Source organism: Macaca nemestrina, chromosome X (genome assembly GCF_043159975.1).
Source record: "Macaca nemestrina isolate mMacNem1 chromosome X, mMacNem.hap1, whole genome shotgun sequence".
Classification (NCBI taxonomy): Eukaryota; Metazoa; Chordata; class Mammalia; order Primates; family Cercopithecidae; genus Macaca; species Macaca nemestrina.
In genome coordinates this window covers 134067673-134139761 of record NC_092145.1, presented here as the reverse complement: position 1 = coordinate 134139761, position 72089 = coordinate 134067673, and the positions used below count along the sequence as shown (strand labels likewise).

Genomic DNA, 72089 nt, shown 5'->3' with positions numbered 1-72089 from the left:
TAGATCACAATTGGTCTGTTATATTTACAAGAATACTATTTCCTTTGCCTTTGATTGATCTTAATTTGAGCATGATAACTTCATCTTGTATGGTAAATAGAAAATCTGCTTGAAGCCTCTGGGAATGATTTTTCTCCCTAAAAAGGTAGCATCCTTCTTTCCTTATTCTCCGCTTTTTTTTTGTCACCACTTAAGACTATGGTGCTTGGAACTACCTTAGCCATCAAAATACTATTAGTGAAGGGTGGAAAGACTGTGGGTACCAGAAGACACTGTAAAACCACATAACCAACCCAGAAACTCCTAATCTTAGGACTTCTGGTCAAATAAACAATGAATGTCATTTTGACTTAAGTCAGAAGTCTACAATATAGAATATGTGTAACCTTGGCTCTGGCAAAGACTTCCCTACAATAGAAATAAATGCATTGCACAAAATCTTGATTTCTAGATCTTAAACTTCCATAGCTTTTCTGAAAATGAATCTACCTATGAAGGGCACACATCTGATGGAGATGCTGGTTCCTCTTTCCCTCCTTTCCTTTCACAACTCCCTTCCACCCATGTAAAAGAAAGAATATCTCCACCCTATTCCAAAACATTGCCCCAGGTGGAAAAAGCCTCCAGGATATGGAACAAAGGGACAATTTCCTATAATTATATTGGTTTGGAGAAAGTTAATGACTCTAATTATTGGATAACAAATTGTCTTGTGAGGCAAGTGGTTTCCACTTCATTGCTTTCCAGGAAGTTTAAGGTGAATCTAATGAAGTTGTCAGCTAATAGGCCATTAAAATAATATATGACAGTGGATCATTAGTTTATTTTTGTATACAAATTACAATGAATTAAATACTTGAATGGCTAAAATATTTCTTTACATATGTATGTGAACATGGTTGTCAACACTAGTATAAAATGCTATTTAATTAAATTAATTATTTATTTATTTTGTGTGACTGGGTCTCACTGTGTCACCCAGGCTGTAGTGCAGTGGCTCGATCTCCGCTCACTGCAGCCTCGACTTCCCATGCTCAGATCATTGAGGGTATATGGTATATATACACAGTGGAATACTATTAGGCCTTAGAAAATAAGAAAATTCTGTCATTTGTGATAACATGAATAAACCTGGGGGACATTACGTTAATTCCAATAAGCCAGGCACAGAAAGACAAATACTACATGTGGAATCTATAAAAGCTGATTTCAATGGAAACAGAGAGTAAAATGTACTTAAACCAGTGGCTAGGGATCACACTGGGGAGATGTTTGTCAAGAGATTCAAAATTTTAGGTAGATAGTAGAAATAAGTTCAAGAGTTTTATTGTACAATATGATGACTATAATAAATAACAATGTATTATATTACTGAAAACCAGTAAAAGAGTAGATTTTAAGGGTTCTCATTAAAAAAAGTATGTAAAGAAATACATATGTTAATTAGCTTGATTTAGCCATTCCACAATGTATACATATTTCAAAATTACATGTTGTACAGGATGAATATATGTAATTCTTGTTTGTCAGTTGAATAAATATGAGTTAAAATGTCTAATAAAAAGACTGTGTATATGTGTAAAAGTCCAAAGCAATTTTATTATTAAGAAAAATCATCAGTGTATTAAAGACTTAAATGTAAAACACCAAACTGTAAAACTCTGGAAGATAACTGACACAATAGCCTTCTGGACATAGGAACAGCCAACGATTTCATGATGAAGATGGCAAAAGCAATTGCAAGAAAAGCAAAAACTCACAAATGGGATCTAATTAAACAAAAGAGCTTCTGCACACAAAACAAACTGTCAACAAGTGAACAGACAATGTACAGAATGGGGGAAATATTTGCAAACTATGCATCTGACGAAGGTCTAATATCTAGCATCTGTAAGGAACTTAAACAAATTTACAAGAAAATAAACTACCCAATTAAAAAGTGGGCAAAGGACATGAGTAGACACTGTTGATAAGAAGACATACATGCAGCCACAAGCATATGCAAAAAAGCTCGATATCACTGATCATTAGAGAAATGCAAATCAAATCTACAATGAGACTATCTCATACCAGTCAGAATGGCTATTATTAAAAAGTCAAAAAATAACAGTTGCTGGCAAGGTTGCAAAGAAAGGAGAACACTTATATACTGTTGGTGGGATTGTAAATTAGTTCAACCATTGTGGAAAGCAGTGTGGCAATTCCTCAAAGAGCTAAAAACAGAACTACCACTCAACCCAGCAATCCCATTACTGGGTATATGCCCAAAGGAATATAAATTGTTCTATCATAAAGACATGCACACGTATGTTCATTGCCGCAGTATTTACAATAGCAAAGACATAGAATCAACCTAAATGCCCATCAATGGAAGACTGGATAAAGAAAATGTGATACATAGACACCATGGATCACTATGTAACCATAAAAAGGAACGAGATCATGCCTTTTGCAGGAACATAGATGGAGCTGGAGGCCATTATCCTTAGCAAACTAATGCAAGAACAGACAATCAAATACCACATGTTCTCACTTGTAAGTCAGAGCTAAATGATGAGAAGACATGGATGGAAAGAGGGAGACAATAGACACTGGGGCCTACCTGAAGGTGAAGGGTGGGAGGAGGGAGAGGATCAGAAAAAAATAACTAATGGGTACTAGGCTTAGTACCTGGGTCTTGAAACAATCTGTACAACAAACTCCCATGACACAAGTTTACCTATATAACAAACTTGCACATGTACCTCTGAACCCAAAATAAAAGTTTTTTTTTTTTAAAAAAGAAAATGCTTGATGTAAAAAAAAAAAAAAAAAAAAATCATCAGTACTTAAATTAAGGTGCATGATAACTTTTTATTTGATTCAGTCAATAGGCACTCTTGATGACTGAAATATATGAAAATCAGAAATAGATGCTGTGAAGATCCAAAAACTAATTATGCATCTCTGTGCTCAAGGGAGCTTGTTCTTTAATAGAATTATATCCTAAATATGTCCAATTCATCTACTCTTTCCTACAATGTGTAGGAAAGCACGAAATACAGACCAGGTCACAATCAGAATGAATGCATTCTTACTGATAGAAAGTCACATTTGGATTTCAATATCCAACAATTTTTGACATTCTCACTCCAAATAAGCTTTACTGTTTTTCCACATCAGTGACTCCCTTCAAAGGTTATGACACTGAAAAAAAAATGCTGCATTTAGAAAGCATTAAGTGATACTGATTATTTCCATATCTCTCAGATCGTCAGATGTAAACACCCAAATACCTCTCTGGAGGAAGCAAGTCGTTCACCACTAACTCTAGAGGCAGCATCATATTCTTATATTGAGAAATGCTTCTGGGCCAAGACTGTGACCTTTCTTCATTTTCTCCAGACCCATCAAAAGTTACCTCTGAAAAAAAAAGGTCAAAATAAATTTTAAGGAATTCACTAAAAACTAGTAAAATTTATAAATGAGTTCAGCAATGTTGTGAGATTCATGTAAAACATAAATTGTATTTCTGGGCCAGGCGCGGTGGCTCAAGCCTGTAATCCCAGCACTTTGGGAGGCCGAGACGGGCGGATCACGAGGTCAGGAGATCGAGACCATCCTGGCTAGCACGGTGAAACCCCGTCTCTACTAAAAAATACAAAAAACTAGCCGGGCGAGGTGGCGGGCGCCTGTAGTCCCAGCTACTCAGGAGGCTGAGGCAGGAGAATGGCGTAAACCTGGGAGGTGGAGCTTGCAGTGAGCTGAGATCCGGCCACTGCACTCCAGCCTGGGCGACAGAGCGAGACTCTGTCTCAAAAAAAAAAAAAAAAAATTGTATTTCTGTATACGAGCAATTAATCCCAAACTGAAATTAAAGAAACACTTTTATATAACATCAAAGAGAATTGAATGCTTAGAAAAGATTTTAAAAAGTAGTGCAAGACTAGTACACTTAAAACTTTTTTTAAAAAGTTGTTGAAAGAAATTAAAGATCTAAACAAATTGAAAAAATTTCATGCACATGGATCATAAGAGGTAAATTTTTTTTTTTTTTTTTTTTTTTTTTTTTTTTTTTTTTTGAGACGGAGTCTTGCTCTGTCACCCAGGCTGGAGTGCAGTGGCCGGATCTCAGCTCACTGCAAGCTCCGCCTCCCGGGTTCACGCCATTCTCCTGCCTCAGCCTCCCGAGTAGCTGGGACTACAGGTGCCCGCCACCTCGCTCGGCTAGTTTTTTTGTATTTTTTTAGTAGAGACGGGGTTTCACTGTGTTAGCCAGGATGGTCTTGATCTCCTGACCTCGTGATCCGCCCGTCTCGGCCTCCCAAAGTGCTGGGATTACAGGCTTGAGCCACCGCACCCGGCCTAAGAGGTAAATTTTTTAAATATGAAAATGTTTCCCAGATTGATCTACGGTTTCAACACAATCTCCATCAAAATCTCAGCAGGCTTTTTTTGTAAACACTGAAGACTTGATTATAAAATTCATGTGGAAATGCCAAGGTCCCTGAATACCCAGAACAATCATGCAAAAGAAGTTGGAGGACTCACACTCCTCCATTTCAAAACTTACTGCAGAGCTACAGTAATCAAAGCAATGTAGTATTGGCATAAGGACAGACAAACAAATAGATAAATGGAATAGAATTGAGGTCAGAAATAAATTCATACATATATGGTCACCTGATTTTCTACAGGAGTGCCAAGACCATTCACTAGAGAAAAAACAATCTCTTCAACAAATGGTGCAAAGACAACTAGATATCAACATGCGAACAAATGAAGTTGGGTTCTTACCTCAGACCATACACAAAAATTAACTCAAAATGGATTATAGGTATAAATGTAATAAAATCCTTAGAAAATATGTGAGAAAACTTTGTAACCTTGGTTTAAGCAATTGTTTCTTAGTTATGACACCAAAAGCACCAGCAATGAAAAAGGAATAAATTGGAGTTCATCAAAATTTTAAAACTGTTGTGCTTCAAAGAATACCACCAAGAAAGTCAAAAGATAACCCAAAGTATGGGAGAAAATATTTGCAAATGTTATCTGTGATAAGGATCTGTATCCAGAATATATAAAGAATGCTCACAACTCAATAATAAATGGACAGAAAATATTAAAAAGGGCAAAAGATTTCAATAGATGTTTTTGCAAACAATATATACAGAATGACCAATAAGAACATGAAAAGACAGTAAGTGCCATTGGTCATTAGGGAAATGCACATCAAACAAAAATGAGATACCACTTCACAACCATTAGGATGGCCATAACCAAAAAGACTGACAATATCGTGTGGTAGAGAGGATATAGAGCCCTGTACATGGCTGGTGGGAATGTAAAGTGGTACAGCATCTTTGGAAAACAGTCTGGCAGTTCTTCAAAGGGTAAAACAAAATAAGCAAACTGTACTTCATATATATGAAGTTATATATGTATATGAAGTATAGTTCTCAAGGGTTGGGGGATTTGGAGTTAAGGGGAATGGGATGAAGAGTGATTGCTTATATATAGAATTTCTTTTGTGAGTGATAAAAATACTTGAAACTTATGGGGATAATTGTGCAACTCTAAATTTACCAAAAGCCATCAAATTATGCCTGTTAATTGGTGAATTTTATGACACATTAATGAATTATTTCTCAATAAAGATGTTACAAAAGGAAAAATTTCCAGTTGTCTATTACTTTCCAGAAGGATCAAAATGAATTACTTATAGTATATGCTTACAGAAAATACTGAGTTCAAGAACTATCAAACCAATTACTTTTTATTAATCATGAATTCAAAAGTCTGACATGAATAGATCACTTAGATTCTGGCTATTCAAAATGTGGTCCATGGAACCAGACCATCACCTGGGAGCTTGCTAGAATTGCAAATACTTCTGCTCAATCCCCCATCTAGTGAATTGGAATCTGCATTTTAACTTGATCCCCATGTAATTCATATGCTCATTAAGTTTGAGAAGAACTGGCATAATGTACAGCCTTTGCCTGTAATTCCTTATTCCTCTAGTTTTCTCATAGTTTAATCTCACCGTACTTACTTTTTTTTCTCTGTTGTGTCTAGTCTATTAACTCATTACATTAATCTATCACCCAGCTTCTGGCTTCATATCATTCTTTTGTAGGTTCAGATTCCATGGTGAATGATAAACCACATCTTACTAGCATCATCAACACCGTTATCTCTTTGTCTAACACCTATATATACCTTGCAAACACTAATTTCAGATAAATTCAGAATCCTGCTTTCTCTGTTACTACTCTTGGATTCCTCAGCTTTACTGAAGAAAAGCAATTGGTGTGTCCTGGTGCCTCTAAGAAATTTGCAATCTCTAATGTCAAGTGATGTTTCAGAGCCATTCAGAAATATACTGTATGCTTTTTGCTATTATAATTTCCAAAAATGTTAATTCTAAACCTCACTTATGCCTCTGTCTTTATCAGATAATTCACCTTTGTACCTTATGCAGAAACCTGAGTTTTTCAGACTTGAATTTACCAGTCATTTCTCCACCCAAACTATCTGCATTTGCAACCATTGTAAAATGTACCCCAGCCATCTAAGAGAAGGGGATTTTCTTCTCCTTTCTTAAGGTATTGCTACTAATCAATAGCTATACTCTTGCTCTCACCTCTTCAAAAATCTCAAAGTAACCATCTCCACATTTCTTCAACCTGATCCTCTTCCTGGCTTTTTTCCTGAGGTCTCAGGAAAGGATTTGTGCTCAAAACTTTCTTGTCTTAAAACCAACCAAACCCAACAGAACCCTAAGAACAACAAATATAATTGCTCTCTTGAGCAGATCTATTTACCTTTCCGAAACATTTGTTTCATAATACAGACTTATTTCTTGAAATCGCAATATATTCTACCTTGATTCCCATTCATCTCTTCATACCCTGCGATCTGACTTTATTCTTGCTCTACTTTTATTGATCTTGCTATAGTAGCCACAGGCCTCCCAATTTTTAGCTTCCGTGAAGCCTTTTCTGTCTTTACCTTTCTTGACTTTTCAACAGATATTGACATTGCTGACCAGATATTTTTTTAAATCTTTAGTCTCCTCTTTGTTCTTTGATCACTTTTACCCCTCTATACCTTCCAAGGATCATGCTCTTCTTTTAACTTTTTAAAAGTTGTTTCTTATGGTTTCATCTTTTAGCCTTATTCTAGTCTCTCAGTACTTACCCTTTACATAAAATTTCAACTGCACACATGGTCTCATCATGATGACTTCCAATTTCATGTCTCCATCTCTGACTTCTATCATGTTTGAGGGGAGAACGTGACCACAAAATTAAGACTCATAAAAGTTTTATAATCTCAGTTAGGAAAAAGACCAGAAAACATAATACCATCATAAATTTCTCTTGAGAAAAACAAAACCATTTCTAAGAGATAAGTCAGTATAAAAACAATAAAAAAGAAAGTGAATTTTAAAAGAAAGTTTGGCTGGTTTTAAAACCATTCATAAATAGAATTAAGTTTAGATATATGTTGAAAATATGTTCACTAAATATGATAAAAAATGTAATTTCCCAGGGAAAATGTTCATAATGTACAAGAATAAAATTCAATAGTAACAAATTGAATTAAGCCATCATATACTTTGAAGAAAAACAGTCTGAAAGAAGTAACCAAATAATACTTTGGAAAATTAGGAAAAATGTAAAATGTTAAGACTCCTTGGTGAGTAAAGACAATGACAGTGTTACATGTCTGAAGTAATGTCATAGAGCTACATGTATAATAAACTTTAAATAATACTTAATGTATCTAAATGTTTTCATTATTGAACAGTAAAATGGTAATAATTTAATAATGCATTTAACTCTAAAAATTAATAAAAAATATTTCAGATATACAAAAGAATCTCAGAAACGAAATTAACAAAGACAGAAGCAGGAAACCATAAGATGAATTTTGAATTAGTAGTAGAATGCATTCTTTGCCAGTCTACTCAAGGGTAAAATGAGAGAAACCAAAGATGTGCAAAAGTATCAAGTATATATTTATAAATAAGAAGAACCTTTTTTTACTGCAAGAGACTTTCTATTTAAGATGGTGGACAATTGCATGCATTTGCTTCACCTCCTTGTCAAAACTAAACAAAACAAAAAAACAAAGTACACAACCTGGTACAGTAGACATTACAAAAAATGACAGAAAATACATACAGATAGAAGATATTCATAAGTTGTAGATTCTGAAATTTTCTTGTGTTCTCTTGTGGTATGTGCATGTGTGTGTGATATGATTTGGCTGTGTGTCCCTACCCAAATTTCATGTTGAATTGTAATATTCCCCATGTGTCATGGGAGGGACCCAGTGGGAGGTAACTGAATCATAGGGGTAGTCTTTTCCTGTGATGTTCTTGTGATAGTAAATCGGTCTCATGAAATCTGATGGTTTTATAAAGGGGAGTGTCCTGCACATGTTCTTGCCTGTCACCATGTAAGATGTGCCTTTGCTCCTCCTGCACTTTCTACCATGATTGTGACGCCTCTCCAGCCATGTGAAACTGTGAGTCCATTAAACCTCTTTTTCTTTATAAATTACCCAGCTTTGGGTATGTCTTTAATAGCAGCATGAGAACAGACTAATACAGTAAATTGATACTAGTTAGCGGGTTGCTGCTATAAATGTGGAAGTAACTTTGGAACTGGGTAATAGGCAGAGGTTGAAACAGTTTGGAGAACTCAGAAGAAGATAGGAAAATGTGAGAAACTTTGGGGCTTCCTAGACACTTGGAGGGCTCAGAAGAAAACAGAAAGATTTGGGAAAGTTTGGAACTTCTTAGAGACTTGTTGAATGGCTTTGACCAAAATGCTGACAGTGATATGGACGATAAGGTCCAGACTGAGTTGGTCTCAGATGGAGATGAGGAACTTGTTGGAAACTGGAGTAAAGGTCACTCTTGCTATGCAGAGACTGGTGGCATTTTGCCCCTATCCCAGAGATGTGTGGAACTTTGAACTTAAGAGATATGATTTAGGGTATCTGGGGGAAGAAATTTCTAAGTGGCAAAGCATTCAAGAGAAAGCAGAGCATAAGAAAATTGGGAACCTAAGGATGTAATAGAAAAGAAAAACCCATTTTCTGGAAAGTTTCCCGGGCTGATTCCAGGACTTCCTTGTTGTGTGCAGCCTAGGGGCTTGGTGCCCTGCATCCCAGCAGTTCCAGCCATGGCTAAATGAGGCCAGGTACACCTCGGGCTGTAGCTTCAGAGGGTGCAAGCCCCAAGCCTTGGCGGCTTCCACATGGTGTTGAGTCTGTAGGTGCACAGAAGTCAAGAACTGGGGTTTGGGAACCTCTACCTAGATCTCAGGAGACGTTTGAAAATGCCTGGATGTTCAGGTTGAATGTTGCTGCCAGGGCAGGCCCTCATGGAGAACCTCTGCTAGGGCAGTACAGAAGGGAAATGTGGGGTTGAAGCCCCCCACACAGAGCCCCCACCGGTGCACTGCCTAGTGGAACTGTGGGAAGAGGGCCACCATCTTCCAGACCCCAGAATGGTAGATCCATGGACAGCTTGCACCATGCACCTGGAAAAGCCACAGCCACTCAATGCCAGCCCATGAAAGCAGCCAGGAGGGAGGCTGTACCCTGCAAAGCCACAGGGCAGAGCTTCCCAAGGCCATGGGAGCCCACCTCTTCCATCAGTATGACTTGGATATAAGACATGGAGTTAAAGGAGATCATTTTGTAACTTTAAGGTTTAATGACTGCCCTATTGGATTTTGTACTTGCATGGACCTGGTAATGCCTTCATTTTGGCCATTTTCTCCCATTTGTAACTGGTGTATTTACCCAATGCCTGTACTCCCACTGTATCTAGGAAGTAACTAACTTGCTTTTGACTTTACAGGTTCATAGGCAGAAGGGACTTGCCTTATCTCAGATGACACTTTGGCTTGTGGATTTTTGAGTTAATGCTGAAATGAGTTAAGACTTTGGGGGACTGTTGGGAAGGTGTGTCTGGTTTTGAAATGTGAGGACATGAGATTTGGGAGAGGCCAGGGTTGGAATAATATGGTTTGGCTGTGTGTCCCCACCCAAATCTCACCTTGAATTGTAATAATCCCTATGTGTCATGGGAGGGACCCAGTGGGAGGTAATCGAATCATGGGGGTGGGTTTTTTCCATGCTGTTCTCATGACAGTGAACAAGTCTCATGAGATCTGATCGTTTTATAAATGGGAGTGCCCTGCAAATGCACTTGCCTGCCACCATGTAAGATGTATCTTTGTTCCTCCTTCACTTTCTGCCATGATTGTGAGGCCTCCCCAGCCATGTGAAACTGTGTGTCTATTAAATTTCTTTTTCTTTATAAATTACCCAGTCTCAGGTATGTCTTTATTAGCAGCATGAGGGGGGTGTGTGTGTGTGTGTGTGTCTGTGTAAGAACACAACATAAAATCTGTCCTCTTAACATATTTTAGTGTATTTTTTATATAAAATATACTTCGAAAAAGCTAAAAATTGTTATAGATTTATAAAAGTGACAAATGGGAAGGAAAATAGGGATCTGATAAATTTCTGGAGGGGAGGAAGCATATGGGATCATATTAATTAATAAGCATTTCTGGGGAGCACAAAGGTTCAGAGTCCACAGAAATTGCCAATCGTGGAAGGGGATTCATACAGCAGGGCTTGGATGAAGGGTACAAATTGAGTGATAGGAAAAATTGTCTGTGAAGGATACACAGGTCTGCCTTCCCTGACTTTGTACCAAGCAGAGGTTCCTACCCCCTTATACCATAGCAGGGATGCCTCCATCCCATTTGAAGGCAAAAGGTACTCTACACATAAACTTAAATGTATAGTCTAGACAGCTTCTAGAAGAGAATCTGGTACCCTAAATCTGGATCCTTTTTATTTTAGCTTGGAGGTAGGAATGGGATATTGGCACTTAAAAATCCCTCAACAAAGGCTAAATAAAGTGCATGGGACCTCCTGTGGAGATTAATCACTGGATTAGAGAGGACCTAGAATGATTTTATTGCCTGCTTTTTTTGTTTCTCAGAAGAGAGCTGCCATCCCTCCCTCTCCAGGAGCCAGATTAAGCACTGCATCCTGGAGACTGCAAACCAGTAGGAAAGACAAAGAATATACAAATTAATAAACATGCAATAGCCAAGTGCTATTGAGATCCTAAAGATAAAGCATGGGAAATAAATTGAGGGGAAGTGTAATAGAAATGAGAAGGCCAGAAAAAGCCACTTTCTGAAAGATTCTGTGAGCAGCAACCGGAGGGAAAAATAAAAGTTAATCATGGATTCTATAGAATTAGATCATCTATATTTAATAAAAGAGAGCAAATAAAAAACATCCATTTACTTTAAAAAATTTTTAAACGGTGTGTTAAAAGTTTTTATTATTATTTTATCAAATATTAAGGTCTGACTATTAATTCATTTTATTAAGGCATCTGGGCAAGCTATCAAGTTCTTCCTATCTAATTCCCAGACCTCATTCTTTAACCCAGGGTCTCAGTAAGGATATTTTGGGTGAAAGGAACATGAAAGAAAGCAAAACAGTCTGATAATACTGTTATTCTTTTATTTATCTACACGCTTATTGTTACTTCTGCCCCCCATATTTCTTATTTATTTATAATAAAAAACACATTATTGTTTTTCCTCTATTTTTGGCCTTCCACTGTATCATTTTAGTTTACTACATTCCTTACTTTCATTAGACTTTTTTCATTGCTATTCTATTTCTAGTCTTTCCATAAGTTACATATAACTTTTGCAAATGAATACTTTTAAATACATCAAGAAGATACAACAGATACTATTATGTATTATAGAATGTACTTATAAATAATTATATATAAACATATAAAGAAGATATGTGTGTATTTGTGTTTGTGTAGTGTACATATACTATACAAACACAGTTTGTGTAATATATAGTATACTTGTACACTATACTTGTATAGTATACTTGTAGTAGAATATATTTGTTTTGTATAGTGTATAGTGTGTGTTTGTATGTGTGTGTATATTCAGAGGAAAGAAAATTTCCTTCTGAAAGTTTCAGATTTTTATTTCTTTCATAGATCCATCCTGTAGAGATGAGAACAACCGAGTATCAGGAGGTACAAGGCATCAGGGATTTTGTGCACAGGCTGGAAGACATCAGGCTCTTCTTACCCAGTGTCTCAGGTATCAGCCTTTAAGCCAGGGGCTAAATAGGGGTATTTTGGGTGAAAGAAACATGAAAGGAAGCAAAACAGTAAGTACCGTTAGTCAATATGTAATATTAGGATTCCTAGTATTGTTAGAAAAATGGAACAAAATTTTAGGTCTGGTTTGCATGTATACTTAAGTTCTCATGTTTGCTTTCATATGAAACACACACATTCAGTTAACAACCAAAATCTACAAACATTTGATTTTCTACTTGATACCAAGAAGTCATTTTATTACATTTTCTGCCATTTTTTGTAGTTCTCTGTGTGTTTGCATTTCTGTGTATTATCTGTGTGTGTGATATTATTTCTTTGGTGGGATATGATATTTAGTAAATATTTTTGATTAAACAAGTGTGGGAACCAGCTGGCTGCTTTGCCATCTTTACCTTCTGCCATGATTGTAAATTTCCTGAGGCCTCCCCAGCCATGCAGAACTGTGAGTCAATTAAACCTCTTTTGCTTATAAATTACCCAGTCTCAGATATTCTTTACAGCAGTTTGAAAATGGACTAATACAGTAAATTATTTCAGCCCCTGTGGAAAGTGGCTTGGAGAGTTCTCAAGGAACTAAAAATAGAACTACCATTAAACCCAGCAATCCAATTACTAGGTATATACCCAAAGGAAAATAAATCATTCTACCAAAAAGACACCTGCATGTGTATATTTATTGCAACACTATTCACAATACCAAAGACATGGAATCAACTTAAGTGCCCATAAGTGGTGGATTGGATAAAGAAAATATGACACTTATACATCATAGAATACTACACAGCCACAAAAAATAATGAATTATGTCCTTTGCAGCAACATGAATAGAGCTGCAGGCCATTATCCTAGGTGAATTAACACAGGAACAGAACACCAACTAGTGTATATTCTCACTTATAAGTGGGAGCTAAGGCCAGACACGATCGCTCATGCCTGTAATACCAGCACTTTGGGAGGCCAAGGCAGGTGGATCGCCTGAGGTCGGGAGTTTGAGGCCACCCTGACCAACATGGAGAAACCCTGTCTCTACTAAAAATACAAAATTCGCTGGGTGTGGTGGCACATGCCTGTAATCCCAGCTACTTGGCAGGCTGAGGCAGGAGAATCACTTGAACCCAGGAGGCAGAGGTTGCTGTGAGCCAGAGATTGTGCCATTGCACTCCAGCCTGGGCAACAAGAGTGAAACTCTGTCTCAAAAAAAAAAAAAAAAAAAAGTGGGAGCTGAACACCACAAACACAAATATGGGAACAATTAACATGGGATTTCAAAAGGAGGGAGAGAGAGATGGGGACAAGGATTGAAAAACTACTTATTGGGTACTATGCTCACTACTTCAGTGATAGGATCATGTATACCCCATGAATCTGAAATGTTTAAAAAATAAGCCTCCCCTTTTTGCAAAAACAAAAATATTATTCTTGGTGAGACTTTTCCATAATAATCTTGGTATCTTTAACTGAAATTACATTAAAATCATAGATGATTTTAGAGACTGTATAAACATTATACATTTTCTTAAACAATTATAAATTTCAAAACTATCAACATGATAGAAAAGATACAACCAACAGATTAGATAAGTCTTTCAGATTTTTCTCAATTATATACATTGCTAATTTCTACCTCCTGTCATGGCCATTGAAGCTGAAAGCAACATGGATGATTTAGGGTAAGCTTATGTTGGAACTGACCTTACTACAGCTTAAGTAACAAAACAAAACAAAACAAAACCAGGAAATCCATGGGAACATTCCTGAAAGTAAAATTATGTAAGCTGTTGAAGCTGTTGACTTTAGCCAGGGAAACTTCATGCTGGAGTCAAATAAAATTTTATAGGACCTTCTAAACTATCTTGTTTGAATAAGCATTCTTGACATTTGAATGCAGCCCTATGTCAGTGATTTTAAGTCCTTCTCTTTTGATTCTCTTTAACTCCCATTGCCCAAAGCTCCCTTTTTCTCTCTGCCAAATACAAGATAATTTTTTTCTCCTATATTTTAAGTAAATTTTTTATTTTGAGACAATTTTACAGTCACATGTAGTTGTAAGAAAAAATACAGAAAGAGCCTGTGCATTCTTCACCCAGTTTCCCCCAATGGTAAGTAACGTCTTGAAAGCAACCACAAAATATCACAATCAGAAAACTGACAGTGATACAATACGATGATCTTCAGTTTTCCCCAGTTTTACTTGCACTCATATATATGTGAGCATATGTGTGTGTGTATCCTCTCCATCTTCTTTTTTCTACTTCAGATTTAAATACTGTACATCAAGTAGATGAGCATTTTATCTGAATTATAGAATCACAATTTGTTTAACAGTTTTGATGTGGATGTGATGTACTCTATGGCCTAGCATGTTTGTAAGAGTTTAAATGCATTTAATACATATTACTAATATTAATGTATTATGGAAATTAAATGCTAGACTGTGGATTTGTGATATGTGAACTCAATTGAACCAAGAAAGATATTTTTAGTTGTGTGAAAGGTGTTAGTTTCTCATCTGTTGGTTTTAATTTATTAGTATGCAGTCTAGGTGATCAGCTTTCCAAATGAGTTTCTGCTTTCACATTATTCCAGCAAGACATTTATAATTAATGCTACAGGAAAATTACACTGGGGCAATATTTAGTCAATCTTTTCCAATAGGAAACAAAAGCATAAATCTAGCACTAGATGGAAAAAAACAGAATACAAGATTGCTTTAGAATAAATAAGGTAAATGTTGATTAATTTACCTACAGCTACATTTTTCTTCGATGAAATTCTATTTGGATGCTGTGCCCATCTTTGTTTAAACTCATTGTTTCATCTTGTCATAACTATTATTTATTTACACCCTGCCATTTGTGCTTAAAAATAAAGTCATTGCTTAAAAGGACAAGCTCTAATTTCTCTTCTTTATTTTGAAGTCATTATGTGGGTTTTACTTTTTCTAATTATGCTTGGTTCATCGTGATAAGAAAAGATGTTATCCCCAAAATGTACAAATAGAACTCAAAGAGAATTTTCTTCAAGAAAAAATAGAAATGGGAAGAATGAAAACATTATAACGAGGAAAAACATGTTCTGCCTTCATTTTAGTATTTTTTATTGTTTATCATTGTTATTGTTAGTATCATTACTATTGTCATTATCGTGTACGGTTGTCAATTTGCTTTTATTTGGATTTTTTCCCCAGGAGTTCTGGACTACATGAAATGCTTGGGCATGCTTGAGTTGTAGCACATTTCTGAGCACAATTTATTCTGATTTTTTGGTAGCTATTTGACAGATAAAATAGGACAATGGACAAAGAGCAGAGAATAATATAGGTAGGTGGGTTAGCACGGTTGATAAGCTAAAGGCAAAACAGAGGATTCCAGACAGGTTATATAGGGCTCAGAGTATGTCTTCTGAAATGAGTTTTTCTAAGCCCGAAGAGCTGATAATTTTTCCTATTGTTATTTAACAATTAACAAAAGGAGAGATAATCACCAGTGTCCTCATCATTCTTTTTATGTTCACTACAAAATCTGATGTTGAGCAAAGTTAAGTGAAAGAGGGATCCATAAATAAATTATAATTAACATTTCCTTGACCATAGCTTCTCTATCCAGAAATATGTTTAAGTCAAACATGTTATTTTATGCCAGTGTAGACTTAGTGTCAATTGCTATTAAATTGGTAAATTAAATCAAATTAAACTTTATTAACTTTTGTTTTCATATCTATACATGAGACGATACCATACACTTTATATAAGCTGAAGATATTAAGATGATTTTACTAGATGGAGAAAGGAGAGAGAGAAAAGAATTCAAGGTAGAGGGAACATTATTAGCAAATGCATGTAAGCATACATATGCATATTAAGCATGATTCAATGTAGAGCCAGAACAATGAGTACATTACTAAAAAATTATCATCATAATTTGATTTAAGATAATGAAGGGCTTTGGATGTTGAAATTATTTATAATAGTAACATCATCAAGGACATTATGAAGATTTTCTTTTCCTATTTAGTACTCTTTCCTGTGCCTTTACTTTTTCCTTTTTCTAGATTATGAAATGCAATCTCGTGCTCACTTTTCACTTCAGGTTCCTTTCTATCAAAAGCCCTAACACTGATTGTGAAAGAAACAGTTTAGATCCATTTCTTTGGAATTCTTACATTAGGAATTTTTACAAAGGCACAGGTAGTTATTTATGAAACTCAAGTTGGGTAAATACATAACTAGGTGTAATTCTAAGTGAGGCAGTGTTGGAAGTCAGAAGAGCTTGATTCATTCATTGGAGAAAATCCAGAGTTTAAAGTCTAGAAGCATTTTTATCTCTTACTTTGGAGGACGGAACTTCTAAAGGGAGTTTTCTCTCTTTTACAATTTGAATTACCTCCCTCTGTAGTTCACATCTTAGAGCCATATCTACTACTGCTGACTAAATTGCTAGGATGAATTACCTGCTAGTTAGAAATAACAGGACTATAGAAGATACCCAATTATGAATAGGTTGAGGGCTATAATAATAGAAATAAACTGAATTCTATACAAACCTTTCAGCAGGATACTCAGCAGAAAAAATATTTTTTCAATTGGCCTATAAAAATGACTTGCATTTCTCATGGAGTAAGCCATCTCTCGATCCAAGCAAATGTTGAGTGCTACAAAGTGGAAATCCAATGCTCTTTCCTCCCCATAGATACATAGAAGAGCAAAATAACAATGAAGAATAATAGAGAAGGGAAGCCAAAACTGTTATATTTCAGTTCATTTACAAAATTGAAGTTTGAGGTTAAGAATGTAGAGCAAGAGGTAAGATGCTCATAATAAAGACAGAGAATTCAGTTACCATGGCAAATATCTCACTTTATCCACAATTCATCATCCACCCCCATAAAGATGCCCCAAATAAATCTTTGTTGCCTTTTTCTGCGAGGAGAACATTGTACTCTGCTTCAGGTAAATGGATGGAGTAAAGAACAGGACAGAGTCCATATGCTTTTTAGCCCATAAATCAGGTAAACAGCAGTGTTTCATTCAACAATAACCATCTACTTTACACCAGGCTAAATTTCCTGGGGTTGGTGACACAATTGTATACAAGATAAAGTTCTTGCCTTCATGGAACTTGTATTCCAATGGAAGATGAGACTAATCATTAAATTATCAAACGAATGTACATTGTTTAAAATATAATTAATCATTCAGGTAATGATGAGTGCTATGAAATAATTTCAGTCAATAAGATACAATAGCTATGAGTGGATATTGCTCCTAAATTAAATTGGATCCTTATCAAGAAACCACTCATAGGATTACAGGTAAGGAAGAAACATGATGTGAGCTCCTAATTTTTTTTTTAACAAAAACAAGACAGCAACCTAGATTGACAGCAGCAACAGTAGCATAAGCTTTCTTTTCTCCTTCCCTACAGGAGCATCTGCGATGATGTCTGGATAATTAGGGTCTTACTGAGGTTAAAAAAAGGCCTAATTCTCTCAAAGTGTTTCTTAATATTTTTATATAAAGAGTTTCCTCATTGTTTTAGAAGAACTTACTCTGATAATCCAAGTGATTATGTCCAGGAGAACGACTATAAACTCTAGGCTTTCTGGATTTCTACACCAAATTCAGACTCAGCAGGGATACATCTTCAGTCAAGGGAAGAAAACCAAATCAGGAGAGCAGTGTCCATGAAAAATATCTCTGGCTTCAGAACTTCAGTATTTTGGAAACGCTGTTTCCCCACAGCAAACCCCTAATTTTGAATTGGTATACTTAATCTGTATGACTACGGTACTCTTTAAGTTAGATGCTCACAATAATGAGTTATTTCTCACTTAGCCTTTACCTTGACTCCTTCTCTTTTTCCTTGAATGAAAGTCTTGTATAGCTTTTCTACATCTCCCACCATATCTGTTGGATTACCTATTTTAGCTTACCTAGGGTAAGGTTTTAAAACAAAGGAATGAAGGATTGAGGTTTGGCTACCAGTAAAGGTCAGCCAAGAACATAAGGTACACCTTTATTAGACACTATCACACACTGTTCCATCTTCTTCCCTTTCTTAAATTCTCCATCTGTTTCCTTACACAAATATTTATTGAATATCTATCTATTAGTGCTACATATGGAGCTGGAACTAAGAAAACCACGTATTTTCTTGTGAAAGTCATACTCAGATGACAAAATAATTTTATGTAGCTAAGACCAAGGGGTAAACATTAATTTTAAATAATTATACAAAATACCAGGAAACGAACACTCAAAATCACTAGCATTTACTCTTAACACAGAAATGGTGAAAAAGCTAACTTCAGTAGTCACAGAAAATCAAGGATTAAACATACACTACTGCACACAGCAGCAATTTTAAATAAGCTTTCTGCCTGATAGATGCTGTGTCCTGTTTCTCAGCTATGAATGATATGGCCAATCAAATAATAATAATAATATACTTTACATCAAGGATAACAAATTGTTAAGACTTTACTGAGTATTGCTTTATCAGCAACTATGTAGAATGATAAATCATCATTACCCATCACACACCATTCAAGAACATTAGTAACCTTCCTGAGAGCTCTGTGAAAAATTTCCTCTTTATAATTAACTCTCATTAGAAAGTTGCAGTTTTTTTTTCAGAATGACCACCAATGACATGAATGCAGCTGAGACACAGGTGTTTGATGTTTGGTTTGTTGGTAATAGCTCATCATGCATGAAGTGACTAAATCATTTTTTTACACTACTCATTTTGTTGCATTAAATGGAGAAATTATGATTAGATTTATTATTTCTAAGTTTTTATCGGAAATATCAAAGGAACAGACATTTTTCTGCTGGAATAATAAAATCTGTTATAATGTTTCAATAAATAATGTTTTACATTGATATTTAAAATACCCATATTAGGACACACCAAAGGGGAACAAGAGTTGCCTTGACAGGGCTCCCACTGGTCAAACTGGGACAATTTGAACATCAGAAAGAATAATAATGGTAATGGTTTATATTATATTGAATATAAAAAAGAATTCCTGAGGATCCTCAGCCAGTGTCTTCTTCTTATGCCTCTCTTGCCTTTTTTTTAAGGTAAATAAATAATTTTTTAAAAAGGTCCTTAAGTCCGGACCTGTGCTAGAGTTATATTTCTAAGGAGCATCTAAGAGAAATGTGAATTTTTATCCCTTTTCTGAGTGACTTTTTATTTTGTCTGGCCAGCTGTCCTCACTTCATGTGGGTTGGTGCCTTTGCCTGCCTCTTTGTCTCTTCATTCTCTGTCCTCTCCCCATTGCCATGATTGGGACTGTGAATGTCAGTCACTGACATTTCTGAGTCGAAATGGTGGCATATTGGGTTACTAACTGCTTCCTTCAAGAACCATCTGTAATTACATTCAAAGGGTTTACCATTTTGGATCCAAATTTAAATCCAAAACTGGATTTACCAATTTAATCCAAAAGGGAGCTAAGTGAGGTGGTGTGTGCCAGTAGCTCTAGCTACTTAGGAGGCTGAGGCAGGAGGTTGGCTTGAGACCATGAGTTTGAGGGCAAATGCTGTTGGAGAAGCTATTCAGCAGTAGGAGAAGGGACCTCCAGAAGAAGCAGAGAAGTTTTGCTCAGGGATCATTGCCATGGGTCTTTTTCTTTCTTTTAGTGATTTCTTCAGGGAACCATGTAATCAGAATGTCCAGACGAGTGCAGCTTCATTTGATGATTTGAACAAAACTTTGCACAGAAGCTTATATCAAGATACAAAGATCATGGATGCTTGTAGATACGATGAACTACAAAAGAAAATTTGAGGTCAGCCATCCATCAGACGTAGTCAACAAATAATGTGGATGGAAACTGGCTAGTCTCTTCTGTACACAGAAGTAAAATGATTATTGATGAAACAAGACATCAGCCTGACAGGTGAAGCCAGCTGGACTTCTGGGTTAGGTGAGGACTTGGAGAACTTTTCTGTCTTACAAAAGGATTGTAAAATGTACCAATCAGCACTCTGTAGCTAGTATTGTAAAACGCACTAATCAGCGCTCTGAGGCTAGCTAGAGGTTTGTAAAATGCGCCAATCAGTGCTCTGTGAAAATGCACCAATCAGCAGTCTGTGGCTAGCTAGAGGTTTGTAAAGTGAACCAATCAGTACACTGTAAAATGGACCAATCAGCACTCTGTAAAATGGCCTGATCAGCAGGACATGGGCAGGGACAAATAAGGGAATAAAAGCTAGCCAACCCAGCAAGCAGCGGCAACCTGCTTGGGTCCCCTTCCACGGTGTGGGAGCATTGTTCTTTCGCTCTTCACAATAAATCCCACTGTTGCTCACTCTTTGGGTCCATGCCACTTTTAAGAGCTGTAACACTCACCATAAAAGTCTGTGGCTTCATTCTTGAAGTCCGTGAGACCAAGAACCCACTGGAAGGAACCAAATCCGGACACATCTTGGCCACCAGGAAGGGACTATCACCAAGTGGTAATTACCACTGGACCCCTTTCGCTTACCATTCTGTCCTGTTTTTCCGTAGAATTTGGGAGCTAAACATCAGGCACTTGTTGTCCAGTTAAAAGTAACTAGCGTGGCTGCCAGACTAAAGTCACAGGTGTCAGGCTTTCTGGGAAAGGGCTCTATAACAACCCCAACTCTTCAGAGTTGGGAGCATTGGTTTGCCTGGAACCAGCTTCCACTTTTCCAGTACTTCGGGGCTGAGCCGAGAGTTGAGAGAGAGGAAAGCCATTCAGCTCTGTGATCCCAACAAAAAGTTGGTTGACCCTGCAGCCATGAGCAGAACTCTCAAAGTCACGTCACCCAAGCAAGACTCACCCATCTATCCTATCTATCCTGACCCTTGCCTCCTGGGTCCTAATGCCTGTCAGACAAACTTCCTCTCGCCTCTCTTCTCCCAGGCCAGTCCTGCTTCTAAAAACCACTCCCTGTCTCTGGTGCTTTTCTAGTTTCTCCTATAAGAATGATTTCTAGTATAAACTTCAGGACTCTGTTCCCTTCTTTAGGCACCCAGGCTCACCAATCAGACAGACATAATTGTTGCCCAAAGCCCCATCAGGCAGGAGACTATCTGGAATTTTAGGATCCCTCCTCAGACAAGCAGGCCTAACAAAGGCTATTCCTGAAGCTAGGATATGGGAAGCCTGAGAAATGATATCCTTCCTATCCATATGATGAGAAGTGAGGACAAAAGGCATCACTCTTCCAACCCTAGAAATCCCTTCCCTCCCTCAGGGTATGGCCCTCCACTCAGTTTTTGGGACATATCATCTTTAGAGGACAAGGGTAAGGTCCCAATACTAATAGGAAAAAGTGCTTAGGACTCTAACAGGTTTTTGAGAATGCGTCGGTAAGGGCCACTAAATCTGATTTTTCTCGATCCTCTTTGTGGTCTAAGAGGAAAGGCGAGGGTGCAGGTTTTTGAGAATGCATTGGTAAGGGCCACTAAATCTGACCTTCCTCAGTCCTCTTTGTGGTCTAAGAGGAAAACTAGTGTTTCTGCTACTGCTTCTGTGAGCACAGTTGTTCTGATCAGCAGGGTCCAGGGACCGTTGCCAGTTCTCGGGCCAGGGGGTGGGGGGACAAACAAACCAAAACCACAGGCGGTGTTTTCTTTCACATGGGAAACACTCAGGCAGCAACAGGCTCACCCTTGAAATACATCCTAAGCCACTGGGACCAATTTGACCCACAAACCCTGAAAAAGAAGCAGCTTATTATTATTTTTTTTTTGTACTATGGTCTGTCCCCAATATTCTCTCTCTGATGGGGAGAAATGGCCACTTGAGGGAAGTATAAATTACAATACTATCTTGCAGCTTGACCTTTTCTGTAAGAGGGAAGGCAAATGGAGTGAAATACCTTATGTCCAAGCTTTCTTTCCATTGAAGGAGAATCCACATCTATGCAAAGCTTGCAATTTACATCCCACAGGAGGACCTCTCAGCTTACCTCCATATCCTAGCCTTCCTACAGCTCCCCTTCCTATTAATAATAAGCCTCCTCTAATCTCCCCCGCCCAGAAGGAAACAAGCAAAGAAATCTCCAAAGGACCACAAAAAAACCCTGGCTATCAGTTATGTCCCATTCAAGCTGTAGGGCGAGGGGAATTTGGCCCAACACGGGTACATGTCCCCTTCTCCCTCTCTGATTTAAAGCAGATCAAGGTAGACCTGGGAAAGTTTTCAGATGATCCTGATAGGTATATAGATGTCCTACAGGGTCTAGGGCAAACCTTCAACCTCACTTGGAGAGATGTCATGCTATTGTTAGATCAAACCCTGGTCTTTAATGAAAATAATGCAGCTTTAGCTGCAGCCTGAGAGTTTGGAGATAACTGGTATCTTAGTCAAGTAAATGACAGAATGACAGCTGAAGAAAGGGACAAATTCCCTACTGGTCAGCAAGCTGTTCCCAGTGTGGACCCCCACTGGGACCTTGACTCAGATCATGGGAACTGGAGTTGTAAACATCTGCTGACCTGTGTTCTAGAAGGACTAAGGAGAATTAAGGAAAAAGCCCATGAATTATTCAATGATGTCTACCACAACTCAGGGAAAGGAAGAAAATCCTTCTGCCATCCTCGAGTGGCTATGGGAGGCCTAACAAAATATACGCCCCTGTCACCCAACTCCCTCAAGAGTCAATTGATCCTAAAAGATAAGTTTATTACCCAATCAGCCACAGATATCAGGAGAAGGCTCTAAAAGCAAGGCCTGGGCCCTGAACAAAATCTGGAGGCATTATTAAACCTGACAACCTCGGTGTTCTATAGTAGGGCCCAAGAGGAACAGGCCGAAAAGGAAAAGCGAGATCAGAAAAAGGCTGCAGCCTTACTCATGGCCCTCAGACAAACAAACCTTGGTGGTTCAGAGAAGACAGAAAATGGAGCAAGCCAATCACCCAGTAGGGCTTGTTATCTGTGTGGTTTGCAAGGACGGAGCAGGCCAATCACCCAGTAGGGCTTCTTATCTGTGTGGTTTGCAACGACACTTTTAAAAAGATCTTCCAACGAGAAACAAGCTGCCTCCTTACCCATGTCTACTACGCCGAGGCAATCACTGGACGGCACACTGTCCCAGAGGACAAAGATTCTCTGGGACAGAAGCCCCCAACCAGATGATCCAACAACAGGACTGAGGGTGCCTGGGGCAAGCGCCAGCTTGTGTCATCACCCTCACTGAGCCCCAGGTACATTTAACTATCAAGGGCCAGGAAATTGACTTTCTCCTGGACACTGGCATGGCTTTATCAGTGTTAAGCTTCTGTCCCAGACAGCTGTCCTCAAGGTCCGTTACCAACTGAGGAATCCTGGGACAGCCTGTAACCAGGTATTTCTCCCACCTCCTTAGTTGTAATTGGGAAACTTTGCTGTTTTCAAATGCCTTCCTTGTTATGCTTTAAAGTCCCACACCCTTATTAGGGAGGGACATATTAGCCAAAGCTGGAGCTATTATCTATATGAATATGGGGAACAAGTTACCCATCTGTTGTTCCCTACTTGAGGAGGGAATCAATCCTGAAGTCTGCGCATTGGAAGGACAATTCAGAAGGGCAAAAAAATGCCTGCCCAGTACAAATCAGGCTAAAAGTCCCCACCACTTTTTCTTATCAAAGGCAACATCCCTTAAGGCCTGAAGCTCATAAAGGATTACAGGATATTGTTAGAGATTTAAAAGCTCAAGGCTTAGTAAGAAAATGCAGCAGTCCCTGCAACACCCCAATTCTAGGAGTACAAAAACTGAATGGTCAGTGGAGACTAGTGCAAGATCTTAGACTAATCAATGAGGCAGTAATTCCTCTATATCCAGTTGTACCCAACCCCTATACCCTGCTCTCTCAAATACCAGAGCAAGCAGAATGGTTCACTGTTCTGGACCTCAAGGATGCCTTCTTCTGTATTCCCCTGCATACTGACTCCCAGTTTCTCTACCTTCGAGGATCCCACAGACCACACACCCCAACTTAATGGATGATCTTGCCCCAAGGGTTTAGGGATAACCCTCATTTGTTTAGTCAGACACTGGCCCAAGATCTAGGCTACTTCTCAAGTCCAGGCACTCTAGTCCTTCAGTATGTGGATGATTTACTTTTGGCTACCAGTTCAGAAGCCTCATGCCAGCAGGCTACTCTAGATCTCTTAAACTTTCTAGCTAATCAAGGGTACAAGGTGTCTAAACCAAAGGCCCAGTTCTGCCTACAAGTCAAATATCTAGGCCTAATCTTAGTCAGAGGAACCAGGGCTCTCAGCAAGGAACAAATACAGCCTATACTGGCTTATCCTCATCCTAAGACATTAAAACAGTTGCGGGGGTTCCTTGGAATCACCAGCTTTTGCTGACTATGGATCCCCGGATACAGCGAGATAGCCAGGCCCCCCTATACTCTAATCAAGGAGACCCCGAGGGCAAATACTCATCTAGTAGAATGGGAACCAGAGGCAGAAACAGCCTTCAAAACCTTAAAGCAGGCCCTAGTATAAGCTCTAGCCTTAAGCCTTCTCACAGGACAAAACTTCCCACAGGACAAAACTTCTCTTTTTACCTATAAGACTCGTGGAACAACCCAACAACCAATGGCATACCTAAGTAAGGAATTGATATAGTAGCAAAAGGCTGGCCTCACTGTTTATGGGTAGTTGCGGCGGTGGCCATCTTAGTGTCAGAGGCTATCAAAATAATACAAGGAAAGGATCTCACTGCCTGGACTACTCATGATGTAAATGGCATACTAGGTGCCAAAGGAAGTTTATGGTTATCAGGCAACCACCTGCTTAGATACCAGGCGCTACTCCTTGAGTGACTGGTGCTTCAAATACACACGTGTGCATCCCTCAACCCTGCCGCTTTTCTCCCAGAGGATGGGGAACCAATCGAGCATGACTGCCAACAAATTATCGTCCAAACTTAGGCCGCCTGAGAGGATCTCTTAGAAGTCCCCTTAACTAATCCTGACCTTAACCTATATACTGATAGAAGTTCATTTGTGGAGAATAGGATATGAAGGGCAGGTTATGCCATAGTTAGTGATGTAACAGTACTTGAAAGTAAGTCTCTTCCCCCAGGGACCAGTGCCCAGTTAGCAGAACTAGTGGCACTGACCTGAGCCTTAGAACTGGGAATGGGAAAAAGAATAAATGTGTATACAGATAGCAAGTATGCTTATCTAATCCTGCATGCCCATGCTGCAATATGCAGAGAAAGGGAGTTCCTAACCTAAGGGGAAACCCATTAAATACCATAAGGAAATCACAGAGTTATTGCATGCAGTGCAAAAACCCAAGAAAGTGGCAGTCTTATACTGCCGAAGCCAAAGCCAAAGGGGAAGGAGAAGGGAGAAGAGCAGCATAAGTGGCTGGCAGAGGTAGGGAAAGACCAGCAGAAAGTCAAAGAAAGAGAGAGGGGAAAGACAGAAAGTAAAAGAGAGAAGGAAAGAGAGAGAGGAAGACATAGAGAGACAAAGAGGGAGTCAGAGGGAAAGAGACAAAGTCAAAGATAGAAAGAAAGAGAGAGGGAGAAAGTCAAAGAGAGAGAGTAGTAAAGAAAAAACAGTGCATCCTATTCCTTTAAAAGCCAGGGTAAAAAAATAAAAAATTAAAATTAAAAAAAAAAAGCCAGGGTAAATTTAAAACCTATAATTGATAATTGAAGGTCTTCTCCATGACCCTATAACACTCCGATAGCACCTTGTTGTTAGTGTAAACAAGGGCATAGCCCGAAAGCACTGAGGTCACTAAAAACCTTCCTATCAAAAATCCTTAACCCAGCAGGTTTCCTAACAGGGGATCTAAATCTTAATTAGTTACCATACAAAGGTCCTACCAGACCCAGTAGGAACTCCCTTCAGGACAGGACCATAGATGGTTCCTCCCAGAAGACTAAGGGGAAAACACACAATGAGTATTCAGTAAGTGATAAGGAAACTCTTGGAGAAGCAGAGTTAGGAAAATTGCCTAATAATTGGTCTGCTCAAACGTGCCAGCTGTTTGCACTCAGCCAAGCCTTAAAGTACTTACAGAATCAGGAAAGAGCCATCTATACCAATTTTCAGTTAATATGGACTGAACGAGGTCTTACTAATAGCAAAGAATAATTGAAATCCCAAACTTACAAGGTTTTCAACAAAAGTAAAGTTTGCTAAACGTTAACAGTGTAACATGTATTATCATAACTTCTAATCTTGTGGAAATCAGAAATAACGAAGAAATAAATAACGAAAGAAATAACGAAATCCATCCTTACTCTACAATCCCAAATAGACTCTTTGGCAGCAGTGACTCTCCAAAACCACCGAGGCCTAGACCTCCTCACTGCTGAGAAAGGAGGACTCTGCACCTTCTTAGGGGAAGAGTGTTGTTTTTACACTAACCAGTCAGGGATAGTACGAGATGCTGCCCGGCATTTACAGGAAAAGGCTTCTGAAATCAGACAATGTCTTTCAAACTCTTATACCAACCTCTGGAGTTGGGCGACATGGCTTCTCCCCTTTCTAGGTTCCATGACAGCCATCTTGTTATTACTCGCCTTGGGTGGGGGCCTTGTATTTTTAACCTCCTTGTCAAATTTGTCTCCTCCAGGATTGATGCCATCAAGCTATAGATGGTCTTACAAATGGAACTCCAAATGAGCTCAACTAACAACTTCTACTGAGGATCCCTGGCCGACCCATTGACCCTTTGGCTGGCCTAGAGAGTTCCCCTCTGGAGGACACTACCACTGCGGGGCCCCTTCTTCGCCCCTATCCATTTTTTAGAGGCAAAATCGATACAGGCTTCCTGGACAGAATAAGTCAGGGTACTGACACTGCCTCGTGTGGATGCGCTGCCGGGGGGTCCTCCATGCCCCCCTCAGGGCTGAAAGTGGACCTCAGACAAAATTCTGTTCAGAGATTTCATTGATTGTGTCTTCAAAGCAAATACCAGTCCAGCTCAACAGCCATCAGTCCACACAGAGCATCTCACAGCCTCCACCACCTCCATCCCTTCTGTGGTCTAATGGTCAAGGACAGCATGGGTCACAGCCACCCCATACTTCTCTCCCTACCGAGTTGGACACCAGCCATGAATACTCTGTTTTCTCCGCCTTTGAAAACAGCTGTAACAACCCATCCTCACCACCTCTGCCTTGCACAGAGTTCTCCAGCTCCATGCCTGGCCTGGGCATCGTGCCTCCCCCACCTCCCCCTCTCCCTGGCATGACAGTGCTTACTCTGCCCAGTACAGCCATTCCCCCACCTCCTCCTCTACTGGGTACAGAAATGCTTCCACCCCCCCACCCCCACCCAAAGTGGGAATACCTCCTCTGTCCCCTCTACCGGGAGTGGGAATACCTCCCCGCCCCACTCCCCAGAGTGGGCATACCGCCTCCCCCCATTATTCCTGGAGCTGGAATACCCTCTCTGCCCCCTGTACCCAGAGTGGGAATACCCCTTCCACCCCCTCTACCTGAAGCGGGAATACCTCTTCCGCCCCAACTTCCTGGAGTGGGAATACCTCCTTTGTCCCCTCTACTCAGAGCAGGAATACATCCTCCACCCCTCTACCCTTCTACCTGGAGTGGGAATAACCCTTTCACCCCTTCTACCTGAAGCGGGAATACCTCCTCTGCCCCCTCTACCTGGTGCTGGGATTCCCCCGCCTCCTCCCTTGCCAGGTATGGGGATTCCAACTGCTCCAGCTCCTCCTCCTACTCCACCTGAGAGAGGAATCTCCCCACCCACTCTGCTTCCTCCATCAGGCCCTCCACTCCTCCCACAAGTTGGGAGGAGCATTTTACCAACACCGCAGGTGTGTGGATTTCTTCCTCTTCCATTGCCAAATGGCTTGTTTAGATTAGGGATGAATCAGGACAAAGGGAGTAGGAAGCAGCCCAGAGAGCCTTGTCGACCAATGAAGCCTCTTTACTGGACAAGAATTCAATTACTTAGTAAAAGAGACTCCAGTGCTTCACTTATTTGGGAAAAAATTGAAGAGCCATCTATAGATTGTCATGAATTTGAGGAATTGTTTTCTAAAACTGCTGTAAAGAAGAGAAACAAACCTATCTCTGATACCATCTCAAAGTCGACAGCTAAACAATGCTAAAAGCACCAGTGGGCCAGGCGCGGTGGCTCATGCCTGTAACCCCAACACTTTGGGAGGCCAAGGCGGGTGGATCACGAGGTCAGGAGATCAAGACCATCCTGGATAACACGGTGAAACCCTGTCTCCACTGAAAATATAAAAAATTAGCCAGGCATGGTGGCATGCACCTGTAGTCCCAGCTAGTCAGGAGACTGAGGCAGGAGAATCACTTGAACCCGGGAGGCAGAGGTTACAGTGAGCCAAGATCACACCACTGCACTCCAGCCTGGGCAACAGAGCAAGACTCTGTCTCAAAATAAATAAATAAATAAATAAATAAATAAATAAATAAAAATAAAAAGCACCAGCATACTCTGTGGATGGAGCCAGAAATCAAACCTTGTCTCTATGAAAGGGCCAGAAAGAAACATCTTGCCATTGACCAGAGAGCAGGAAGTGAAGCAAAATGTCTGAATGAATACTGAATGACCATTTACTGAATTATTAAAAGTTTATTATGTGATTCTATTCAATAAACATGTGCTAGGTGATTCAAAATTAAGAAAAAAAAAAAAAGGATTCCTAAGTCCACAGTAATACACAAAACAAAATGAGAAGAGGGAAAGTTCTTCATTACACAAACATGCTATCTAATACATTTAGATGTAACAATACAATTGGAAAATCACCAATGTCCTTTGCAACCACTAATACAATTACTGATTTAGGCAAGAATAATGAACAGATGCTAAAACCATTAGGCGAAGTGTAGTAGGAGGCCAAGATAGTAATATATTCTCATAGTATGAAGGCACAAGTTGCTTATTAATTACAATGAGAAAATTATCTCTATAATAAAGAGAGCTAGAAAACACCATCTTAATCCAGTCTTCAAACTTACCATAACAATGAGACAAACTGGCATTATGTGCTTTCTGATACACTATAATGAAAAGTACACACATTATATTTGTAGGATTCTTATAAAATGATCTTTAACATGAATATAATCACAAGGAAACATTTAGATAAATAAGAATGTGAGCCATTCTACAAGACAATTGACCTGGACTCTTTAACATATCCCCATGAAGAAAGACAAAAACAGTGGTGGGAAATTTTTAGATTAATAGAAGCTAAGGAGATATGATCATCAAATGCAGTAAGTGATCCTCAGTTGGATATTGGGGTAGAAACAAAGATTTGTAAAAGAGCATTGGGGAAATTTGAATATGGACTCTGTGTTGACTACAATTGTATCATTGTTAAAATTATTGGGTGTGATAGTACTCTGAGGTTATGTAGTAGGATGTCCTTAATTTTAGGAGATACAGGATAAAGTATTTATGATCTGTCATCATATCTACAATTTAATTTCAAGTGCTTCAGCAAAGATGATGCCACAGATATAGGCATAGGTCCAGTAAACGTTTTTAAATGTTTTAAAATAGTCATCTTTTGATGAAAGTTTTTATTATTATGTTGTGGCACTCTCAGATTTTCTCAGCTACTTGGTTACAAAATGTAGTCTTAAAATGGATCAGCCCTTTTCCATACCATAGGTAGATTATAAAGTTATAAAGTCTTATTTTATCTTTATATGTTAACAAAAATGTGGACCATGCCCATCATTCCATACTAATAAAAACATAGAAAGGGTTTGGAGAAAGGAAAGGAGAGATAATATAAGCAGAGTTTTGGAAGCAAAAGCAATAGTATCTGGAGAAAAGGAAAGGAAAGATTTTATAGTTTTTCCTTGTGTTTTTATGTTACATGAAAGTAAGCATTTTTGTATGTATTATTCACTACTCTGTTCTAACTGCCTAAAATAGTGCTGCCACAAAATAGATAATACATGGATATTTGAAAGAATGTGAGGTTATACTAAGTGCCTTTATACAAACTCATTTAAATTTATACAACGTATATATATGTGCATATGTGTGTATATATATACACACACATATATATATACACACACGCACATATATATATGGAAGGAGAGAGAGAGAGAGAGAGAGAGAGAGAGAGAGAGAGACTAACACCCAGAATGTTATACAGATGGAATAGAGAGTCGATTACTTGCTGGGATATACTAAGGCAACAGCTTGAGTCTAGCTCGATTCATTCCCACAGCCCATATATCAGATACACAGCCCTTCTAAACATCATTTAGTTCTTTCCCTTCAATTTATAAGAAAGGAAGCACAGAGGTGGGAATATGTCTTTATGAAGGTAGTATAAATAGTTAATTGCAAAACAAAACTGATGCCCTATGTTATTTACCCTAGTCTACATAGAACATAAAATCTGCTAGACTTTGCTAATAAGGAAAATTATATGGTATAGAGGAAACTGCTCTGGATGTAGCGTTAGATGTCCCTGTGTTCAAATCTTAGTTCTGTTCCTACTGCCACACAGTTGTCAATAAATATTTGTTAAATGAATGGCTATTTTACACATATCTCATCACCTCTTCTTTTATTTAGATGGACATATTGACTTCATAGCTTTGTTGTGAGGAACAAGATTCATGACTGTCACATCACTTCTCTTTTCCAAAATGAATATTTATTTCGAAATCAAATCTATTCGTATTGGAGGAATCATTGCTTGTCTACTCTTACTCTTGAAAATATCTGAAAAAAGGCACTTTAGCAAGTTAATAACTACAGAATCTTCTTACTCTGAAGTAATATTCCTCTGGATTTTCCACTTAAATCTTCTTTAAATTAATATCAGATGGCTCTTGTGGCATATATTGCAAATAATGGCTGGCATCTGGATATTTCTCTTCTGAGCCTCATGTAAAAATTATTCTTCCCAACTTTTTAAAGATAAATATAACTATATGAGTAGTTCTGGTTAATGAAAATGGGCCACGATGATGTGTGTCAGTATGAGACACATCAGCTCAGCTCATCCCCTGCCTTGGTGATCGCTAAAACACTTCAGGAGGATCTTTCTTTAACTTGGGCCCTTGAGTAACAGCAATGAGAAAAGTTTTCCTGCTAATCTTTATTAGAAATTAAACAAATAAATTCATCTTGATTTATACAATAAGGTTTTGGGGAATGGATATTTGAATACAGTTCCTAAACTTGCCTTTTAGCTGTCAACACCACAATTGAAGCAGGGCAATTTAGGTTACCTGTATTAGTTTACAACTTTCCTTCTCCCTTTTGAGCCTCCCTATATCCTCTCTGCTGCTCAAGTTCAGTTAAAGATTTTGTTTATCTCACTGAAAAATAAAAAAGTCAGAAAACAATTTCACACTGACCTGGTACCACTAAATTGGTCATTCTTTTCTCCCCATTTTGACTATGATTGAACTGTCTGTGGTACTTCTATCTAAGCCAATTTCTCCATTTGCACACTAGATTCCATCTCCTTTCTTACTCCATGGTATTTTTCTGAAGATGTTTCCTTCTCTTATGCTTCATTGCTTTTCCCTTTTCTTTTTTTTCTTTTTTTTTTTTTTTTTTTTTTTGAGACGGAGTCTCGCTCTGTCACCCAGGCTGGAGTGCAGTGGCCGGATCTCAGCTCACTGCAAGCTCCGCCTCCCGGGTTCACGCCATTCTCCTGCCTCAGCCTCCCGAGTAGCTGGGACTACAGGCGCCTGCCACCTCGCCCGGCTAAGTTTTTGTATTTTTAGTAGAGACGTGGTTTCACTGTGTTACCCAGGATGGTCTCGATCTCCTGACCTCGTGATCCGCCCGTCTCGGCCTCCCAAAGTGCTGGGATTACAGGCTTGAGCCACCGCGCCCGGCCTGCTTTTCCCTTTTCTAATGGATCAACTTCCATCATCATACTATCCTCTGGTTACCTCTCCTATCTAAAATAAATCAAAATCCTGCCAGGAAGGGGAAAAATATTTTCCACCTTCCTCATCAGTCACTGAGTTTTTTCAATTTATATTTTGATCATAAAACCCATTAATATAATACCATGCCTGTCATATTTGCAAAATATGCACCTGAGCTATGATCACCACCTTGGTAAGTACAAGTATAACAAAATTTCCCAAATGTAATCCATTCTAAACAAGGCAAGAATAATCACACAATTCTTAATATGTCCCATCCACACTAACTACATGAAATATTCATACTCAACATTAATATAATATTGTTTAGAATAATTTTAGATTTACAAAAATGTTGTAAGGACATCCAGAGAGTTCTCATATACTCCATACTAAGTTTCATCTATTATTAACTTACATTAGTGTGATATATTTGTTACCCTTAGTATTGATACACTGTTATTAACCAAAGTCCATACTTTATTCAGATTACCTCGGTTTTTAGCTGATGTTCTTTTTACTTCCCAGGTTCCCATTCAAGTTATCATATTACATTTAGTCATCACGTAGTCCTTAGGCTCCTCTACCCTGTGATAGTTTCTCAGACTTCCCATGCTTTTGCTGACCTTTGAAGGTTTTGAGGAGTATTGATCAGCTATTTTGTAAAATATCTCTCAATTTCGTTTTGTCTGATGTGTTTCTCCTAATTAGACTGGGGTTATGGGTTTTGGGAGGAAGACCACAGAGGTAAAGTGTCATTCTCATCATATCATGTCAAGAGTTCAAGGTATTATCATCATGCCTTATCACTGCTGATGTTAACGTTGATTACCAAGTTGAGGTAATATTTGTCAGGTATCTCCACTGTTGAGTAACTCTTTTTCCCCCTATCCACACTGTATTTTTGGAAGGAAGTCACTATGCACAGCCCATACTTAAGAGGTTGGAAGTTATGTGCCATCTTCTTCTTCTTTTAGAGACACAATCTCACTCTGTTGCCCAGGCTGGAGTGCAGTGGTACGATGATAGCGCTCTGTAACCTCAAAGTCCTGGGCTCAGGTAACCTGCTTGTCTTGGCCTCCCAAAGAGCTAGAATTACAAGTGTGAGCCACCACGCCCAGCAATGCCACTTTCTGGAGAGGAGGAAAGCCTATAGAATTTATTTGGAATTTTTCTACACAGAAATTTTGTCTATTCTTTTCCATTTACTTATTCATTCAATCATTTATTTCAGTGCGGTGTCTTTAATACTACATTGTGTATTTTGTTGTTCAAATTGTTCTGGCTTTGGCCATTGGAAGCTGTTTCAGTAAGCTCCTGTATCACTTTGACATAACCGTATCGTGGATTTTTTTTAGCACTACCTTATTTTTTGGCACCATAAAATGTACCAGGTTCATCTTGTATTTTCCCAGCCTCGATTCTATAATCAACTATTTCTCTGAGGAGCCCTGGTTCCTTTTCTTGGGAATGAAATTGGAAACCAAGATCTGGGCCCTGGATATGCTCATTGTTACATGGGTGTTATTATTTTCAGGCCCTTTAAGCTAACAGAGCAAGGAAATATATGTGCATGTACTAACCTGTGTGTGCGTGTGTGTGTGTATATATATATATATATACACACACACACACACACATATCTATAAATATTTCTGTGTGTATTTATTTGTATGTACAGTAATGAAACACAATTTATACTAATGTCTCAAACTTTAATCCAATGCCACATTGATTATTCTAGCTTTTCCCTCTTGTTTATCTGTATCCTCTCCCTCCAATAGTGAAAAACCTCGGTCCCACCATCTGACATCCATGTCCTTAATTTTTCAATTCCACTATATATGTATGGTAATTTCAGAATTGGTAACCCATACCCCAGGATAAATAATTTTATTACTTGTACTAGAGTACAGTTGCTTTTGTCTTTAGTCTTAAATTCTCTACCCATTTCCAAAGTTATGTGAGTCAGCACCTTCCACTCCCAACCGCACTCCCTTCAATAAGGTTATTTCATAGATGCAGACTCTATAACAGTATGCATTTCATCCTGGGATTTCCCTAATCATTTAAATATTTTTAAAATTTGCGAACATTAAGGCTCATTCTTTGCGTTGTAAAATTCTATGGAATTTGTCAGATGCACAGGGTCATGAACCCACCACCACAGTGTCATACACAATAGCTTTACCACCCTAAAATATCCCTTATGTCTCACCTACTCAACATTCCTCCATTCCCAAATTCTTGGCAGCAAGTGCTGATATGCTTGTCATCTTTACCGCTTTTCCTTTTCAGGAATGTAATATAAATTGAATTGTGGTGTACGTAGTCTTTTCAACTCTTTTGTCCTACTTAGCAATATGCATTTAAGATTCATATATGTCTTTGCTTATATTGGTAACTCACCCTTTTGTATCACTGAATAGTATTCCACCATATGGTTGGAACACATTTTATTTATCTATTTTCTTTTTTTGATGGACATCTAGGTTGCTTCAAGTTTTTGGTGATTAAAAATAAACCTGCTATAAGCATTCATGTACAGGTGTTCATGTGGACATTAGTTTTCAAATCAGTTAGGTATCTACCTAACTGCTACCTAGAAGCAGTCAGACTTCTAGGTCATTTGGTAAGACTATTTTTTGCTTTGTAAGAAATTGTGAAATTGCATTTTGAAAGAGGCTATATCCACATTACATTTTATTAAAAAGAAAAAAAACTACTTTGGATTTTTAGCCTTTGCAGGTGGATTTCATAATAATGGAAATGGATTCATTAATAACTGTGAATTGAATAAGACATATCTCAAGCTTGCCCCATGGGACATTTATCACAGAACAGTGCCAATATACCCAGCCTTAATGTGTCCTCCCAACCATCAGCTTTTGATATTGAGGCAATTTGGCTCACAGCCAGATGGTGTGAAATAGCTTTGTGCATTAGTACAGAAAAAATTTCTAGAGCCCCAGTGCTCATAATTTGCCAGATTCTGTGGCGATAGAGCAGTGTATTGTAAGGAAGAGCTTTCAACTTCCCCATTCTGCATCTCAGCAGTGAAAAAGAAGACAGCAGTGTTTTTGTTTGTTTTTTTGTTTGCTTTTAATAGAATCTGCTCTGTCCACACTCAGCTCAGTAAGGGAAAAAATGAAAATTAAGTATTTCACAGGTGTGAATCTGAAATATAAGGAATGATAAGCCTGTCAAAGCTTGGGCTATAATAATCCAAAGCATAGCACCTTAGCATGCTGAGTACTTTAAGCTGAAAGAAATTGGGCAGGCCCCAGAAGGAAGAAATTGTCGCTGACCTCCCATTCTCCCTCCCTACTTTCTCCCCCTGAAGTGGGTTATAAAACTTGTATTTCCCTTTCCAAAAGCAAGCCATAAAACATAAGAAGGTCAGTTTCTGACCTCTTCTTTCCCCTTAAAGATGCTCAGGTGACAGGTGTATGGACAAGTGATCTGTGTCCATACATGGGGAGATTAAAGGTCATACAGAGACACAGGAAATAATCTGAACAAACAGGCCTGGATGAAGTTTCCCCCAGTTTTATTTTCAGGCTTGGCTAGGAACCCTAGGAAAGTTGAGGATTCGGACCTCTACTCTAATTATAAAATCTCAAATTGATATAGGAGTTAATAAGAAATTATCTAGGCAGTTAGTAAGGATAAAAGAGTTATTGGTGGAATTTCCTTTTAATAAAAAGCAGCCCCTATATCATTTCCTTTCTAACAAAAAGCAGCCTGAAAAATCAAGCTGCAAGCATAGATAAGCAAGCTGGAAGCTTGCATAGGTGAATGCCAGCAGCTGTGCCAATAGAAAAGGGATACCTGGAAGCCAGGTACATTTAACATGGAGGTTTTCTCTTCCCTTTTCTTTGTCTCCATGTGTGCAGGTGTCATGGCACCGGTGAAGTAGAGGCCCCATCTTTATAATAAAGGATCAGGGTGGGATGGCCAGGCGCCTCGCATGCTATGTAAATGGCACACCTATTCCAACCAATCCACTATGCCCTATGTAAATTAGACACCACCTCGCCCCAAACCCGGAAGCCCACTCTGGCCCCCTTCCTCTGCACAAGGAAGATCTCTTTCTTTCACCTATTAAACTTCTGCTCTTAAACCTTCTTGTGTGTGTCCACGTCTTCAATTTCCTTAGCACGAGACAACAAACCTTGGGTATTTTCCGAAAGAAACAATGCTGCTTCAAAATCACTTAGAAAGAAAAGTTAGATTCATGTCTTCTGTTGTCCCTTTTCCTGCCGTTTGCCCATCATTTGGATCCTTATGGATTAAAGCTGTACTACTGAAACTTTAGCCAGCATCACAATCACCTAGAAGGCCTATTAAAGCACAGACTGCTAAGATCCCACCTTGAAGTTTCTCATTCAGTAGGTCCAAGGAGGAGTCTGAGAATTTTCTTTTCTAACATATTCCCAAGTCATGCTGATGCAGCTGGTCTAGGGTCCACATATTGAACAACACTAGATTAAGGTACTGCATTCCTATGATTTAAAAGCCTTTTGAGAGTTTAATTAAATGACTTGTATTTATGTAGTTTGAAATGTCACATTTTAAAATTTATAAATGAAATGCTATTTTACATAAGCAAACCCAGTAGCCATTTTTTTTTAGTAGACAAGTAACACAGAAAGTATCTGAATGCCCTGGATTTAAATTAAATGAAGGTAGGTAAACATATGAAAAAGACATAAATTATCTCATCATTAATTTCTCACACAACTAACATTATAGAAACAATACTGAGTTATCTGACGGTGTTTATTAGAGTGAATTAGCTACTAGCTGCAGCTACACTATTTACTATAATTTCTGATGATCTCCCAGTTTATGAGAACAATGCCATAGCATAGGTACTAGATTAAATTAGAGAAACAGGAAGTTGATTGTAAATTTCTAACCTTCTTCTTTCTAAGTTCCTCTCTCCTGGCATTAATAGGCATCTCCATCCTGTGCATTCCCCCCAGAGTTGTGGTCTCTTCTTTGTACCTGTACAAACATATGAACTCAGATGTTTTTTCATATTATATTATGTAAATTTAATAATATTATTCTTCCTTTCTGTGAATGCATGGCTTGTTTTCTTTCTTCAGCCCCTTTCTAAGATTTCTACTTCATCCATTGTGTAGGAAGCCAGACATTTCTTCTTTCCTTGAAATTTTATCTTAACTATTTTCTCTTTTTTGTATATATTTAAGGTGCACAACATGATGTTTTAACATTCCTATTTTTTTTCCAAGGCTAAACATGTATTTTACAAAACTGAGATCACACTATTTAAATATTTTTGACTAGATTTTTAAAAATTCACCAATATTTCTCAAAAATCTTCAAACATGAGTAAAATTTTATAGATTTTATTAATTTTATTGGATGCATATAATTTTATTTTTTATAGAAAAGTTAAACATGTTCAAAGTAAGCAACTTTATCAATTCACAATTATACAATATAAAAAATAAAAGTTATCAGAAAGTATCATAAGCAAGGTGGCTGAATAGAAGATTCCAGCCTTTATAACCCGACAGAAACATCAATTTTTGACAACAATCCACAGATGGGAATACCTGTGTGGGAACCTGGAGTCCAGTGGAGAGAAGATTCCAGGACCCCATTAAGCAAAAAGTCTGGGAAAGAGTTCATTGAAGAAGATAAGAACAGTTTCTCTTTACCTACATCACCCCTCCCCAAGGTGGCCCTGCACAGTGCCAAGAGAGGTCTCTTTGTCCTATGATTTCCCCAACAAGTGGGTGAAATAAAAGACGGAGAGTACCTAGCTTCCTCAGCATTGTAGGATATTGCTCAAGAGATCCACTTCTGCCTTGCCCTACCTAGATCACCGAGGAACTGGGAACAGAATAATATGGGGGGAGGCAGGAGCATGGGAAAAGGGTGGAAGCTCATAGCAACCACACCACAGTTCTTAAACAGCCAAAGATCCTACTAACTGGCTGGCCCTTCACCAAGAGGCCCTTTCACAAACTCAATGTGATGCCTCACCTACTGTCTTCCTCCCACTTGGCTGATACCCTTTCCCAACCACTCCACACACACACCTGTCAACCAAGAACATTTTAATGGCAAACTGTCCTTCAGAAATGAACGGGAGATGAAGACTTTCCCAAGCAAACAAAAGCTGAGCAAATTCATCACAATTAGATTTGCCCTACAAAAATGCAGAAGGAGTTCTTGAAGTTGAAACAAAAGAACACTAAATGGTAGCATGGAAATATATGAAAATATAAAACATACTGATAAAGGTAAGAAAGTATAAATATTCAAATTCAGAATGCTCTAATAGTATAATGGTGGTACATAAATCACTTTAACACTAGTATAAAAGTCAAAAGAAAACAGTGTAAAAATACCTATAGATACAAAAATTTGTTAATGGATACTGATATGGTTTGGATCTGTGTTCTCACCCAAACCTCATTCTGAATTGTAATCCCTAATGTTGGAGGTGGGGCCTGGTGGGAGGTAATTGGATCACGGGAGCATATTTGCAAGAATGGTTTAGCACCATCCCTTTGGTGCTATTCTCATGATAGTGAGTGAGTTGTTGTGATATCTGGTTGTTTAAAAGTGTATAGCCACTCCCTAATCTCTCTCTCTTGTTGCTTCAGTCATGCGACCTGCCTGCTCCCTCTTTGCCTTCCACCATGATTGTAAGTTTCCTGAGGCCTCCTCAGAAGCTGAGCAGATGCCGGCATCATGCTTCCTGTACAGCCTGTGGAACTGTGAACTAATTAGACCTCTTTTATTTATAAATTACCCAGTCTCAGGTATTTCTCTATAGCAATTAGCAAATGGCATAATACAGATACACATTATAAAAAGATGTAAATACTAACATCAATAAAGTAAAATATGTGCAAGGGAAAGTAAAAGTATAGAGATTTCATGCATAATTGAAGTTGAGTTGTAACTAACTTATTATAGATTGTTATAAGATATTTTATGGAAGCTTCATGGTAATCACAATGAAAAAAATCTGTAATAGATATACAAAAGATAAAGAGAAAGGAATCAAAACATAACATTACCAAAAACAAAGAAATCAAATCACAAAGGAAAGCATCAAGAGAGGAAGAAAGAAACTGCAAAACAGTCAGAAAAATGATTAAAATGACAATCGTGCTTACCTATCAATAATTACTACAAATGTAAATGTTGATGGAGATAAGTGGCTTCTTAACCAGTGCCAGATAATGAGGAAGAAGATGTAGAAGAAGCAGTGCCAGAAAACACATTGACATCAGACTATCTGGCAGAAGGGTTCTGATTATTCAAGACTGTTTTTGACTTCTTTTATAACATAGATCTTTCTATGATACAAGCACTAAAACTAAAGCAAATAGTGGAAGAAGGATTGGTATCATATAGAAACATTTTAGAGAAATGAAAAGGCAAAAAGTTCAGACAGAAATTGCAATGTATTTCCCTAAGGTTACACCAAGTGTACCTGCCCCTCTGTCTCCCCTTCCACCTTCTCTACCTCTTCTGCCTCTATCACTCCTGAAACAGTAAGACCAACTTCTCTTTCTTCTCCTTTTCAGCCTCCTCAATGTGAAGATTATAAGAATGAAGATCTTCATGATGATCCACTTCCATTTAATAAATAGAGAATATATTTTTTTCTTTTTTATGATTTTCTTAATAACATTTTCTTTTCTCTAGCTTACTCTATTGTAAGAATAGAGTATACAATATATATATAACATACAAAACATGTGTTAATCAACTGTTCATGTTATTGGTAAAACTTCCAGTCAACAGTAGGCTATTAGTAGCTAAGTTTTGGGAGGAGTCAAAAGTTGTATGCAAATTTTTGACTGTGTAGGGGGCTGGCACCCTTAACCCCTGCATTGTTAAAGAGTCAACTGTATATGCTGTCTACAAGAGATCCACTTTAGCTTTAAAGTCATACATAGGCTGAAAGTGAACGGATGGAAAAAGATGTTCCATGCAAATGGTAAACAAAAGATGTAGGTGTGGCTCTACCTAGACAAAATAGACTTTTACTCAAAAACTGTAAAAAGAGACCAAGAGGTCATTATATAATGATTAATCAGTCAATTCATCAAGAGGATATAACAATTGTAATTATATATGGACCCAACATTAGAGCACCTAAATATATATAGCAAATATTAGCAGAGCTGAAGGTATTAATAAATAGCAAAACAATGATAGGGGGCTTCAGTATGCCACTTTCAGCATTAGATAGATTAATAGAAAATCAATAAAGAAAAAGAAGAATTGAACACTATAGACTAAATGAACCTAGCAGGCATATTCAAATTCAGAACATTCCATCCAACCACAGCAGAATGCACATTCTTCTCAGGTACACATGGAACATTATCCAGAAGAGATCACAGGGTGCAAAACAAATCCCAACAATATATATTCCAAATAAATAGTAGTCAAAACAGTATGATACTGTAAAAAACCAGACACATAGACCAATGGAACAGAATAGAGAGCCCAGAAACAAGGCCAACAAAAAGTAAACAACCAACAAAATGAAAATGTAACCTACAGAATGGGGGAAGATATTTGCAAACCACGTATGTGGTGAGGGGTTTGTATTCAAAATATGTAAGGAACTCATACAACTCAATAGCAAAGAAATAAATATCCCAATTTAAAAATGGGCAAAGGACTTCAACAGATATTTTTTTCCAAAGAAGATACAAAACAACTTGATGGCTTAATATACATATACATTGTGAAATAATCACCACAATCAAACTAATTAACATATCCATCACCTCACAGAGTGATCCTGTGTGTATGTGTGTGTGCTGAATATACTTAGAATCTATATATACTCTTAGCAGATTTCAAGTATCAGGTACAGTATTTTTACCGACAATCACTATGTGTCAGTTCATTCAGGCTACAACAACAAAAATACCATAGATCTAGTGACATAAAAAACAGAAATGTATTTCTTAACATTCTTGAGGCTAAGAAATTTAAATCACCAGAAAATTCAGCGTCTAGTGAGGACCCAATTACGGGACTACAGACAATTGTGTATTCCCTGTCTCCTTTACATGGCAGAAGAGCCTAAAGAGCATAAAGGAATCTTATTTTTGAGGGCTCCACCCTCATGACCTAAGTACCTCCCAAAGGCCCCATTCTCTAATACTATCATATTAGATATTAGGTTTCAAAATATGAATTTGGGAGGCGTACGTAATAGCACCATGCTATACATTATATAAATACCATACTTTCTTTTTCCATTTATCCATTGATGAATACTGAGGTTGTTTCCACATCTTGGGTATTGTGAATAATGCTTCAATGAACATAAGATTGCAAATATCTCTTAGGGGATACTGACTTTAATTCTCTTGGATAAATATACAGAAGTAGAATTCATGGGTCAAATGGTAATTATATATATATATATATATATATTTTTTTTTGAGACGGAGTCTCACGCTGTTGCCCAGGCTGGAGTGTAGTGGCGCGATCTCGGCTCACTGCAAGCTCCGCCTCCCGGGTTCCCGCCATTCTCCTGCCTCAGCCTCCTGAGTAGCTGGGACTACAGGCGCCCGCCACCGCGCCCGGCTAATTTTTTGTATTTTTAGTAGAGACGGGGTTTCACTGTGGTCTCGATCTCCTGACCTTGTGATCCGCCCGCCTCGGCCTCCCAAAGTGCTGGGATTACAGGCTTGAGCCACCGCGCCCGGCCGGTAATTATATTTTTAATTTTTTGAGGAATCTTCATATTGTTTCCCATAGTGGTTGTTCTCATTTATATTCCCGCCAACAATGAACAAGGGTATCCTTTTCTCTAACTCCTCAACAGCACTTTATTTTAAATTTAACAATAGACATGTTAACAGGTATGGGGTGATGTTTCATTATGTTTTTTATTTGTGTTTCTCTAACGTTTAGTGATGTTTACCACTATTTCATACAACTACCAGCCAGTTTTACGTCTTCTTTAGGAAAATATTCACATCATTTGACCATTTAAAACTTTATTTCAATTGCATTTTTAAAGGTTCTTATATATTTTAGATGTTAGCCCCTTATCAGATATATAGTTTATACATATTTTCTCTTATACTGTAGGCTGCATTTTTATTGTATTGGTTGTTTTCTTTCCTGTGAAGCAGCTTTTTAATGTTTCCCCATTTTAAAATTTTTGCTTTTTTTTTTTTAATCCAAAAGAACTTTAGGTTTAAGGGAAAAGTGGTAGGTGTAATAATGGCCCCACTAAGGATGTCCAGATTATTCCTGGAACTTGTAGATACGTTAGGTTACATGGCAAAAGGGGAATTAAGGATACGGCAGAAATGAGATTGCCAGTCATTTGACCTTAAAGTAGGGAAATTTTCTTAGACCACTCAGTTTGGTCCAGTATAATCACAAAGATGATAAGTGGCAGAGGAAGGCTGAAGAGAAAGTTAGAGGAAGAAGTAACTAAGGAAGAAAGGTATGGAGAGATTCAATGCTTCTGTCTTGGAAGATGGAGGAAAAGTCCAGGAACCAAGTAATGTGACTGATCTCTAGAAGATGAAAAACATGGAAATGGTTCTCTCCAACAACCTCCAGAAAGGAATGTAGCCCTGTTGACAACTTGATTTTAGCTTCCAAAGTACAGAATTGTAAAACAACAAATTTGTGTTGCTTTAAATAACTACGTTTATAGTAATTTGTTACAGCAGCAATAAAATCTAATACTGAAAATGAAACACATTGCTAATTTAAGCACATAGGGAATAAAATACATTGTCAGTTTCTAATGCTAAAACTGTTACCAAACATAATAAAGCAAAATTACAATGTGTAATTGGATTAGTATATTTATTATAATCAGCATTATTAATAAATAAATCGTCATTGTACTTACTACTCTACACATGTCATCAGGGAAAGTATACAGTGTTAGAAGACTATTTGTCTGTCTCTCCAGAATTTTAATTAAATAGATTTAAACATAAAAACAAAGAGAGCAATAATAAAAACAAAAGACAGAGGTTGAATTTTCTCCAAGAAAATTTAAAACAATGAAGCTGTGAGGAATAGATTCCTGAAAATCCCTGTGTAAGTAAGCCCATGATTTAAAATTCAAGATGTCATGGGGAAATGAAGAAGTAGTGTGTGTTGGAATGGATAATGGAGCTGGAGTATGAATCTATGCTCTCCATAAATAACATATTAGTATTCATTAAAATGAATTAGTAAATAAAATACGGTAAATAAACAATCAATGATATTTTACGCATTGAACTGGAGGCAGTAGGATACAATTAATTTTCAAGTACTCATTCTTAATTGCAAGAAACTTGTTTGTATATTCTTCCCTCACATTTGAGAAAAGGTGCTTGAAAATATAATTTTTATTATTGATTCGTATCCTTAAGAGACTTCTTTTTCTCATTCAATATTTCAATCTTCATTACTCTTCTGACTTATTACTTGGAACCCTTGATCTGAGTAATGGAGTATCTTTCCATGTATTTGTCTTTAATTTCTTCAATGTGTACAAATGGGCCACTGGTATATGAAAAGGTGCTCAGTGTCACTAATCATCACTGAAATGCAAATCAAAATCACAATGAGATCTCATCTCACATCTGTTAGGATAGCTATTATAAAAAAAGACAGGAGCTAACAAATGTTGGGAAGGGTGTGGAGAAAAAGGAACCCTTGTACATACACTGTTGGAGAGATGCTTCTAGAGGTCACTCACTATTCTTGATTTCTAGACCTCGACCTCACCTTCCAAGCCAGCCACACTGCATCTCTCTGTGCCTTTTTTCCATAGTCGCTTCTTCCTCTAACTCTTGATCTTCACCTCATAGTTCCCTCAATAGTCCCAGAAATAAAGAACAACTTTAATGCTTGGAATGAATAAATCTTTGATAATCGGTACTCAACGTTCCTTAAGATTCCTTCTTAACATGCATAATTAAATAGAAGTTAGCATAACTGCCCAAAGGGTTCACCTTGCCCGCTGCCTAGACAGAGCCGATTCATCAAGACAGGGTAATTGCAACAGAGAAAGAGTAATTCACACAGAGCCAGCTCCAGAGTTTTATTATTTCTCAAATCAGTCTCCCCGAGCATTCAGGGAGCACAGTTTTTAAGGATAACTTGGTGGGTTAGGGAAGTCAGTGAGCCAGGAGTGTTGATTGGTCAGAGATGAAATCGTAGGGAGTTGAAGCTGTCTTCTTGTGCTCAGTCACTTCCTGGGTGGGGGGCCTCAAGATCAGATGAGCCACTTTATCAGTCTGGGTGGTACCAGCTGATCCGTCATACGCAGGGTCTGCAAAATATCTCAAGCACTGATCTCAGGAGCAGTTTAGGGAGGGTCAGAATGTTGTAGACTCCAGCTGCATGACTCCTAAACCATAATTTCTAATCTTGTGGCTATTGTTAGTCCTAAAAAGGCAATCTAGTCCCCAGGCTTTGGAAAAGGGCACACCTTTGTTTTTGTTTGAACTATAAAGTAAGTTTCTCCCAAAGTTAGTTCAGCCTATGCCCAGGAATGAACAAGGACAGCTTGGAGGTTAGAAGCAAGATGGAGTTGGTTAAGTAAGGTCAACTGTCTCGGTCATAATTTTGCAAAGGCGGTTTCATTAGTGCAAATGTTCATTATAATCTTGTATTAGAAAAAGACTGGAAACCAGATGATGTAAGGTTGGTTTAGGTCAATTATAATTTCAAAAATCCAGTCCCTAGTGATCTCTTGGACTACCTTTCTAAACATGTTGGCTATTCACTTCTGTTTTATCTTCACACGTTTACAGTACGGCCACCACAGCTGCATCTGTCACAAAGGGAGTTTCTCCTCATAAATTACCTTTTAGTGAAGGAATTTTTTCTTTCAAGAATGCCATCAGTGACGTTCCACTCAAGTATTTTTCCTCAGTATTGGTGGGCATGTCAATATATAACTTCAAGAAAGACTGAGATATTGTCAGCCTCTATTTTTGGATGTGGAATACAGTATGTCATTAGGAAAGGATTGTGATGGGGAATGGAATGCATGTACAGTTAGGCAACAGGTCTGCCATGGTGGTGAAACAGAAGTACCTTAGTCTATTCACTGATAATTTATATCAATTTTCTTTGGCATTTTCCCTTTTGCCATCTTTTATTAATATTATTTTTAATTGACAAATCATAATTGTATATACTTATGAGGTACAATGTGATGTTTTGATATATGTATACATGGAATGATTAAAACAAGCTAATTAAAGTATTCATTGCTTTATTTGATTATAATTTTTGATAATGAGACATTTGAAATTTACTCTCTTAGTTATTTTCCCCATATTTTCTGAATGTTCTGTTGCTCTCATCAAGGACCTCAGGCCTTCAATTACTTTTGTAAATCAAAGAAAATGACCTAGGCGAGTCTCAATCATTTTAGGTTTATATGCCAAGGTTAAAGACATGCCTAAGAAAGAATACACCACCACAGGAAAAATTGTGGTCCATGCTCTTTCCAGAGTGTCTGGGGACCTTAATATTTAAAGAGAAAAGAACAGGTATCCGGGAAAGAGGAAGAAATTTTTTTCAAAAGGGTGTGGGTAGATTGGAGGCCAGCCGTTGCATTTTTTCTGGTCTTTGATCAGCAGTTTACTGAAAACACAATTTACATGTGAGAGGAAGGTAGAGGAATAGTCACTTATGCATTTATCTAGGTCAGTGAATCTGCATTTTTACATAAGATAACATAAACATAGGGCAGAGGAAGAAGCAATCAGATATGCATTTGTCTCAGGTGAGCAGGCTCTTTGAGTTCTGTCCTTTGTCCTCTACCTGTGAAGATAAGCTATCAATTTACATTCCCAGGGTGAAATTCAACAGAAGTGTTTTAGGGTAAAGCTCTTGGAGTCCACAAGGAATTTCCTTGTGGGCAAATTGTGAGAGAGGTATGTAGTTTTGTTTTGTTTTGTTTTGTTTTTAAATCTTTGTAGATATCTTATTTAGGAACAAAATGGGAGGCAGGTTTGCTTGACCCTGTTCCCAGCTTGACTTTTCCCTTTGGCTTAGTGAGTTTGGGGTCCCAAGATTTATTTCCCTTTCATATTTTTTATTACATTTTTTTGTTTTCAGTGTGTTCTCTATTGGCCTGTCGACCATGATCAGCCATTATGATAGTTTCATCTTCTGCACTGAAAATCTTGCTCATTCTTGGAGTTTCAAGAGCTGCCTGAGGGTAGAGGTAATTAAGTTTATATGAACTCCAAAAATGTATCTAATTTTATATCTTTATGAGAACATTAATCACAAGTAACTAAAATGTTGGTCATTTTAGGATGAGGCATTAAGCCAATTATTCTCTTAATATTTCAGAGTTGTTCCATAACATTTTCATTGAAACATTAAAGACAATACTTATATTATTAAAAAGATATATCAGGGGTATCCAATTGTAATAAATTACAACATATGCACGAAAGACCAAAATTAAAAGATGAGGCCATGAATTGATAATTGATGTAACATTCTGAAGTTCACACTTGTTAAAAAGTTAAAACATTAAGGGTAAAATATTAAGGGTAAAAATAATTTGGAAATGAAAATACTACTTATTTTTAATTTCACAAATAAGTTTTGGTTGGGTGGAGGTGTCAGTTAAAATCCTAATATTTTACTCATAATTTATTTTATTAATAATACCTCAAAACTAGTTTCTTGGTATCTTTACCATGTTTCTATTAGTGAATAGAATATTAGGTATAAACCCAAATATGAAGGTTTTATGACAGACAAATACAAGCATTTGATATACACATTATAATGAGAACTCATTTGGAATTTGCAGGATTTTAGAAGTGTGTGTGCTGTGTTCCTGAAATTATCACCTTGTTCTCTTTTTTTTTTTTTTTTTTTTTTTTGAGACGGAGTCTCGCTCTGTCGCCCAGGCTGGAGTGCAGTGGCCTGATCTCAGCTCACTGCAAGCTCCGCCTCCCGGGTTCACGCCATTCTCCTGCCTCAGCCTCCCGAGTAGCTGGGACCACAGGCGCCCGCCAGCTCGCCCGGCTAGTTTTTTGTATTTTTTAGTAGAGATGGGGTTTCACTGTGTTAGCCAGGATGGTCTCGATCTCCTGACCTTGTGATCCACCCGTCTTGGCCTCCCAAAGTGCTGGGATTACAGGCTTGAGCCACCGCGCCCGGCCTGTTCTCTCTTTCAATTGAACTTGTATGTACAAAATATGCTCAGGTTTATACAAAGAATATATCAGTTGTTTGCATGTAAATCTGTCTGATGTTTATTTTAGACTTAAGCTTAATTATGTTTAAATTTATATATTAAAAATTATGTGCCAGGCATGGTGGCTAATGCCTGTAATCTCACTTTGGGAGGCTGAGGCGGGCAGATCACTTGAGGTCAAGAGTTCGAGACCAGCCTGGCCAACATGGTGAAACCCCATCTCTACTAAAGACACAAACATTAGCTGGGCGTGGTGGAGGGCACCTGTAATCCCAACTACTCCAGAGACTGAGGCAGGAGAATCACTTGTACCCAGGAGGTGGAGGTTGCAGTGAGCCGAGATTATACCACTGCACTCCAGCCTGGGCAACAGAGTGAGACCTTGTCTCAAAAAAAAAAAAAAAAAAGAAAAGAAAAGTAAAATAAATAAATTATGGTACAAATGGGCTACAAATCTAGAAATGCATTTAAGCCACAAGGTATAGATTATGATCCTGCCCTCTAAATGAAGTGGTAATAGATTGTATTGAACACCTTTAATTACATGCTACTTTCTGACCTGCTGCTCTTTCTTCTGATTCATTGAATTTCTTAAGCTGGGGCTTCAAAATAATGGAATTACAATCAAGTAATGTTATTGCCACTCTCATACAGAAAGTCTTCATAATTAACTATATTGTAAATATTTTTTTATTTTTCATAAAATATGAGTTTTGTTAATCTAGAATTAGAGCATATTTTATTCAAAACGTCTAGGGTGAGCTCAATGCACTAACACAAATATATAGGCAAATCTGATTTTATTGAACTTTGCTTTATTGCAATTTGCAGGTATTGTGTTTTTACAAATTAAAGTTTGTGGCAACCTTGCTTCAAGCAAGTCCGTTGGCACCATTTTTCTAACAACAAGTGCTCGCTTCCTGTCTCTCTGTGTCATTTGAATAAATTTCACAATATTTCAAATGTTTTCATTATTATTATATCTGTTATGGTCATCTATGATCAGTGATCTTTGATGTTTCTATTGTAATTGTTTTGGGGCATGTATTAGTCTTTTCTCATGCTGCTAATAAAGATATACCCAAGAATAGGTAATATATAAAGGAAAAGGTTTAATGGATTTACAGTTCCACATGGCTGGGGAGGCCTCACAATCATGGCAGAAGGCAAAAGGGAAGCAATACATGTTTTACATGGCAGCAGGCAAGAGAGCATGTGCAGGGGAAATCCCCTTTGTAAAACTATCAGATCTCATGAGACTTATTCACTATTATGAGAACAGCACAGAAAAGACCTGCCCCAATGATTCAATTACCTCTCACTGGGTTTCTCCCATGACATGTGGGAATTATGGGAGCTTCAATTCAAACTGAGATTTGGGTGGAGACAGAGCCAAACCATATCAGGGTATCACGAACCATACTTACATAAGATGGTAAACCTAATCAAATAATGTGTATGTTCTGACTGCTACACTAACCAGCTATTCCTCTGTCTCTCTCCCTTTCCTTAGGCCTCCCTGTTTCCTGACACACAATAGCATTGAAATTAGGGCAATTAATAATCCTGCAATGGCCTCTAACTGTTCAAGTGGAAGAAAGAGTCACATATCTCTCACTTTTAATCAAAAGCTAGAAATGATGAAGGTTAGTGAGGAAAGCATGTCAAAAGCTGACATAGTGAAGGGGGCCTGCCCCTCCACACATGTGGGTATTTCTCGCAAGGTAGAGATGAGAGACTGCGAAAAGAAGTAAGACACAGAGACGAAGTATAGAGGAAGAAAAGTGGGCCTAGAGGACCGGCGCTCAGCAAGTGAGGACCTGCAATGGCACTGGTCTCTGAATTTCCTCAGTATTTATTGATCACTATCTCTACCATCTCGGCAAGGGGGATGTGGCAGGACTATAGGGTAATGGTGGGGAGTGGGTCAGCAGCAAAACATGTGAGCAAAGTACTCTGTGTCATAAATAAGTTTAAGGAAAGGTGCTGTGTCTGGATGTGCACATAGGCCAGATTTATGTTTGACTTTACACAAACATCTCAGTGCAGTAAAGAGCAGTATTGCCGCCAACATGTCTCACTTCCAGCCATAAGGTGGTTTTCTCCTATCTCAGTAAATAGAATGTATGATTGGGTTTTACGCGGAGACATTCCATTCCCAGGGACAGGCAGGAGACAGATGTCTTCCTTTTATCTCAACTGCAAAGAGGCCTTCCTCTTTCACTACTCCTCCTCAGCACATACCGTTTACGGGTGTTGGGCTGGGGGACGGTTAGGTCTTTCCCTTCCCATGAGGCCATATCTCAGGCTGTCTCAGTAGGGGGAAACCTTGGACAACACCCAGGCTTTCTTGGGCAGAGGTCCCTGCTGCCTTCCACAGTGCATTGTGTCCCTGGGTACTTGAGACTGGAGAATGGTGAAGACTTTTACCAAGCATACTGCCTGTAAACACATTTTTAACAAAGCACATTCTGCACAGCCCTAAATCCATTAAACCTTTGAGTCAACACAGCACATGTTTCTGCAAGCACAGGGTTGGGGCTAGGGTTACAGATAAACAGCATCTCAAGGCAGAAGAATTCTTCTTAGTACAGATCAAAATGGAGTTTCTTATGTCTTCCTTTTTCTACATAGACACAGTAACAGCCTGATCTCTCTTTATTTCCCCCACACATAGGCCAAAATCTAGATTTCTTGCACCAAATTAGCCAAGTTGTTAATGCAAAGGAAAAGGTCTTAAAGGAAACTGAAAGTGCTACTCTAGTGAACACATGAATGATAAGAAAGTAAAACAGCATTATTGCTGATATAAAGAAAGTTTTAGTGGTCTGAATACAAGATCAAACCAGCCGCAACATTCCCTTAGGCCAAAACATAATCTGGACCAAGTCCCTAACTCTCTTCAATTCTATAAATGCTGAGAAAGGTGAGGAAGCTGCAGAAGAAAAGTTTGAGGCTAGTAGAGGTTGGTTCATGGGGGTTAAAGAAAGAAGCCATCTCCGTAACTTAAAACTACAAGGTGAGGCAGCAGATGCTGATGTAGAAGGTGCAGCAAGTTATCCAAAAGATCTGGCTAAGACCATTGATGAAGGTGGATACACTAAACAATGAATTTTCAAGGTTTCAATGTAGATTAAACAGTCTTTTATTGGACGAATATGCCATCTAAGACTTTCATAGACAGCTGTCATCTCTGGCTTCAAAGCTTAAAAGGAGAGACCAACTCTCTTGTCAGGGGCAAACATAACTAATGACTTTATGTTGAAGCTAATGTTCATATTCCATTCTGAAAATCCTAGGACCCTTAGAATTATGCCATATGCCACTCTGCCATTGCTCTATAAATGAAACAATATAGCCTGGATAACAACACATCTGTTTGGAGGATGGTTTACTTTATCTTTTAAGCCCAATGCTGAGACCTAGTGCTCAGAAAAAAACAATTCCTTTAAAATTATGGTTGCTAATTGACAATGCATCTAGTCCTCCAAGAGCTCTGATGAAGATACACAATGAGATTAAGGTTGTTTTCTTTACTAAAAAAATTTTGTCTAGCCTAGGTTTTTTTTTAAAATTAACTTTTAAGTTCAGTGGTATATGTGCAGGTTTGTTACACAGATAAACTTGTGTCATGGGAGACTGTTGTACAGATTATTTTGTTATCCATGTATTAAGTCTAGTACCCATTAGTTATTTTTCCTGATTCTCTCATTTCTCTGGCCCTCCACCCTCCAACAGGCCCCAGTGTGTTTTGTTCCTTTCTATGTGTCCATGTGTTCTAATCATTTAGCTCCCACTTACATATGAGAACATGTGGTATTTGGTTTTCTGTTTTGTGTTAGTTTGCTAAAGATAATGGCCTCCAGCTTCATCCTTTTTGCTGCAAAGGACATGATCTCATTCTTTTTTTTATGGCTGCATAGTATTCCATGGTACATATATACCACATTTTTGTTATCCAGTCTACAATTTATGGGCATTTAGGTTAATTCCATGTCTTTGCTATTGTGAATAGTGTTGCAATGAACATACATATGCATATGCCTTTATAATAGAACAATTTATATTCCTTTGGGTATATACCCAGTAATGGGAGTGCTGGGTCAAATGGTATTACTTTTTTTAGGGTTTGAAGGATCGCCACACTCTCTTCCCCAATCGTTGAACTAATTTACACCCCACCAACAGTGTATAAGCTTTCCTTTTTTTCCACGACCTCGCCACCATCAGTTATTTTTTGACTTTAATAATAGCCATTCTGACTGGTGTGAGATGGTATCTCATTGTGGTTTTGATTTGCCTTTCTCTAATGATCAATGATGTTGAACTTTTTTTCACATGATTGTTGGCCTCACGTATGTCTTCTTTTGAAAAGTGTCTGTTCATATCCTCTGCCCACTTTTTAAAGGGGTTGTTTGATTTTTTTTCCTTGTAAATTTGTTTAAGTTCTTTATAGATGCTGAATATTAGACCTTAGTCAGATTCATAGTTTGCAAAACTTTTCTCCCATTCTGTAGGTTGTCTGTTTACTTGTGATAGTTTTCCTTTGCTGTGCAGAAGCTCTTTAGTTTAATTAGATCCCATTTGTCAAGTTTTGCTTTTCTTACAATTGCTTTTGGCATCTTTGTCATGAAATCCGTGCACATTCTTATGTCCAGAATGGTATTGCCTAGGTTGTCTTCCAGGGTTTTTATAGTTTTGGCTTTTACATGTAAGTCTTTAGTTTGTCTTGAGTTAATTTCTGTATGCGGTGTAAGGAAGGTATAGCCAGTTGTCCTAGCACCATTTACTGAATAGGGAGTCCTTTCCTCATTGCTTGTTTTGTCATCTTTGTTGAAGATCAACTGGAAGCATTCCCCTTGAAAACTGGCAGAAGACAAGGATGCCCTCTTTCACCACTCCTATTCAACACAGTATTGGAAGTCCTGATCAGGACAATCAGGCAAAAGAAAGAAATAAGTGTCATCCAAACACAAAGAGAGGAAGTCAAACTAACCCTGTTTACAGATGACATGATCCTGTACTTAGAAAGTTCACAGTCTCAGCCCAAAGCTCCTTACACTGATAAACAAGTTCAGCAAAGTCTCAGGATTCAAAAATCAATGTTCAAAAATCACTGGCATTCTTATACACCAACAGTCAAGCCAAGAGCCAAATCAGGAATGTAATCCCCTTCACAATTGCCACACACACACACAAAAATAAAATAGGAATACAGCTAACCAGGGAGGTGAAAATCTCTCCACAGAGAACTATAAAATACTGCTTAAAGAAATCAGAGATGACACAAACAAATGGTAAAACATTCCATGTTTATAGATAGGAAGAATCAATATTGTTAAAATGTCCATGCTGCCCAAAGCAATTTATAGGTTCAATGATATTCCTATTAAACTACCAATAACATTCTTCACAGAACTAGAAAAAAACTATTTTAAATTCATATAGAACAACAACAAAAAAAATTCCCCAAATAGCCAAGGCAATTCTAAGCAAAAAGAACAAAGCTGGAGGCATCAAGTTGCCTGACTTCGAACTATACTATGGGGCTACAGTAACCAAATAGCATGGTACTGGTACAAAAATAGGCACATAGATCAATGGAACAGGATAGAGAATCCAGAAATATGGCTGCACATCTACAATGTTCTTTCTGCAGTCAATGGATGAAGGAGTAATTTTTATTTTCAAGTCTTGTTATTTAAGAAATAAATTTCATAAGATTGTAGCTGCCATACATAGTGATTCTACTGATGGATCTGGGAAAAGCAAATTGAAAACCTTCTGGAAAGGATTCACCATTCTAGATGCCATTAAGAACATTTATGATTCATGGGAGGAGGTCAAAAAGGTCAACATTAATAAGAGTTTGGAAGAGGTTGATTCCAACCCTCATGGGTGACTTTAAGAGATTCAGGACTTCAGTGGAGGAGGTCACACATATGTGGTGGAAACAGCAAGAGAACTAGAATTAGGAGTGAGGTTAGAAGATTTGACTGAATTGATGGAATCTCATGATCAAACCTGAATAGATGAGGAGTTGTTATTCATGGATTAGCAAAGAATGCGGTTTCTTGAGATGAATTCTACTCCCAGTGAAGATGTTGTGAACAGTGTTAAAATTAAAACAAAGAATTTAGAATACTACATGATCTTACTTGATAAAGAAGTAGCAGATTTTGACTCCACTTTGAATGAAGTTCTACTGTGGATAAAATACTATCACATAGCATTGCATGCTAAAGAGAGGTCTTTCTTAAAAGGAAGTGTCATTTGATGTGGCAAACTTAATTGTCTTATTTTAAGAAATTGTCTCAGCCACGCCAACCTTCAGCAACCACCACCCCGATCAGTCAGCAGCCATTCATATTGAGGCAAGATCCACCACCAGCAAGAAGGTTATGATTCACTGAAGTCTCAAATAATCATTAGCGTTTTTTTCACAATACAGTACTTATAGGTATTTATATATATATTTATACATAATACTATTGCACACTTAGTAGAATACACCATAGTGTAGACACAACCTTTAGATGCACCAGATATATAACAAATTCATGTGACTTGCTTTATTGTAGTATTCACTTTATTGCAGTGGTCTGGAATTGAATCACAATGTCTATTAGCTATCCCTGTAATAAAAATAATATTCTGCCAGACGTGGTGGCTCACGCCTGTAATCTCAGCACTTTGGGAGGCAAAGGTGGGCGGATCACCTGAGGTCAGGAGTTTGAGACCAGCCTGGCCAACATGGTGAAACCCTGTCTCTACTAAAAATACAAAAATTAGCAGGGTGTGGTGGCACACGCCTGTAACCCCAGCTACCCGGGAGGCTGAGGCAGGAGAATTGCTTGAATCCGGGAGGCAGAGGATGCAGTAAGGCAAGATCACACCACTGCACTCCAGCCTGGGCAACAGAGTGAGACCTCATCTCAAAATATATATATATATATATATATATATATATATATATATATATATATATATATAAAATAAATAAAAATAAAAACAATATTCCAATTGAATAAGCAGATTACCTTTTTTGGTTTTGTTTACTCTCAAATATACTAAAGATATTTTTACATGTAGATAAACACTATTTTTAGAGTATTCTTTGAGTAATTTCTTTATTTTCCAGTTCATTATCATGCTATCACAACTAACTATATAGTGATTATTGTGGAGTTTAAAAGCACACTTTTAATCTGTATTGTGTTCAATAAGCATTTACTGAGCAGTTGTTATGTTTAGAGTGTTACACATCATATTCTTCATTAAGGAATCACAATCTAGTTGGATAACACCAGACTTATAACTAGAGAAAAAAAACAAAATGTAATACAGGGGAGCAAGTGCCAAAAGTCAAATGAATACATCAGGCCACATTTTCTAAAGAAACTTAGAAAGGAGGGAGATCACAGAGCTTCATAGAGGAAGAATGGGGCTTTATATTTTGTCTTTAAATATAGTTAACTTCACTAGTGCTTTCTATGTAATAGACATTGTGCACAGTTCTTCACCATATCTTATCTTGAAAGAAAGATAAAATGCAGAAAAATATAGACAGTGTGTGACTCTTACAGCCAAACATGCTATTGTACCAGCAACCTAGAAAACTAGTCCATCTAGAGCAGTGTTTTCAAATAATAGATCAATGAAAGTGAAGATCAAAGGGAGCTGTGTTGCAGAAAGCTCACTGTGGCAGAAAAACACTGACCTGGTTGTTAGGGAGCTCAGGATTCGATTTTAACGTCCATTGTTCAGTTATACCACATAGACAATCTATTGCAACTGATGTTTCTCATTGCTGTCATGTGTAAGATAACGATTAGTGGAACTGATGGACTTAATGATGCTTTTAGTTCTAAAATACCACGGTTCAACGGGGAGTCATTGAAGATTTTGATGAGGAAGAGTGACGTGCAAAACAATGGCAAACATATCATCTATATGTTGGAGGAGAGTGATTTTGGAGGCAAAGAGAACAATTAATAGAACATTGTAATGTATCATGCCTGAAGAACCGTTCTTTCAGCTTATTAATATAATGATGGTGTGCTTTATTTAACATGCTGTTAATGTATGTTTTCTTCAGTGATATTTTCTTTTTTGATGCTATTCATGATTTTAGAAACATAAAGTTGATATTTTAGTTTGCCTCTTCACTTTCACAACTTTATATTTCTAAACAATTTGGCCTTAATTTTAATTGTGAAATATATTTGCTCTCCTTTTTAGTACCCTAGCCTACTTTCCATTCAATTGATATTCCTATTTTAAATTTAGACAATTGTTATTTTACTATTTTTCCCATGTCTTTGAAGCCATCTATACTTTTAAATACAATCTCGTTTTCTTCATTTCTAATTTCCTTAATGAATTTTATTTCTGTGAACTGATTTCTTTGTTTTGTTAAAATTATTCATTCTAGATAATAAAATACCATGTTATTATTATTACAGATGTTTTCTATTCAAACTTACCCATCTTTCACTGTTTATCATAATTCTGTGCAGAAAAAAAGTTTATTTCAGATATCACCTAGAAGAAGTTTGAACATTTTGTAAGTGTATAACTCAGCATAGATATAGAAATTTAAGTCTCACATAAGTTTAATATCTGATGTTTAGCCTATTTTGTTAAGTTGATAAATTATGTATCCCCTATGTCTATACCAGGGGTAAGCATTGTGGTTTTTTTTTTTTTTTTTTTCTGTTTCTTCTGTATGGGATTAGGTAGCAAATACTTTAGGCTTTGTGGCCCATATGATCTTTGTTGTGATTACTCAACTTTGCCACTGTAGCACAAAAGTAGCATAGACAATAGATAGAATGAGTGTGGCTGTGTTCCAATAAAATTGCAAAAAAGGGGCAAGCTAGATTTTGCCTATAGGTCATGGCTTGCAGATCCATATTCTACTAAATCAAATACTTGATAAACTTCTAAGTAAACATTATTTCTTATTTTCAAATAAAGTGTAAAAATATTTACTTATTAGATTATTTTTATATTATAAACCTAAAAATTAAATCATTGGTACCCATAATTTCACACACTCATAGATTAGGCACTTACAAGACACAGTCATTACATTACATGAAGAATATTTATTTGTAATTAAACTTTTAAAGGATGATAATTTTGCTCTCTAAATGATCAAAATGATAAATTTCCTAGTTTTAGGACTCACAGGAAAAAAGAAATTTATTTGGGAGCTGTATGGCTAAAATTCCATCATTAGTTTTTAATGCTTTTTTCATCTAGCATAAATGGGTCTGATGAAGCTTCTCAATCAGTTATATATGTGTCTCACAAATCTGAGCATAGTGAAGGAAACAGAAGTACTGTCTTTATTAACAAGACATTATTTTGAGGCAAAAGCAGAAGTTCACTAAGATGAGTTCAAGTGAACAAAGAATTTATTATAAAATATCGAAGAACCTCACAGAACTCAATTGCAGAATATATTACTGAGACTCCCAAAGAATAGGAAGTTATCAAAGATGTATTCTCTCAAATTTTCTCTTCCACTTTATTACCAAAGAGTTTTCTCTCTGTGTGTCTTTATTACATCTGTTCCATTGTCCTCTCTGAAGGCCACCCTTGTTGGAAAAGTTTTAAGGTTTGTTCTTTCATTATTTTGGCATGCACAAAGTTTTTGGCTTGCCGTATACTGATTCTGGATATTACTTTACCAGATCTCTCAGTTCCAGTGCTCAATGTCTTCCAGATACAGTGATTACCCCCTTAATTCAGAATCTGGACAGGTATTCTGATTGCCTGCTGGCTGGCAATGGATTGCTTGGCTTGAGTCAGTTCCATTTCATTTGAAAAAAGAAAAAGTTATGGTCAGTAAGGGTAGGGTCATAGGACCTGATGCCAAAATTTAAGACACTCTAGGCTGAAATACATTTTCTGAGAGGAGCTAAGGGGAATGAAGGAAAATAGACTGATATGCTTGCTACAACATGAGAAATAGGATTTTCACAATTTGGGGAATTATTATTCTTAAAATTAAAAACAAAAGCTCTTTTTGTATTAGGGTTTATAAGAAGTAAGATCCTTGACACTAGTCAATAGCTGAGAGGCCAGTGTGCTGTGGATAAGCACAAAGTCCTTAAACTTTCCGAGAATAATCACAGACTTAGGGGACAAAAGGGAGGCTGTGATTCAGGATCAAAGCCTTCATGTGAGAGGATGGTGAGGTGGCTAGTAGGTATCAACAAGGAGCAGGATTTGTTCTGAGAGGATGGAATAATAATGGTGGGGAAGTGACACTGAGAAGAGAGAGTGTTACAGACTGTGAAGAAATAATAAGCAGCCTACACTTTAGAGTTGTAAGATGAAGAGATGCCTTGGAGGCGATCTATTATAATTATGTCCTAACACTCTTCTAGCCATAATAAAGTGGTTTTAGTGTTCTACAACCCTTTGTCTTTCTTGCCTTTGTACCTTTGCACAAACTCTCATTTCTTGCAAATGCTTTTTTCAACTCACTTATCTTCAAGCTACAGTGAAATTAATAATCTACTCTAAGACCTTCCACATTTATCAGGCAAAGTTAGTTTCTCATTTTTCCACATTCTCAAGCCACACTGCTCACAAAGATTGCTATTACATCATTCTTTAATTGCATATTCAAATGTATAAATTTGACAGTAGACTGCAAGCTTGAAGATAAAGACTATTTTATTCATCTTCAAAATGCAACAATCTTTCAGGCACACAGTAGGCACTCAGAAATAACTACAAAAGCCCCATAAATTTAATTGGAGTGGATCAATTTCCACCTGGCTAAAGGAATAACTAGATTTCATGAAAAACAGCTGTTGGTGTCAGTGGCTTTGATGGTGCTAAATACAGCTTCCAGTTCTAGAGTAGAATTCAGGAGGTACAATGCCCCATATGACCAGTAGAGACTTACGTTCTTAAAGGATGGTCAAAGAATACTTTGACAGGTGGTGGAAGGATGGTGGCCATAAGTGGGTTTCACAGAGAAAGAATCAGAGCCTTAGCAAGAGCAGATGAAAAACAACAACAACAACAAAAACATGGCTAAGGTTGAATGATAGAGTGGGGAAGTAGAGTTTCTTGGTTACCTCCACCAGGAGCAGCATTAATATTGCTGCTCTTAGGGGGTTTTAGGATGGAATCTGGGCTGGGTGCTAGAGATATAAATATAAGTAAGATGAAACCTTTCTAAGGTAACTCTAAGTCACCTTCCCAGAAAAATATAAGGCTATTGTGTTACCTAGGGAGGTATGGTTGGGGTTTGACCTATACCTATTGAATCCCTTTGTCCATTCTTGTGCCTCCTTCTGTGTGCTTTCACTTCCACCAGTTAGCAACTGTGGTTCTTTGTGAGAAGACTTCCCCTAGTCTCCTGGAGCCACTTGACCCTCACAAACCAGAAATGCCTGGTACTTCACATTCTCCTGGGGCATCCAATGGTCTGAGGAACACAGAGGTATAACTTACATACCAGAATCCTCCCATGGAATAAGGCTGAAGGAGGTCTCTGTAGGACGTCACCTGAGATTGTACTCTTGCTTTGCTTCCTCCTGTTCCTTGTCCTGCTTTCCCTTCTCACTTACTGTTTGCCTCTCAGAACTCATTCTTAATAAATTGTTTGGACACAAATCCTCATCTCAAGGACTGTTTCTGAATTAACTCAATCTAAGGCAACTGCCTGGGAAAAAATAAGGCTATTGTGATAGCTAGAGAGGACAGTCCTGGCAAAAGGACAGCCAGCAACAATTCAAATTTGAACATAAAAGGACATTGGATATTATAGATAATTTATATAAATTAAAGAAATAACCAAACTGTTTGGTGAGTCACAAGAATAAAATAATGTGGAATTCTTGCATACTTTACCTCAGAATCAAGTCAAAGATTTGTTATTAGAAACTACATTTTGAAATTTTTGCTAGAATAATAGCAATTGAGAGGAAGACAAACTGACTGAAGTTAACAGAAGGTGGAAGCTATAACTAATGCTGAGTTTAAAAAAATGTTTTTTAATGTTGATACAAATCCTCAGAATCAGAATAAGCTCAACAATGGAGTGCTAATTTTCAAATCCAAAGACTATCCATGTCTTACTTTTACATGACGTATCTTTTACCATAAAAAAATGCTCAGTTTCCTTTATTCTTGATATATTCTCCTGCTAATTTCATCAACTACCATCTTCAAAGTCACCTAATATTTCTGACTTAGTTTAAGGGGTTCCTCTACCTCTCTGTTCCCTTTAAGTTTTTACATTCTCCAGATCTCATGGTTTACATCTCTTTCTCTCCACGCTTCTTTTCTGAGGCAATATCACCCATGCTTATGATTTACTTTCTCTTCCATAGGTTAATAACCTAAGTATTTCTCGACACAATCTTTGTTCTAAATGTTAGAAATGTGTAGATTGTTTATTTGCCACCTCTACCTGTTAGAAATTCAAATCCTATACTCAACATATTCACCACTAAATTCATTTCTTCAGTTTCTACTCTCCTTTTTGAGTTCTATATCCTGCTTACTGAACTCACTTGTTTGACAACTCGTCCCTTGTAAATCAAGTCAGAAGTCTCAGAGCAATTCTAGACTTCTCCATCTCTCTCAATGTTACATAAATCCTTGTCAGTCTCCACTCCTTTAGTAGTTGTCCAACCTTCTCTCTATCTTTATGTCATAGTTATAATGTAGGCCATCACTTATGTAACACTTAGATACCTACTGGAATATTATGTGAGCCACATTCATAATTTTAAAATTTCTGGTAGCCACATTAAACAAATTAAAAGAAAACATGTGAAGTTACTCTTTATAGTATATTTTGTTTAACCAAATATATAAAAAATGATATTTTATAATATACTTAGTATCAAATATTATTAATAAGACACTTTACATTATTTAATTTTTTGTTGGTACCCAGTGGGTATTTTCCACTGATAGCATATGTCAATTCTGACTACCATGTTTAAGTACAAAGTAGCCACACACAACTAGTGGCTACCATATAGGTAGCACTTATCTAAACTATTAGCATGGTCTTTCACTCCCTGCAAGCCCATTCTCTACTACTACCTGAGTGACATTTCTAACATTCAAATCTGGTCATGGTACTTCTCTGTTTTATATATTTATTCATGGCTTACAGGATAAAGTCAAACTCCTTTCCATGTCTCCTATAATCCTCTATGTTCTCTTAACTTCCTACCCCTTCTCCATCTCTTTTGAAGCCCTGACTCATGTCACCATTGAATTTACTGATCTTTATTATGTCTGTGCAGTTATTTAAATAATCTTGCTGTTCCCTATCTCTAGGAAGTATTTTTCCCTCCTTTCTTTTGTCTTCTTAAATGACTTCTACTTAGTCTACTCATTTAAAAAAATTGTACACTGTGAATCCTTCTATGAACTCCACCTGTATCCCCATACCAAACAACTGATTGTTCTGTTTCTCTACAGTGCTTCGATTATTATTCAAAAAGACCACCTTAATTCTATATAAAAATGTGTTTTGCATTTTCTCTTGATTAGGCTTTGAAATCCTTGAGGGCAGATATAGTGCCTTGTTTATCTTTGCACTCCCAGGCACAATAGAAGGTCAATAAATTCCTGCAGTATAATGAACAGAAAAAATGAGCACCTTTTATAGAGCAAAACCTCACCAATTATGGAATCACAGGTTTCACAGGTAGCCTGCTATACACCAGTCTCTCCATTTGTGCACTGCACAGGGCTTCTACATTTACAGGGCACAATTCACATTACAGACTTAATTAAATTAAATGAGAATGGGTGTGTGGAGTCCCATAGTTTCCTACCTGGAGCAGCAGAAAGATCCTACTTCTATTTAAACTCTCATCTCCACAGGGTACTATATGCACTGAAGAAAGCATACAAACAGAGTTACCAACTAACATACACATTTACAGAGGGCTACATTCTATCCAGACCCTGCTCTGGATATTCCCTGGCATGACTTCTCTTGCCTGCCAGTATCTGTTGAAGACATAATGCCTACCACCACCTATCTTGGAATTTGACATAACCATCTTAACTGGGGTGGGTGAGTGCAGAATATGGATGCCACTTGTGACATGTGTAAAGCACTTTCCAGGGATGTGTGAGCAGGCAGGAGTAAAGATGCCAGTATGATGTTGACCCAGCCAGGTCTACACATTTTTAAAGTAATTGTACAAAGTATCTGTAAAGACTAGCCACCTTGAATACAGATGGAGATTCCAGGATGCAGGAAATCTTCTGAACATGATTCCCATTATTTTCACGAAAGTCTATCTATTGCCACAATAATATTGCATAACATACAACCAAATATTTGAGTATTAAGCAAAAATTATCATTAGTTTAGTTGATGTCTGCAGAGATAAATTGATCTGGACTGGACTCAACCAATTTTGACTGAACTTGTTCATCTGTCTGTGATAAGCTGTGAGTTAGCTAGGTAGCTCTTGATTAGAATCACCCGCATTTTCAGAGACTGGCTGGCTGTTGACTCATCTTAGGATAGCCTCGGCTGGACCAATTGGGGAGAAATCTCAGTTTTGTTCCGTATGTCACATCCTGCAGTAAGCTGGCCCAAGCAAAACTTTCTCACAGTGATGACAGAAGACAAACACAGCAAGCAGAAGAACACAGATGTTTCTTGAATATCTTCTTGCATCATATTTGCTAACATTCTTGCAATCAATGCAAACCACATGATCAACCCTAATGTCACAGTTGAAGAGCATGGGTATGGATAGAAGGAGGAGTGAATAAATGAAATCTTTAATGCAATAACTCCAACTTACAGGTCTTTAATGCAATAATTCCAACTCACAGCTCAACTGGTTAGAAGACAGCTGATCAAAATTGTACCTCAATTGTTCATTTATTTTTCATGGAATATATTACATATGTTTTAAATCTGAATGTTTAAGCCTGAAAAAGTGTTGGTGCTTTAACACTTTTCCGTTCTGTTTTGAGTTATATCAACAATACCAGTCAGAGTGAATGGTCTTATAAATCTTGGAATAGAGGGAAAGTTCAGGCCCAGGACCAACAGGGAGAGGTAAGTTGACGCAGCCTTACTTTTGAGTTTATGTGAACTGACCCTCATTATGAAGTCAATCATGGGATGTCCTGCTACATTCCTGATATCTACTTTTATGCCTCTCAGTTCTTTCCTATTAAGTTCTAGAATCTCTCTTTTTTTCTGCTCTGAAAAACCCTGGTCATTCTGAAATGAGGAAACATTCATATTCCCTGAATTTGGATGTCAAGAAATATGCATCTACTGAATGAAAACAAACCCAAATAACATTTTTGTAATTTTTAGAGTAGTAGATCTTGAGAAAACACATTCAGACTCTGTAGAAATTCATCCTGAACTTGACTTTGCGTATTTTACTTTGTAACAGTGCATATTCTCTGACTGAATAGTGAGCTGTTTCACTGATAGGATTCTGACTGGAAATGAAAAACAAATGAGTTTTTGTGTGTGTGTTTTTTTTTTTTTTTTTTTTTATCTTCTCATGGTTATCAGCAGGCAGACAGTCTTATGGTCTCATTGACTGCTATATTGGTAGAGATGCTAATGATCTAAATCCAACAGATGCTTGGAAGCACAGCACCAGTTAACATATGCAACCAACAGAAATAAAAAAACATGGGCTGTTTGACATACACATAGAGAACGCTTCCTATAATTAGAGATAATTACCAATGTTAGGAGAGCAAAAGCTTCTTTTTTTGGTCCTTGAAAAGCTAAATATAAACTGCAAACAGACACCAGCAGGTACCCTAAATTTACAAGATGCAGAATTTCTTGTGAGATGGGGCTAAGCCATTTTTTTATACTTATTTGCCTTCTTAGCATTTTCTGTACACTTTCAAAGCATACCTTAAATAAATCATTTGTTACATACAGTTTCCAGCAGCATAATTTATTTTTCTTGGGTAGACACTCATTCCTTGTAGTCAAAAAAAGAAAAGAACCATGGTGTACTTCTACAAAATAAAAACAAGTTTTATCTGTAAATGTATTCCCATTGGATTGCTTTACGTGACAGACTGGCTTTAAAACAAAATTTACATTTCAGAATTACAGTAGAAACATTAAAATACCAAATAGAGACATAGTACAATTTCTCTCACTCCTGCTTAAGCTTCATCCTAATTTAACTAAATTATTTAATTTCCACAGATATTTTAACTGTTTTTAGCTTCACTTCCCAATTTTCTATCTAGTACATAGCACTCATTCAGTTCCTATACTGATGATATGGTTAGGCTTTGTGTCCCCACCCAAATCTTATCTTGAATTGTAATCCCTATAATCCCCATGTGTCAAGTGCAGGACCAGGTGGAGATAATTGAATCATAGGGTGATTTCCCATGCTGTTCTCATGATGGTGGGTGAGTTCTCACAAGATCAGATGGTTTTATAAGGAGCCAGCATTTCCCCTGCTTGCACTCACTCCATCCTGCTGCCCTGTGAAGAAGGTACCTGCTTCTTTGACTTCGGCCATGATTATAAGTTTCCTGAGGCCTCCCCAGCAATGTGGAATCTTGAGTCAATTAAGCCTCTTTCCTTTATAAAGTACCCAGTGTTGGGTATTTTCTTATAACAGTGTGAGAACGGACTAATACAACTGACAAACATTTTAATAACTTAGGCATGAGGCTTTAGGTATAGTAGGAACTATCTGCAATGGAAATCTTTGCACACTAAAGGTGTATTTTTATTATCCCTACTTATAGATAAGACAGCATTCTTTTTAATTTGTTTTTATTTTTCTATACCCATAGCAAGGCAGATGAGATTATTCTTAAAACAGCCATGCTCACTCCTGAAACTGGTCCTCAAAGTGCATGGTCTGGTGTTTCGTTGTTTTCCTTGTATGGATCTTTCACCTCCCTGGTTAGTCGTATTCCTAAGTATTTTATTCTTTTCGTGGCAATTGTGAATGGGATTGCATTCCTGATTTGGCTCTTGGCTTGACTGTTGTTTGTATATATGAAAGCTGGTATCTGTACATTGATTTTGTATCCTGAGACTTGCTGAAGTTGTTTATCAGCTTAAGAAGCTTTGGGACCAAGACTAAGGGGTTTTCTAGATATAAGATCATATCATCTGCAAACGGGATAGTTTGATTTCCTCTCTTCTTATGTGGATGTCCTTTACTTTTTTTATCTTGCCTGATTGATCTGGCCAGGACTTCCAATACTATTTTGAATAGGAATGGTGAGAGAAGGCATCCTTGTCTTTTGCTAGTTTTCAAGCGGAATGTTTTCAGTTTATGCCCATTCAGTGTGATGTTGACTGTGGGTTTGTCATAGATAGCTATGATTTTGAGGTATGTTCCTTAAATATCTAGTTTGTTGAGAGTTTTTAACATGAAGAGATGTTGAATTTTTTCAAAAGCCTTTTCTGCATCTATTGAGATAATAATTGGTTTTTGTCTTTAGTTCTGTTTATGTGATGAATCACGTTTATTGATTTGTGCATGTTGAACCAAATTTGCATCTCAAGAATACAGCCTACTTGTTCGTGGTGGATATGTTTGTTGATATACTGCTGGATTTTGTTTGCCAGTATTTTGTTGAGGATTTTTGCATCGATGTTCATCAAGGATATGGCCTGAAGACTTTTGTTGTCATTGCGTCTCTGCCAGGTTTTGGTATCAGGATGATGCTGGCCTCATAAAATGAGTTGGGGAGAAGTCCTTTCTCAATTTTTTGGAATAGTTTTAGTAAGAATGGTACTAGCTCTTCTTTGTACATCTGGTAGAATTTGGCTGTGAAGTCCTGGACTTTTTTAGGTTGGTAGGCTATTTATTACTGATTCAATTTCAGAGCTCATTATTGGTCTGTTTAGGGATTCAATTTCTTTGTGGCTCAGTCTTGGGAGGGTGTATGTGTCCGGGAATGTATTTATCTCTTCTAAATTTCCTAGTTTATGTGCATAGAGGTGTTCATAGCATTCTCTGATGGTTATTTGTATTTCTGTGGTGTCTATTATAATATCTCCATTGTCATTTCTGATTGTTTATTTGGATCTTCTCTCGTTAGTTTAGCCAGTGGTTTAACTATTAATTTTTTCAAAAAACAAACTCCTGGATTCACTGATGGTTTGAATGCTTTTTCATGTCTCAATCTCCTTCAGTTGAGCTCTGATTGCAGTTATTTCTTGACTTCTGATAGCTTTGGGGTTGATTTTTCTCTTGTTTTTTTAGTTCTTTCCGTTGTGATGTTAGGTTGTCAAATTGCGATCTTTCTAACTTTATGATATGGACATTTAGTGCTATAAATTTCCCTCTTAACACTGCCTTAGCTGTGTCCTAGAGATTCTGATATGTTGTATCTTTGTTTTCATTCACTTCAAAGAACTTCTTGATTTCGGCCTTAATTTCATTATTTAACCAAACGTCACTCAGAAGCAGCTTATTTTTTAATTCCCGTATTATTGCAAGGTTTTGAGTGAATTTCTCACTCTTGATTTCTAATTTGATTGTGCTGTGGTCAGAGAGACTGTTATGATGTTAGTTATTTTGTATTTGCTGAGGAGTATTTTATATCTGATTATGTGGTCTATTTTAGAGTATGTGCCATGTGGCCATAAGCAGAATATATATTCTGTTGTTTTAGGTGGTAAGTTCTGTAGATGTCTATCAGGTCCATTTGATACAGGTCCTGAATATCTTTGTTAATTTTCTGCCTCAAATATCTAGTACAGATGACACAAACAAAAGGAAAATCATTCCATGCTCATGTATAGGAAGAATCAGCATCACGAAAATGGCCACACTTCCCAAAGCAATTTATAGATTTAATGCTGTTCTTATTAAACTACCAGTGACAGTCTTCTCATAATGAGAAAAAAAAACCACTATTTTAAAATTCATATGGAACCAAAAAAGAGCCCAAATAGTCAAGGAAATCCTAAGCAAAACCAAAATAAGGCTAGACGCATTATCTTACCCAACTTCAAACTATACTACAGGGCTACAGTAACCAAAACAGTATGGTACTGGTATGAAAACAAACCCATAGAAAAATGAAACAGAATAGAGAGCCCAGAAATAAGGCCATACACTTACAACCCTCTGATCTTCAAGAAAGCTGACAAAAACAAGCAATGAGGAAAGAACTCCCTATTCAATAAATTGTATTGGGATAACATGCAGACAACTGAAACTGAACCTCTTCCTTATACCATATACAAAAATTAGCACAGGATGGATTTAAGACTAAGGTGTCATATTCAGCTTCTATAAGGAACTTAAACAAATTTATAAGAAAAAAACAAACACCCACATTAAAAATGGGCAAAGCACATGAACACTTTTCAAAAGAAGACATACATGAGGGCAACAATTATATGAAAAAAAGCTCAACATCATTGATCATTAGGGAAAGGCAAATCAAAACCACAGTGAGATACCATCTCACACCAGTTAGCTGGTGAAGTTGTGGAGAAAAAGGAAAGCTTATACACTGTTGGTGAAAGTTTAAATTAGTTCAACCATTCTGGAAAACAGTGTGGCAATTCCTCAAATACCTAAAAACAAAACTAACATTTGAATATCCCATTACTGAGTATGTGCAGCCATAAAAGTATATGCAGCTAATATGCAACTAAGTACTATGCAGCCATAAAAAGAATGATATCATGTCTTTTGCAGGCACATGAATGAACCTGGAGGCCATAATCCCTAGCAAACTAAGACAGGAATAGAAAACCAAATACTACATGTTCTCACTTATAAGTGGGAACCAAATAGTCAGAATGCATGGACACATTGAGGGGAAGAACAGACTTGGGGGCCTATTGGAGGGTGGGGATTGGGAGGATGGAGAGGAATAGGAAAAATAACGAATGGGTACTGGTTTAATACCTGGGTAATGAAATAATCTATATAACAGACCCCTGTGACATGTGTTTACCTTATTACAAACCTGCAACCTGCACATGTACCAATGAACCTAAGATAAAAGTAAAAAAGGAAAGATTATACCACCCTACAATATTTGGAGAATTCTCAGAGGGCCAACTCATAATATGAACTATTTGGGGAAATCCTCCTTGGTTGCTGCAGGTGCATTTAAGGACGGTCTTATCTGCCTTATCAGAGAACTTTAAATATAGCCTTATTATATAAATATTTTCCTACCTTTGTATGTGTATTCCAGTATCTCTATATTCATTCTTCCCACTAGATATTAAGATGTTAAGCTTACTTCCAACTCATCCAGGCTCTAACACAGGATCTCATACTGTTAAAGCAAAACTAAATAATGGCCTGAGAAGGGCTCTGTACTTCTATAGTTGAGTCCTTGTGGATGAACTGTAACCTAGCTTAATACACAAAATTGAAAACCTAACATAGCAGTATGCGCCTATAACAATAACTGTGTCTTGGCCAATCCCTGTGGCCATACTTCAACTACTCATAGACTGCTAAGTGTACAAACTGTGTTCAAATAAGGCAAACGCCAACCTGTAACCAACCCAGCTGTTTGTGCCTCACTGCCAATTTCTGTATGTCATTTCCCTGTTTTTGTCTCTAAATCTTCTTCCACCATGTGGTTGCACTGGAGTTTCTCTGAATCCACTGTGAATCTGGGGGCTGCCTGATTCACGAATTGTTCATTGCTCAATTAAACGCCTTTAAATTTAATTCAGTTGAAGTTTTCATTTATCAATACACATCCTGTACACAAGTGTTCAGAAAATGTCCCATGATGACATTGAGAATTTAAATGCTGGTTTAAAGAAGGAGTCAACAAACTGTGGCCTAAGGGAAGGCTACCTGTTTCTCTAGATAAAGTTTTAGAGAACACGACCATATTCATTCATTTATGTAGTTTTGTTTTGACAGAAACTATATGGTCTGCAAGCCTAAAATATTTACTACCTGATATTTACTGGAAAAGTTTGCTGATCCCTTGTTTAGCACAATCTAGACAGTACAATTATGGAAATAAATAATATATACTTGGGGGTACAATGCATCAACTTCGTCTAAGTACTAGTTATTATACCAAGTAGTAACTGAATAAACAGTGCACTATGATGGTCAGTTTTACGTACAAACTTGACTAGGATATAAGTCCCTAGTTATTCAATCAATCCAATATTAATGTAGGTTCTGCTGTAAAGGTATTTCATAGAGGTAAAGTCCATAATCTGCTGATGGTAAGTAAAGAAGGTCATCCTAGATAACGTAGGTAGGCATGAAACTGAGGATTACAAGAATAACAGATTTCCAGCCTGCCTTTCCTGATGGCCTGCCCTGCAGATTTCAAACGTGCCTTACCAGCCCTCATAATTGCATATGCCAATTGCTTGCAATAAATCCCTTTATATACATATATTTAATATAGCACTTTAAAGGAGGAGTTCAAAATATAAGTTCCATGGACTGGGATCCTACTTGTTCAGTTATTTTGGTTAAATCCTGACAGATTCATGTATCTTTGTGACCTGAAGAAGTTAAAGCTCACTCCAGTAAAGGAGTTTATTTTCCATCCCAGAAAGGATGTATTAAAACATGTCAAAACCTTTTTATAGGAGGCTTGAGAAGTAGTATTATTAACACAATTTTGCCCTGACCTAATAAAAGACCTGATAAAAAATGGTATTAAGAGTTTTACTAGATCATCTATTTCAATCCATTATGCAATTCTCATTTCTTTGATTTGAATATTGTCAAAGCTAACTTATTATTAACTAAAAATTATTTCCTTCTTAAAATCCCATGTAGTTCCTCTAACTCTATGACATTCAGAAGATATACTAACTTTCCTCAGTGACAAAGGTTACTTCCTAATTTATTAATTCTGCCTGATGTTCAGTTAGGGGGAAAAAGTCAAACCAAATCAAAAGAGGAAAACAAAGAAAGCTCATTTTTGGTTTGTGTAATCTTTTGTTTGAACGTATCAGCACTGTATTTCATTTTATGTGAAAAGAAAGATGTCCTTTGACTTTGCTTATCAAATAACCTTCCTTTATCATTGAGGGCAAAGACCTGAAATATTGTTTTTTCCAGCCTTCTGCTTTGCAAATAAGTTCCCCTCATCCTCTGACCCACCACTAAACTCAGTATTCACAGTCTTCATACTTCATTGTTTTCATTTGCTGGAATCCAAAATATAACACTGAAGGGACATTGGTCCATAGTATTAGGCCAAAGGTCTATTTGACAATTGGAGTGACTTACTCTGAACAGAAAAGTTATTATTTATTTTTAATTAGCAAAAAATATTTGAATCTATGGTTATATTTTAAAAAGGTATAGACAGTGGATTTAAAACTAATTTCATCATTCTTAATCTTATATAAAAGATTATTGTATTAGATGTCGTATTTCCTGGAATCTCAGCTAGATTTTTAAAATTATTACTTGTATAATTGACCAGTTACCTAATATCCCTGAGATTCCAATCTCCTCTGTGTAAACAAGAATAATTATAATTTTTTGTTTATACAGTGTTATTTTCAGTATCAGGGCAAAGTTGTTTTGAGAACTCTTGGGCCAAAGGTGATATTATTTTCAGGGGCAGTGATATGGTTTGGTTCTGTGTCCCCACTCAAATTACATCTCAAATTGTAATTCCCATGTGGTGAGGGAGAGACCTATAATCCCCACGTGTCAAGGCAGATAAGTGATTGGATTATGGGGGCAGTTTCTCCCATGCTGTTCTTGTGATAGTGAGTTCTCACGAGATCTTATGGTTTTATAAGCGGAAGTTTTTCCTTTTTTGCTCTCTTCTCTCTCCTGCTGCCTTGTGGAGAAGGTGCCTGCTTCACCTTCTGCTATGCTTGCAAGTTTCCTGAGCCCTTCCTAGCCATATGGAACTGTGTGTCAATTAAATCTCTTTTCTTTATAAATTACCCAGCTTTGGGCAGTTCTTTAAAGCAGCCTGAGAATGAGCTAATACAGGCACTGTCACAGACTCTTTTGCAAATATAATAATAACCACGGGTGTTTTCCTTAGAGAAACCAACATATTACCAATGATGTGAATTTTTTGCTCATGAGCACAGTGTGTTCACAGTCCACTGGAACACTATCTTTGAGCTGGTCCATGGAACTTACATTTTGAAATCCTCCTTTAAAGTGCTATGTTAACTTAACATAGTACTATTTTATGTAAATGTACATTGTAAGCAGTCTGAAATCAATAAAATAAGTGTTTCATGCTTATGTTTTCCCCATTATTTTAAATATATATACATATATATATATATATATTCACATGCATTTATTCATTTATTTCTCACAGCAAGCTTCCAAAGTACTATAATCATCCCAGTTCTATAGTCAGAGGAGACTAAGGCACAGAGAGGTTAGGTAGCAGGACTGGAAATTGGTGGGGAAGCCTGAGTCCAGGGTTTGGAACCTGCCATGCTATGTTCTGTCCTGTATTTAACACAAGGGCCACATAAGAGCTTGCACTAGAGGAGGGTTGATTCCTTTGATTGTGTCTGTGAGCACCAGCCAGGGTGTCAGAAATCTGCACTGTAACCACACCTTTTTTAATTTTTAATTTTTGTGGGTACATAGTAGGTGTATGTATTCATGGGTTGAGATATTTTGATACAGATATGCAATGCATAATAATCACATCAGGGTAAATTGGGTATCCATGGCCTCAAGCATTTATCCTTTGTGTTACAAACAATTCAATTATACTTTTTAAGTTTTAAAATGTACAATTATTTTTTACTATAGTCACCCTATTGTGCTAGTGCATATTAGATCTTATCCATTCATTCTAACTATTTTTTGAATCATTAATCATCCTGACTACCACCCTACAACATCTACCACCCTTCCCAGCCTCTGTTAACTGTCCTTTTACTCTCTATTTCTATGAGCTCAATTGTTTTAATTTTTAGCTCCACAAATAAGTGAGAACATGCAGATTATCTTTCTGTGCCTGGCTTATTTCACTTAGTATAATGGCCTCCAGTTACACCCATGTTGTTGCAAGTGACTGGATCTTACTCTTTTTTATGGCTGAGTAGTACTCCATTGTATATATTGAATAGTGTCAATAATGCTGCAATAAACATGGGAGTGGAGATATCTTTATGATATCCCGATTTCCTCTTTTCTGGACATACACCTAGCAGTGGGATTGCTGGATCCTATGGTAGCTCTATTTTAGTTTTTTTGAGGAACCTCCAAACTGTTCTTCATAGTGATTATACTAATTTACATTTCCACCAACACTATATGAGGGTTCCCTTTTCTCCACATCTTTACAACTCCAAAAGCTTGCTTGGTGCTCTACCCGCCATGGTCATGCTGGTATCTAATGTGCAAGACAAAGTCCCCTTTCTTTTTCCCTCTACTTTCTTGAAGCAGAAGGTGTTTCTCCCCATAGTTACCAAATCTGGGAATGTGCTGAGTCTCACCTGAAGCCAGCAAGTCTCAGAATCTCACCCAAGGCCCACAGCATACTACATAAGTATTGATGCTGGTTATTCAAGACCCAAAGGCTTGTTAGTCAACAGGTGATGGATCCTTCCAGGACTTCATCATTCCCTTCAAGGCAGCAGGTTCCCTTCTGGCCCTGAGTGTGTCTAGAAATGTTGTCTGGGAGCTAGTGCCTGGCAAGATGGCTTCATGACTCTGACTTGCAGCACTAAAACTGAGAGGATTTCCATTTAGACACTCAATCTTGTAGTCAACATATGCAGACACACAAACTTACATACAGACACACGTACAACTCAGCTAAAATACTTAAGGAAAGGCATTGAAGAGGGGAAAATGTGATCAAATATATCCA

At 37.5% G+C, this 72089-nt stretch overlaps 1 pseudogene; it reads left to right on the top strand.

Moving 5' to 3' along the window:
- Positions 1-24530: 24530 nt before the first annotated feature.
- LOC139360694 (formin-2 pseudogene) lies at positions 24531-28269 on the top strand (annotated as a pseudogene).
- Positions 28270-72089: the final 43820 nt, after the last annotated feature.